The sequence below is a fragment of the Oncorhynchus keta genome, unplaced genomic scaffold (genome assembly GCF_023373465.1).
Source record: "Oncorhynchus keta strain PuntledgeMale-10-30-2019 unplaced genomic scaffold, Oket_V2 Un_contig_796_pilon_pilon, whole genome shotgun sequence".
Classification (NCBI taxonomy): Eukaryota; Metazoa; Chordata; class Actinopteri; order Salmoniformes; family Salmonidae; genus Oncorhynchus; species Oncorhynchus keta.
In genome coordinates this window covers 35,901-97,500 of record NW_026289785.1, presented here as the reverse complement: position 1 = coordinate 97,500, position 61,600 = coordinate 35,901, and the positions used below count along the sequence as shown (strand labels likewise).

At 47.8% G+C, this 61,600-nt stretch overlaps 1 protein-coding gene and 1 long non-coding RNA gene across 2 annotated transcripts; one reads left to right on the top strand and one right to left on the bottom strand.

Annotated features, from left to right (window-relative positions):
- Window positions 1-22,129: 22,129 nt before the first annotated feature.
- On the bottom strand, window positions 22,130-23,202 carry LOC127926623 (uncharacterized). Its single transcript, XR_008124571.1, has 4 exons — window positions 23,078-23,202; window positions 22,892-23,015; window positions 22,241-22,333; window positions 22,130-22,203 (listed from the first exon to the last, which is right to left on the bottom strand). It is a non-coding gene; the product is annotated as an uncharacterized LOC127926623 (long non-coding RNA).
- Window positions 23,203-47,317: 24,115 nt separating this feature from the next.
- On the top strand, window positions 47,318-49,711 carry LOC127926619 (spidroin-1-like). The gene is made up of 3 exons (XM_052512066.1): window positions 47,318-47,325; window positions 47,430-47,884; window positions 47,967-49,711. The coding sequence occupies exons 1-3, from the start codon at window positions 47,318-47,320 to the stop codon at window positions 49,709-49,711; spliced, it is 2,208 nt and encodes a 735-aa protein (XP_052368026.1).
- The last annotated feature ends 11,889 nt before the right edge of the window (window positions 49,712-61,600 follow it).

The following is a 61,600-nucleotide window of genomic DNA, read 5'->3' as shown; positions in this document are numbered from 1 at the left end:
AGTCAAACCTCCAGCTGGTCTCTGCTTATGACTATGAGTGAAAGGCTACAGTCAAACCTCCAGCTGGTCTCTGCTTATGACTATGAGTGAAAGGCTACAGTCAAACCTCCAGCTGGTCTCTGGTTATGACTATGAGTGAAAAGCTACAGTCAAACCTCCAGCTGGTCTCTGCTTATGACTATGAGTGAAAGGCTACAGTCAAACCTCCAGCTGGTCTCTGCTTATGACTATGAGTGAAAGGCTACAGTCAAACCTCCAGCTGGTCTCTGCTTATGACTATGAGTGAAAGGCTACAGTCAAACCTCCAGCTGGTCTCTGCTTATGACTATGAGTGAAAGGCTACAGTCAAACCTCCAGCTGGTCTCTGCTTATGACTATGAGTGAAAGGCTACAGTCAAACCTCCAGCTGGTCTCTGCTTATGACTATGAGTGAAAGGATACAGTCAAACCTCCAGCTGGTCTCTGCTTATGACTATGAGTGAAAGGATACAGTCAAACCTCCAGCTGGTCTCTGCTTATGACTATGAGTGAAAGGCTACAGTCAAACCTCCAGCTGGTCTCTGCTTATGACTATGAGTGAAAGGCTACAGTCAAACCTCCAGCTGGTCTCTGCTTATGACTATGAGTGAAAGGATACAGTCAAACCTCCAGCTGGTCTCTGCTTATGACTATGAGTGAAAGGATACAGTCAAACCTCCAGCTGGTCTCTGCTTATGACTATGAGTGAAAGGCTACAGTCAAACCTCCAGCTGGTCTCTGCTTATGACTATGAGTGAAAGGCTACAGTCAAACCTCCAGCTGGTCTCTGCTTATGACTATGAGTGAAAGGCTACAGTCAAACCTCCAGCTGGTCTCTGCTTATGACTATGAGTGAAAGGATACAGTCAAACCTCCAGCTGGTCTCTGCTTATGACTATGAGTGAAAGGCTACAGTCAAACCTCCAGCTGGTCTCTGCTTATGACTATGAGTGAAAGGCTACAGTCAAACCTCCAGCTGGTCTCTGCTTATGACTATGAGTGAAAGGATACAGTCAAACCTCCAGCTGGTCTCTGGTTATGACTATGAGTGAAAGGATACAGTCAAACCTCCAGCTGGTCTCTGCTTATGACTATGAGTGAAAGGCTACAGTCAAACCTCCAGCTGGTCTCTGCTTATGACTATGAGTGAAAGGATACAGTCAAACCTCCAGCTGGTCTCTGGTTATGACTATGAGTGAAAGGATACAGTCAAACCTCCAGCTGGTCTCTGCTTATGACTATGAGTGAAAGGCTACAGTCAAACCTCCAGCTGGTCTCTGCTTATGACTATGAGTGAAAGGATACAGTCAAACCTCCAGCTGGTCTCTGCTTATGACTATGAGTGAAAGGATACAGTCAAACCTCCAGCTGGTCTCTGCTTATGACTATGAGTGAAAGGCTACAGTCAAACCTCCAGCTGGTCTCTGCTTATGACTATGAGTGAAAGGCTACAGTCAAACCTCCTGCTGGTCTCTGCTTATGACTATGAGTGAAAGGATACAGGCAAACCTCCAGTTGGTCTCTGCTTATGACTATGAGTGATAGCAGCTTCCTTATAGTTTCACCTGATGTGATTCCAATCTGACGTGATTCCAACCTGACGTGATGCCAAACTGACGTGATTCCAACCTGACGTGATTCCAATCTGACGTGATTCCAATCTGACGTGATTCCAATCTGACGTGATTCCAACCTGACGTGATTCCAACCTGACGTGATTCCAATCTGACGTGATTCCAACCTGACGTGATTCCAATCTGACGTGATTCCAACCTGACGTGATTCCAACCTGACGTGATTCCAACCTGACGTGATTCCAACCTGACGTGATTCCAACCTGACGTGATTCCAACCTGACGTGATGCCAAACTGACGTGATGCCAAACTGACGTGATGCCAATCTGACGTGATTCCAACCTGACGTGATTCCAACCTGACGTGATTCCAATCTGACGTGATTCCAATCTGACGTGATTCCAATCTGACGTGATTCCAACCTGATGTGATTCCAATCTGACGTGATTCCAATCTGACGTGATTCCAACCTGACGTGATTCCAACCTGACGTGATTCCAAACTGACGTGATTCCAACCTGACGTGATGCCAATCTGACGTGATTCCAACCTGACGTGATTCCAATCTGACGTGATTCCAACCTGACGTGATTCCAATCTGACGTGATTCCAATCTGACGTGATTCCAATCTGACGTGATTCCAATCTGACGTGATTCCAACCTGACGTGATGCCAAACTGACGTGATTCCAACCTGACGTGATTCCAACCTGACGTGATTCCAATCTGACGTGATTCCAATCTGACGTGATTCCAACCTGATGTGATTCCAATCTGACGTGATTCCAACCTGACGTGATTCCAATCTGACGTGATTCCAACCTGACGTGATTCCAACCTGACGTGATGCCAAACTGACGTGATTCCAACCTGACGTGATTCCAATCTGACGTGATTCCAATCTGACGTGATTCCAATCTGACGTGATTCCAACCTGACGTGATTCCAACCTGACGTGATTCCAACCTGACGTGATTCCAACCTGACGTGATTCCAATCTGACGTGATTCCAATCTGACGTGATTCCAACCTGACGTGATTCCAACCTGACGTGATTCCAACCTGACGTGATTCCAATCTGACGTGATTCCAATCTGACGTGATTCCAACCTGACGTGATTCCAATCTGACGTGATTCCAATCTGACGTGATTCCAACCTGACGTGATTCCAACCTGACGTGATTCCAATCTGACGTGATTCCAATCTGACGTGATGCCAATCTGACGTGATTCCAACCTGACGTGATTCCAACCTGACGTGATTCCAACCTGACGTGATTCCAATCTGACGTGATTCCAATCTGACGTGATGCCAAACTGACGTGATGCCAAACTGACGTGATTCCAATCTGACGTGATTCCAATCTGACGTGATTCCAACCTGACGTGATTCCAACCTGACGTGATTCCAACCTGACGTGATTCCAACCTGACGTGATGCCAAACTGACGTGATGCCAAACTGACGTGATGCCAATCTGACGTGATTCCAACCTGACGTGATTCCAACCTGATGTGATTTCAAACTTCTGCATTTTTGTTGTTCATGTTGAGTCGGCAAATCATACACTATTTACTGCATACTGTAAGTTAATTGGTACCTACGGAATGTAAAGGCCTATGTGTCGTCTGCAAACTTGATGATTGAGTTGGAGGCGTGCGTGGCCACGCAGTCATGGATGAACAGGGAGTACAGAAGGGGGCTGAGCACGCACCCTTGTGGGGCCTCAGTGTTGAGGATCAGTGAAGTGAAGGTGTTGTTTCCTACCATCACCAGCTGGGTGCAGCCCGTCAGGAAGTCCAGGACCCAGTTGTACAGGGCGGGGTTCGGACCCAGGGCCTCGAGCGTCATGATGAGCTTAATAAGGAGCTTGGCGGGTACTGTGGTGTTGAATGCTGAGCTATAGTCAATGAACAGCATTCTTACATAGGTATTCCTCTCGTCCAGATGGGTTAGGGCAGCGTGCAGTGTGATGGCGATTGCATTGTCGGTGGATCTATAGGGGCAGTAAGCAAATTGAAGTGGTTCTAGGGTGTCAGGTAAGGAAGAGGTGATATGATCCTTGACTAGTCTCTCAAAGCACTTCGTAATGACAGAAGTGAGTGCTACGGATTGATAGTCATTTAGTTCAGTTACCTTTGATTTTCTTGAGAACAGGAACAATGGTGGCCATCTTGAAGCATGTGGGGACAGCAGACTGGGATAGGGAGAGACTGAATATGTGCATAAACATTCCAGCCAGCTGGTCTGCGCATGCTCTGAGGACGCGGCTAGGGATGCAGTCCGGCCCGGTAGCCTTGCGAGGGTTAACACGCTTAAATGTCTTACTCACGAGAGAGCCATGTTTCTGTAAAACAGAGTATGTGAAACAGAGTACGTTACAATCCCTGATGTCTCTCTGGAAGGAAATCTTCTTCCTGAGCTTGTCAACTTTATTATCCAGAGACTGAACATTAGCGAGTAATATACTCGGAAGCGGTGGGTGGACTGTGCGCCTCCTAGTGGACTAGAAGTCCAATCCGAATACCTCTCTCAATACCGTTGGTATTGTTTTGGATCAGCATCTGGAATTAGTTCAATTGCCCTGGGGGGTACAAACAAAGGATCAGATTCTGGAAAGTCGTAATCCTGGTTGTAATGCTGGTGAATTACCACCGAGCTGATATCCAAAAGTTAATCCCGGTTGTATGTAATAAAAAACAAATTACTGCAAAGTTGCCAAGGGACCAGAAGCATTGCTGCCCTTTCTATCAGCACCATTCTTATATGTTGTGACAAGGTAAGGGTGGTATACGGAAGATAGCCCAAATTATGGCAAGAACAGCTCAAATAAGCAAAGAGAAATGACAATCCATCATTACTTTAAGACATAAAGGTCAGATAATTTGGAAAATGTAAAGAACTTTAAAAGTTTATTCAAGTGCAGTCGCAAAAACCATCAAGCTCTATGATGAAACTGGCTCTCATGAAGACCGCCACAGGAAAGGAAGACCCAGAGTTACCTCTGCTGCAGAGGATATGTTCAGTACAGTTACCAAATAAATGCTTCAAGTAACGGACACATCTCAACATCAACTGTTCAAAGGAGACTGCGTGAATCAGGCCTTCATGGTCAAATTGCTGCAAAGAAACCACTACTAAAGGACACCAACAATAAGAAGAGACTTGCTTGGGCCAAGAAACATGAGCAATGGATGTTTGACCGGTGGAAATCTGTCCTTTGGTCTGATGTGTCCAAATTTGACATTTTTGGTTGCAACCGCCGTGTCTTAGTGAGACGCAGAGTAGGTGAACGGATGATCTCCGCATGTGTGGTTTCCACCGTGAAGCATGGAGGAGGAGGTGTGATGTCTTTGTGAGACGCAGAGTAGGTGAACAGATGATCTCCGCATGTGTGGTTTCCACCGTGAAGCATGGAGGAGGAGGTGTGATGGTGTGGGGGTGCTTTGCTGGTGACACTGTCTGTGATTTATTTATAATTCAAGGCACACTTAACCAGCATAGCTACCCCAGAATTCTGCAGCGATACGTCATTGCATCTGGTTCGAGCTTAGTGTAACTTTTTTGTTTTTCAACAGGACAACGACCCACACCTCCAGGCTGTGTAAGGGCTATTTGAGCAAGAAGGAGAGTGATGGAGCGCTGCATCAGATGACCTGGTCTTCACAATCACCCAACCTCAACCCAATTGAGATGGTTTGGGATGAGTTGGACCGCAGAGTGAAGGAAAAGCAGCCAACAAGTGCTCAGCATATGTGGGAACTCCTTCAAGACTGTTGGAAAAGCATTCCTCATGAAGCTAGTTGAGAGAATGCCAAGAGTGTGCAAAGCTGTCATCAAGGCAAAGGGTGGCCACTTTGAACAATCTAATATATAAAATATATTTCGATTTGTTTCACACTTTTTTGGTTACTACATGATTCCATATGTGTTATTTCATAGTTTTCATGTCTTCACTATTATTTTACAATGCAGAAAATAGTCAAATAAAGAAAAACCCTTGAATGAGTAGATGTGTTCAAACGTCTGATTGGTAAAGTATGTCAATGTAATGTTTCTGTATTTTGAAGACATTTGCATAAATATTTGCATAAATATTTGCATAAATGTTGAATTCAGACTGTCACACAGCAAAATGTGGAATAAGTCACGGGGTATGACTCCCTTCTGAAGACACTATGTTAGTATACACTAAGTCCTCTATAGTCGTGTCTATGCTGTCTCTATCTGGTGTGTCAGGTTAGTCACCAGAGTCACAACTTACCCACATTTTTAGAAAGGAAAGAATGAGATGGAAAATTCTAACATCCTGACAATTAATTGACCATGTTTGACAGGAATCTTCATCGGGAGGGAAAATATGTGTCAACAAAAGAATACTACACATCACCAAACACAACAGTACAGAAAACTGAATCCAGTGAGAAACCTTTGCTGTGTGATAACTTATTCCATGATTTTTATTTATTTATTTTTATTTTTTTTCACCTTTATTTAACCAGGTAGGCAAGTTGAGAACAAGTTCTCATTTACAATTGCGACCTGGCCAAGATAAAGCAAAGCAGTTCGACAGATACAACGACACAAGAGTTACACATGGAGTAAAACAAACACACAGTCAATAATACAGTATAAACAAGTCTATATACGATGTGAGCAAATGAGGTGAGAAGGGAGAAGGGACATTTTAACCTTTGACCTTTCTGTTTCACACAAGAGTTAGTTCATAGTATTCACTAGATAATCGTATATCTCTGCAGTACAATGGTACAGTACTAGAGTCACATCACAACAAGACATGTAAACCAACACACCCACGCAGCAGGATTCCTTAATCTGTCTTTAAAGGTCTTATTCTTGATAAATGACCCACTTTGACCTTCCAGTATTCTCATGAGTGTTTACAGAGCAGAGTCTGCAGAGCACTGAGTCCACAGACCACCCTGTCAGGCCTGAGATCCCTACTAGACAGTTTTGGGCTGTGCGTAGATTATTTTATTTGTAGTGTATGCTTATATTTGCATGGTAACAAAAGTAGCAACAAATATCAGTATACTCTAACAATAATGGTAATGAGTATTTCTATATATTTTTTTCTACCTTTCATTTACCTGGAGGAAACTGTGGCTGTCTCTCATTAAACGCTTGAAAAGCACTGAACTCAAACAAACCCTGACACTCGCCCGGGTGCACAAGGGAATCAGGAAGTTGGCCACTTATCTCAATTATCCCAATCAGAAATAGAGAAAGACGAGTAGAGGAGAGAAAAGCAGAGCAAAGGAAAACAAAAGTCTGTTCGGCAAGCCTCTGGCCCACAGCGGCAGATCGACACTAGCCTGGACACAAACACAACACAACCTCATTTGTGGTGGAACTCATTCTGCTGTGAGAGTTTATTTGCTCTTGGCCTTGTTTGACAGGCGGCTCCGCCAGGGGTCACGACCCTGGAAATGAATCAGCTGACCCCCCTCCTCTGAGGACGCTGTAGGAAGTGACTAATTCTGAGATTTATTTTAGAGATAATGTTTGCATCTCAAAGGGCACCCTGTTCCCTTTATAGTGCACTACTTTTGACCAGGGCCCATAGGTAGTGCACTACATAGGGAATAGGATACCTTTTGATACATAGTCTTAATAGAAACTAGTGATGAGCTGCCTGACTGCCCTGACGCCTCCCTTTCTACCCATCTAAGTGTTACTTGTCTGTACGCCTTATTGCTTCCTAACCAGAATCAATTACGGGCCGGCTGATTACTGGAACAAGGAATGATCCCCCATGCAGTCATTCTGACTGCTCACAAGCTTTGTCCCTCTGAATTAATAATAATAATAAATTATTAATAATAATAATAAAATGAAGTCTCATTTTAAACGTATTTAACTTATGGACCTTTGTCAAGTTCACGTTTGGGTGTTCTGTTACTCTATGAACTTATGGACCTTTTGTTTGTTCTCACAGCCAACGTTGGACATTTATTTGATTTGGAAGGTCTGTTTTAGCTGGCGGCTGACACCATGGCCAACGTGAACATCGAGCACTGTAAGGGAAGTTAAGGGGAGGGTGGTGTGTGTGTGTGTGTGTGTGTGTGTGTGTGTGTGTGTGTGTGTGTGTGTGTGTGTGTGTGTGTGTGTGTGTGTGTGTGTGTGTGTGTGTGTGTGTGTGTGTGTGTGTGTGTGTGTGTGTGTGTGTGTGTGTGAAAGACTGTGTGCGTGCGTGCGCGCGCGCGTGTGTGCGTGTGTGTGTGTGCGTGCGTGTGCGAACCACACATCGGGCCATGTTGAAGGGTGTGAGGTGATTCCTGTCTGAGGGGAAGCTGTGTCACCAGTTTAAAAGGCTCATCGGGACCCATCGCAGCGTGCTCACATTATAGACAACACAGGGCACTGTACAACCACAGAGTTGAATGGTGGTTGGTCCCAGAACTACTTATGGGGCTGTCCTTCCCAAAATATCCAGTGTCTGTTGCCAGGGCGATAGGAACTAGGAAGGAACATTCAGAAAGCATTCGTCCCATTTGATGAAGAATAAGGATCCGCCCTTTTTTTTCCATTTTTGCCTAAAATGACAAACCCAAATCTAACTGCCTGTAGCTCAGGCCCTGAAGCAAGGATATGCATATTCTCAATACCATTTAATGAATAATGGGGTGGAAGGACCTCATTAAGACTCCAAGATAGACAAAATATATATTATAGCTTTGGGAATGAATTGTAATATAATATTAATTATATTGTTGATTTTATTGTGATGAAATGCTACACTCCCATCAGGTTTTGGCCAGTGAATCAAAGCCCTTTCACCATGCATGGAGTATCTCATCATTGAACTGGATCACTCATAAACCACAATGGCAACAAAACACATCAGTGTGTAATTCACTCAACTGTCCCTAGATGTTTTCTTTTCAACCCAGAGGAGATGATCTTTGTTTCAATGAAGGAGGATGAAGAGAGAGGGAGGCAAGAGGGAGAGAGAGAGAAGAGACAAGGAAAGAGAGTAGAGAGAACGTATTCATAGTACCCCTTCAGTTATTCCACATGTTGTTGTGTCACAGCCTGAATTCAAAATGGATTCCATTTTTTTCTCACCCATCTACACACAATACCACTCGGTTTTAGAATTTGTGTTAGACATTTAGGAAATGTATTGCAAATTATTATTTTTTATTTTCTATGGCGGAGTAGGTCAAGGCGTGACTGGGGGGTTAGTCTAGTTTATATTTTCTATTTGGGGTTCTAGTTTTGTTTTCTATGTTGGTGTTTGGTATGATTCCCAATTAGAGGCAGCTGGCTTTCGTTGTCTCTAATTGGGGATCATATTTAAGTAGCATTTTTCCAGCTGTGTTTTGTGGGATATTGTTTATGGGTAGTTGTATGTCAGCACTCCATTGTCGTCACGTTTCATTATTCTTTATTGTTTTGTGTGTTTCCCTAAATAAAGATGTGGAACCCAGAAAACACTGCACGTTGATCCGTTTCTCCACACGAACGTGACAGAATATCCCACCAGTCCAGGACCAAGCAGCGTGCTACAATGGGGAAAATAGTTTGGACCTGGGAGGAAATAATGGAAGGACAGGAGATCCTTCCGTGGCAGGAGTCACAGCAGACGCAAGGAGAGAAGGGAGGACAGGAGATCCTTCCGTGGCAGGAGTCACAGCAGACGCAAGGAGAGAAGGGAGGACAGGAGATCCTTCCGTGGCAGGAGTCACAGCAGAAGCAAGGAGAGAAGGGAGGACAGGAGATCCTTCCGTGGCAGGAGTCACAGCAGACGCAAGGAGAGAAGGGAGGACAGGAGATCCTTCCGTGGCAGGAGTCACAGCAGATGCAAGGAGAGAAGGGAGGACAGGAGATCCTTCCGTGGCAGGAGTCACAGCAGACGCAAGGAGAGAAGGGAGGACAGGAGATCCTTCCGTGGCAGGAGTCACAGCAGAAGCAAGGAGAGAAGGGAGGACAGGAGATCCTTCCGTGGCAGGAGTCACAGCAGACGCAAGGAGAGAAGGGAGGACAGGAGATCCTTCCGTGGCAGGAGTCACAGCAGACGCAAGGAGAGAAGGGAGGACAGCGAGATCCTTCCGTGGCAGGAGTCACAGCAGAAAGCAAGGAAGAAGGAGGACAGCCCGAGATCCTTCAGTGGGGAGTCACAGCAGATGCACGGGGTGGTCGGCAATGTGTGAAGGTGTGAATCAGTGACAACATGGGAGGAGGTAGAGAGGTGGTCGGTCGACCCAGGGAGAGTGCCGGAGCCCACCTGGGAGTCAATGGAACAGTGCGAGGAGGGATACCGGAGAATGGAGGTGGCGAGGAGTATGCGGCAACGCAGACGTTTGGAGGAACGTTACCAGTCCGGTGCAATCTGTGCTGGTCCCACGCATCAGGCCTCCAGTGCGCCTTCCCAGGCCGTTATGTCCTGTGCCTGCTCCTCGCACTCGCCCAGATGTACGCCTCCACAGCCCAGTGCGTCCTGTGCTAGCTCCTCGCACTTGCCTGCGAGGTGTGTCATCGAACCGGTACCATTGATACAGGCTATACGCACCAGGTCATCGGTGGGCCTTCACAGCCCAGTACGTCCTGTTCCTTCTCCCCACACTCGCCCTGAAGTGTGTGTCATCAGTCCAGTGTCACCTGTACTGGCCCCACGCATCAGGCCTCCAGTGCGTCTCACCAGTCCAGTAAGTCCTGTGTCTGCTCCTCGCGCTCGCCCTGAGGTGCGTGTCACCTGTCCAGTACCACCAGTGCCGGCCCCACGCACCAGGCATCCTGCGACGATCCCCATTCCAGAGCTTCTGGCGACAGTTCCCAGTCCGGAACCTCCTGAGATGGTCCACTATCCGGAACCTCCTCAGACGGACCACGGCCCGGAACCTCCTGAGGCGGTCCACGGCCCGGAACCTCCTGAAGCGGTCCACGGCCCGGAACCTCCTGAAGCGGTCCACGGCCCGGAACCTCCTGAGGCGGTCCACGGCCCGGAACCTCCTGAGGTGGTCCACGGCCCGGAACCTCCCGAGGCGGTCCACGGCCCGGAACCTCCCGAGACGGTCCACGGCCCGGAACCTCCCGAGGCGGTCCACGGCCCGGAACCTCCCGAGGCGGTCCACGGCCCGGAACCTCCCGAGACGGTCCACGATCCGGAACCTCCTCAGACGGTCCACGGCCCGGAACCTCCTGAGACGGTCCACGATCCGGAACCTCCTCAGACGGTCCACGGCCCGGAACCTCCTGAGGCGGTCCACGGCCCGGAACCTCCTGAGGCGGTCCACGGCCCGGAACCTCCTGAGGCGGTCCACGGCCCGGAACCTCCTGAGGCGGTCCACGGCCAGGAACCTCCTGAGGCGGTCCACGGCCCGGAACCTCCTGAGGCGGTCCACGGCCAGGAACCTCCTGAGGCGGTCCACGGCCCGGAACCTCCTGAGGCGGTCCACGGCCTGGAACCTGGTGTTGGACTATAGACTGTAACCTGGTGTTGGACTATAGACTGTAACCTGGTGTTGGACTATAGACTGTAACCTGGTGTTGGACTATAGACAGTGACCTGGTGTTGGACTATAGACAGTAACCTGGTGTTGGACTATAGACAGTAACCTGGTGTTGGACTATAGACAGTAACCTGGTGTTGGACTATAGACAGTAACCTGGTGTTGGGCTATAGACAGTAACCTGGTGTTGGACTATAGACAGTAATTGTTACCTGGTGTTGGACTATAGACAGTAATTGTTACCTGGTGTTGGACTATAGACAGTAACCTGGTGTTATAGACAGTAATTGTTACCTGGTGTTGGACTATAGACAGTAATTGTTACCTGGTGTTGGACTATAGACAGTAACCTGGTGTTGGACTATAGACAGTAACCTGGTGTTGGACTATAGACAGTAACCTGGTGTTGGACTATAGACTGTAACCTGGTGTTGGACTATAGACAGTAACCTGGTGTTGGACTATAGACAGTAACCTGGTGTTGGACTATAGACAGTAACCTGGTGTTGGACTATAGACAGTAACCTGGTGTTGGACTATAGACAGTAACCTGGTGTTGGACTATAGACAGTAACCTGGTGTTGGACTATAGACAGTAATTGTTACCTGGTGTTGGACTATAGACAGTAACCTGGTGTTGGACTATAGACAGTAATTGTTACCTGGTGTTGGACTATAGACAGTAATTGTTACCTGGTGTTGGACTATAGACAGTAATTGTTACCTGGTGTTGGACTATAGACAGTAATTGTTACCTGGTGTTGGACTATAGACAGTAACCTGGTGTTGGACTATAGACAGTAATTGTTACCTGGTGTTGGACTATAGACAGTAATTGTTACCTGGTGTTGGACTATAGACAGTAACCTGGTGTTGGACTATAGACAGTAATTGTTACCTGGTGTTGGACTATAGACAGTAATTGTTACCTGGTGTTGGACTATAGACAGTAATTGTTACCTGGTGTTGGACTATAGACAGTAACCTGGTGTTGGACTATAGACAGTAACCTGGTGTTGGACTATAGACAGTAATTGTTACCTGGTGTTGGACTATAGACAGTAATTGTTACCTGGTGTTGGACTATAGACAGTAACCTGGTGTTGGACTATAGACAGTAATTGTTACCTGGTGTTGGACTATAGACAGTAATTGTTACCTGGTGTTGGACTATAGACAGTAATTGTTACCTGGTGTTGGACTATAGACAGTAATTGTTACCTGGTGTTGGACTATAGACAGTAACCTGGTGTTGGACTATAGACAGTAATTGTTACCTGGTGTTGGACTATAGACAGTAATTGTTACCTGGTGTTGGACTATAGACAGTAACCTGGTGTTGGACTATAGACAGTAACCTGGTGTTGGACTATAGACAGTAATTGTTACCTGGTGTTGGACTATAGACAGTAATTGTTACCTGGTGTTGGACTATAGACAGTAATTGTTACCTGGTGTTGGACTATAGACAGTAATTGTTACCTGGTGTTGGACTATAGACAGTAATTGTTTCCTGGTGTTGGACTATAGACAGTAACCTGGTGTTGGACTATAGACAGTAACCTGGTGTTGGACTATAGACAGTAATTGTTACCTGGTGTTGGACTATAGACAGTAATTGTTACCTGGTGTTGGACTATAGACAGTAACCTGGTGTTGGACTATAGACAGTAACCTGGTGTTGGACTATAGACAGTAATTGTTACCTGGTGTTGGACTATAGACAGTAATTGTTACCTGGTGTTGGACTATAGACAGTAACCTGGTGTTGGACTATAGACAGTAACCTGGTGTTGGACTATAGACAGTAACCTGGTGTTGGACTATAGACAGTAATTGTTACCTGGTGTTGGACTATAGACAGTAATTGTTACCTGGTGTTGGACTATAGACAGTAATTGTTACCTGGTGTTGGACTATAGACAGTAATTGTTACCTGGTGTTGGACTATAGACAGTAATTGTTACCTGGTGTTGGACTATAGACAGTAACCTGGTGTTGGACTATAGACAGTAATTGTTACCTGGTGTTGGACTATAGACAGTAATTGTTACCTGGTGTTGGACTATAGACAGTAATCGTTACCTGGTGTTGGACTATAGACAGTAACCTGGTGTTGGACTACAGACAGTAATTGTTACCTGGTGTTGGACTATAGACAGTAACCTGGTGTTGGACTATAGACAGTAATTGTTTCCTGGTGTTGGACTATAGACAGTAACCTGGTGTTGGACTATAGACAGTAACCTGGTGTTGGACTATAGACAGTAATTGTTACCTGGTGTTGGACTATAGACAGTAATTGTTACCTGGTGTTGGACTATAGACAGTAACCTGGTGTTGGACTATAGACAGTAATTGTTACCTGGTGTTGGACTATAGACAGTAATTGTTACCTGGTGTTGGACTATAGACAGTAACCTGGTGTTGGACTATAGACAGTAATTGTTACCTGGTGTTGGACTATAGACAGTAACCTGGTGTTGGACTATAGACAGTAATTGTTACCTGGTGTTGGACTATAGACAGTAACCTGGTGTTGGACTATAGACAGTAACCTGGTGTTGGACTATAGACAGTAATTGTTACCTGGTGTTGGACTATAGACAGTAATTGTTACCTGGTGTTGGACTATAGACAGTAACCTGGTGTTGGACTATAGACAGTAATTGTTACCTGGTGTTGGACTATAGACAGTAATTGTTACCTGGTGTTGGACTATAGACAGTAACCTGGTGTTGGACTATAGACAGTAATTGTTACCTAGTGTTGGACTATAGACAGTAACCTGGTGTTGGACTATAGACAGTAACCTGGTGTTGGACTATAGACAGTAATTGTTACCTGGTGTTGGACTATAGACAGTAACCTGGTGTTGGACTATAGACAGTAACCTGGTGTTGGACTATAGACAGTAATTGTTACCTGGTGTTGGACTATAGACAGTAATTGTTACCTGGTGTTGGACTATAGACAGTAACCTGGTGTTGGACTATAGACAGTAACCTGGTGTTGGACTATAGACAGTAATTGTTACCTGGTGTTGGACTATAGACAGTAATTGTTACCTGGTGTTGGACTATAGACAGTAACCTGGTGTTGGACTATAGACAGTAACCTGGTGTTGGACTATAGACAGTAACCTGGTGTTGGACTATAGACAGTAGCCTGGTGTTGGACTATAGACAGTAATTGTTACCTGGTGTTGGACTATAGACAGTAATTGTTACCTGGTGTTGGACTATAGACAGTAATTGTTACCCGGTGTTGGACTATAGACAGTAATTGTTACCTGGTGTTGGACTATAGACAGTAACCTGGTGTTGGACTTAGACAGTAATTGTTGGACCTGGTGTTGGTGTTGGACTATAGACAGTAATTGTTACCTGGTGTTGGACTATAGACAGTAATTGTTACCTGGTGTTGGACTATAGACAGTAACCTGGTGTTGGACTATAGACAGTAATTGTTACCTGGTGTTGGACTATAGACAGTAACCTGGTGTTGGACTATAGACAGTAATTGTTTCCTGGTGTTGGACTATAGACAGTAACCTGGTGTTGGACTATAGACAGTAACCTGGTGTTGGACTATAGACAGTAATTGTTACCTGGTGTTGGACTATAGACAGTAATTGTTACCTGGTGTTTGACTATAGACAGTAACCTGGTGTTGGACTATAGACAGTAATTGTTACCTGGTGTTGGACTATAGACAGTAATTGTTACCTGGTGTTGGACTATAGACAGTAACCTGGTGTTGGACTATAGACAGTAACCTGGTGTTGGACTATAGACAGTAATTGTTTCCTGGTGTTGGACTATAGACAGTAACCTGGTGTTGGACTATAGACAGTAACCTGGTGTTGGACTATAGACAGTAATTGTTACCTGGTGTTGGACTATAGACAGTAATTGTTACCCGGTGTTGGACTATAGACAGTAACCTGGTGTTGGACTATAGACAGTAATGGTGTTACCTAATTGTTACCTGGTGTTGGACTATAGACAGTAACCTGGTGTTGGACTATAGACAGTAACCTGGTGTTGGACCTAGACAGTAACCTGGTGTTGGACTATAGACAGTAACCTGGTGTTGGACTATAGACAGTAACCTACCTGGTGTTGGACTATAGACAGTAACCTGGTGTTGGACTATAGACAGTAACCTGGTGTTGGACTATAGACAGTAATTGTTACCTGGTGTTGGACTATAGACAGTAATTGTTACCTGGTGTTGGACTATAGACAGTAACCTGGTGTTGGACTATAGACAGTAATTGTTACCTGGTGTTGGACTATAGACAGTAATTGTTACCTGGTGTTGGACTATTGACACTAACCTGGTGTTGGACTATAGACAGTAATTGTTACCTGGTGTTGGACTATAGACAGTAACCTGGTGTTGGACTATAGACAGTAATTTTTACCTGGTGTTGGACTATAGACAGTAACCTGGTGTTGGACTATAGACAGTAATTGTTACCTGGTGTTGGACTATAGACAGTAACCTGGTGTTGGACTATAGACAGTAATTGTTACTCGGTGTTGGCCTGAGGAGACTGAGAAGGTAACACAGGTATGTATCACATCCTGCCGTGATTGGGAGTCCCATAAGGCGGCGCACAATTGGCCCAGCATCGTCCGGGTTTGGCCCGAGGAGGCTGTCATTGTAAATAAGAAATTGTTCATAACTGACTTGCCCGGTTAAATGAAGGTTAAATAAATACAAATATGTGGTCATTAATCTACTACCTCAGAATAGGACCAATGCCTGAAGCAGCATATCAGCTGACACAGCAGGTTGGACCATATTACCTGTTAACATACAGCTGGGAGGTAAACACCCAACTGCCCTGCTTTAAAACTAAATGTCATCATTCCTTGCTATTTGCATAGATAAAGGCTCTATCAAAGGGTATCAGTAACACTATCAAAGGGTATCAGTAACACTATCAAAGGGTATCAGTGACACTATCAAAGGTTCGGGAATCAATATCAAAACATCAAGGATCAGCTCTTTTTCCTTCATTGATCTGAATGTTTTATGACAAGAGCAAATTGAAGTCGCCCTGTCTTCAAATCGATGAATACCTTACGAATGTATCAAGTGTTTATTGATTTGTATTTGTTTAGTCCAGATGTAAAAATCTGTTACGTCTTAAACTAAGAGACAAACACACATGTGCACTTTGGCAACAATGACTACAGTCTTAGAAAAAAGGGTTCCAAAAGGGTTCTTCGGCTGTCATCATAGGAGAACCATTTTTGGTTCCAGGTAGAACTCTTTTGTATTCCATGTATAACCCTCTGTGTAAAGGGTTCTACAAAATAATTAGAAAGGGTTCTACCTAAAACCAAAAGGGTTCTACCTGGAACCAAAAAGGTTCTACCTGGAACCAAAAAGGGTTCTGCAGAGGGTTATTCTATGGGGACAGCCATAGAACCCTTTTAGATTCTAGATAGCATATGTTTTCTAAGAGTGTAACATCTCCTATGAAGGTAAGCCCTTGGCCTTAACACAGCCAGCAGGGAAGAGAACCCTAACCCACCAGAACTCCTCTACTACATGAAGGTGAGCCCTTGGCCTTAACACAGCCAGCAGGGCAGAGAACCCTGACCCACCAGAACTCCTCTACTACATGAAGGTGAGCCCTTGGCCTTAACACAGCCAGCAGGGAAGAGAACCCTAACCCACCAGAACTCCTCTACTACATGAAGGTGAGCCCTTGGCCTTAACACAGCCAGCAGGGCAGAGAACCCTGACCCACCAGAACTCCTCTACTACATGAAGGTGAGCCCTTGGCCTTAACACAGCCAGCAGGGAAGAGAACCCTAACCCACCAGAACTCCTCTACTACATGAAGGTGAGCCCTTGGCCTTAACACAGCCGGCAGGGAAGAGAACCCTAACCCACCAGAACTCCTCTACTACATGAAGGTGAGCCCTTGGCCTTAACACAGCCAGCAGGGAAGAGAACCCTAACCCACCAGAACTCCTCTACTACATGAAGGTGAGCCCTTGGCCTTAACACAGCCGGCAGGGAAGAGAACCCTAACCCACCAGAACTCCTCTACTACATGAAGGTGAGCCCTTGGCCTTAACACAGCCAGCAGGGAAGAGAACCCTAACCCACCAGAACTCCTCTACTACATGAAGGTGAGCCCTTGGCCTTAACACAGCCAGCAGGGAAGAGAACCCTAACCCACCAGAACTCCTCTACTACATCTTCAACAGAGAGGTCTGGGTTTGATTATCAACCCATACATTATTATTACTGTAGCAGGAGGACTCCGCTGGGTTTAACAGCACTGGAGAAGAAGACAGATTACATTATGGCTGTGTTCCAAATCACACCCTATTCCCTATGTAGTGCAATACTTTTGACCAGGGCCCTGTAAAGGGAATAGGGCGCCATTAGAGACTCAGGCTGAAGTAAAGCCCCGGAGCACAGGCCCTCCTCTAACCCCAGATCTCTTTAAACAGACAGGATGGATTTCTCTGTAGTGGACAGAGAGAGAGAGAAAGAGAGAGAAAGAGAGACATGGACAGAGAGCTGTGTTGTGGACAATACCAACTGTTTCATGTAGGAGACAAGGAGTGTTGAAAAGTGCTGGACTCTCTGACACACTGATTTTCTGATCTGATGTGAGGGTTGCATAGACCTCAGTACCGTATTCTCTCTCTGCATCACTCACTCTGCATCACTCTCTCTGCATCACTATTTCTGTCTGCATCACTCTCTCTGCATCACTCTTTCTGTCTGCATCACTCTCTCTGCTTCACTCTTTCTGTCTGCATCACTCACTCTGCATCACTCTTTCTGTCTGCATCACTCTTTCTGTCTGCATCACTCACTCTGCATCACTATTTCTGTCTGCATCACTCTCTCTGCATCACTCTCTCTGTATCACTCTCTCTGCATCACTCTGTCTGTCTGTATAATTCTCTCTGCATCACTCTCTCTGCATCACTCTCTGTCATCACTCTGCATCCCTCTTTCTGTCTGCATCACTCTTTCTGTCTGCATCTTCTCTCTGCATCACTCTCTCTGCATCACTCACTCTGCATCCCTCTCTCTGCATCACTCTTTCTGTCTGCATCACTCACTCTGCATCACTCACTCTGCATCACTCTTTCTGTCTGCATCACTCTCTCTGCATCACTCTTTATCTCTCTGTCCCCATCACCTCTCTGTCTGCATCACTCTGTCTGCATCACTCTCTTTGTCATCACATCACTCTGTATCACTCTCTGTCTGTTTCTCTCTGCATCACTCTCTCTCATCACTCTCTATGCATCACTCTCTCTGCATCACTCACTCTGCATCACTCACTCTGCCTGCATCACTCTGTCTGTCTGCATCACCTTCTTTCTGCATCACTGCATCAATCTGTCTGTTCTCTGTCTGCATCACTCTCTCTGTCTGCATCACTCTCTCTGTCTGCATCACTCTCTCTGCATCACTCTCTGTCTGTTTCACTCTCTCTGCATCACTCTGTCTGTATCACTCTGTCTGTATCACTCTCTCTGCATCACTCGCTCTCTGTCTGCATCACTCTGTCTGTCTGCATCACCTTATCTGTCTGCATCACTCACTCTGCATCACTCACTCTGCATCACTCTCTCTGCATCACTCACTCAGAATCACTCACTCTGCATCACTCTGTCTGTATCACTCTGTCTGTATCACTCTCTCTGTCTGCATCACTCACCCTGAATCACTCTGTCTGCATCACTCTCTCTGCATCACTCTGTCTGTATCACTCTCTCTGCATCACTCTGTCTGTATCATTCTGTCTGTATCACTCTCTCTGCATCACTCTGTCTGTATCACTCTCTCTGCATCACTCTCTCTGCATCACTATTTCTGTCTGCATCACTCTCTCTGCATCACTCTTTCTGTCTGCATCACTCTCTCTGCTTCACTCTTTCTGTCTGCATCACTCACTCTGCATCACTCTTTCTGTCTGCATCACTCTTTCTGTCTGCATCACTCACTCTGCATCACTATTTCTGTCTGCATCACTCTCTCTGCATCACTCTCTCTGTATCACTCTCTCTGCATCACTCTGTCTGTCTGTATAATTCTCTCTGCATCACTCTCTCTGCATCACTCTCTCTGCATCACTCACTCTGCATCCCTCTTTCTGTCTGCATCACTCTTTCTGTCTGCATCTCTCTCTCTGCATCACTCTCTCTGCATCACTCACTCTGCATCCCTCTCTCTGCATCACTCTTTCTGTCTGCATCACTCACTCTGCATCACTCACTCTGCATCACTCTTTCTGTCTGCATCACTCTCTCTGCATCACTCTTTATCTCTGTCCCCATCACCTCTCTGTCTGCATCACTCTGTCTGCATCACTCTCTTTGTATCACTCACTCTGTATCACTCTCTGTCTGTTTCTCTCTCTCTGCATCACTCTCTATGCATCACTCTCTCTGCATCACTCACTCTGCATCACTCACTCTGCCTGCATCACTCTGTCTGTCTGCATCACCTTCTCTGTCTGCATCACTCTCTCTGCATCAATCTGTCTGTACCACTCCCTCTGTCTGCATCACTCTCTCTGTCTGCATCACTCTCTCTGTCTGCATCACTCTCTCTGCATCACTCTCTGACTGTTTCACTCTCTCTGCATCACTCTGTCTGTATCACTCTGTCTGTATCACTCTCTCTGCATCACTCTCTCTGCATCACTCGCTCTCTGTCTGCATCACTCTGTCTGTCTGCATCACCTTATCTGTCTGCATCACTCACTCTGCATCACTCACTCTGCATCACTCTCTCTGCATCACTCACTCAGAATCACTCACTCTGCATCACTCTGTCTGTATCACTCTGTCTGTATCACTCTCTCTGTCTGCATCACTCACCCTGAATCACTCTGTCTGCATCACTCTCTCTGCATCACTCTGTCTGTATCACTCTCTCTGCATCACTCTGTCTGTATCATTCTGTCTGTATCACTCTCTCTGCATCACTCTGTCTGTATCACTCTCTCTGCATCACTCTGTCTGTATCACTCTCTCTGCATCACTCTCTGTCTGTATCATTCTGTCTGTATCACTCTCTCTGCATCACTCTGTCTGTATCACTCTCTCTGTCTGCATCACTCACTCTGAATCACTCTGTCTGCATCACTCTCTCTGCATCACTCTGTCTGTATCACTCTCTCTGCATCACTCTGTCTGTATCATTCTGTCTGCATCACTCTGTCTGTATCATTCTGTCTGTATCACTCTCTCTGCATCACTCTGTCTGTTTCACTCTCTCTGCATCACTCTGTCTGTATCACTCTGTCTGTATCACTCTCTCTGTTTGCATCACTCTCTCTGTCTGTATCATTCTGTCTGTATCACTCTCTCTGCATCTCTCTCTGTCTGTATCAATCTGTCTGTATCACTCTCTCTGTTTGCATCACTCTCTCTGTCTGTATCACTCTCTCTGCATCTCTCTCTGTCTATATCACTCTGTCTGTACCACTCTCTCTGTCTGCATCACTCTCTCTGTCTGTATCACTCTCTCTGTCTGCATCACTCTCTGTCTATATCTCTCTGTTTGTATCACTCTCTCTGTCTGCATCACTCTCTCTGTCTGTATCACTCTCTCTGTTTGCATCACTCTCTCTGTCTGTATCACTCTGTCTGCATCACTCTCTCTGTCTGCATCACTCTCTCTGTCTGCATCACTCTCTCTGTCTGCATCACTCTCTGCTGTCTGCTAAATGGCATATATTATTATATTATTATCACTCCCTCTGTATAACTCTGTATCATTCTCTTATTAGTTATTGTCTCAGCTTCATTTCCACAGCAGCTGGTTCAAAGGTGTGAAACCGTTGTCAATGTAACATTAGGTGTTAAGATAACAAGTTATCTCAAGACAGGCTGAGCAGTAGAGCTGAGGTAACTTTAAGGGTGAGATTACCATGGCAATAAATACCATGGCGATAAATAAAATGATTTCCTGTTTCACGACAGTGAAATGAGAAGTAGGCTATGTAGTGTCACGAGCAACTCAATAATCTTCAACAACAGGTAGCGATGATTTGCAACACTAAATGACTTGTCCGCTGTGTCTCCCTGCGGTAGGCCACCTCTGGTGGACTGATTAAAGTGACAGAGACACGATAAAAGCCACATTAATTGGCTGGCGAGGACTACGGAAAAACCAAAACATTGTGTGTCGGAAATGCATGCAAACGCAATGAGGCGAACGACATAACTAAGTTGGGCTGAAAACACTGAAAACATTTACTTTCTCTCATCTTGATGTTGATGTTTGGCCAGAAGAATTATTGTGAAATCAACCCCCCACCCACCACCCTGAGACCAAATTGTCCCTCTCCTCGTCAGGAATCCATAAAAATATTGGATCAACTTGCAGCTCCTGAAAAATATAAACCCATGGGATCGATATAGACGCCAGAACGCTCAACTTATAACTTGGCCCGAGACGCCAACATGATAATAAATTAGTATTCCCAAAATCATGCCAAAATATGTCTGTATCATAAGATATGTTGCTAGGTGAAGACAATAGATATTCTTGGAGGACGCATGTTCTCTCTGTCAAATAGCATGTTGGATAGCAACCAAGTTTCAACCATCTGAACATTCTGATTTAGAACCAGTGCATAAATGTGTTGCTTTGGATAATGTTTCATATGGTATATGAATGGAAAAACATTTTCTTTAAGAACATAATGTTTTTTTAAAGCATTAAACATTGCTTGCATTGGCCACAGTCCTGGTCTTATACTAACAATGTACCATCACTGTATAAATCACAGACCAAATGGACTTTCACTGTTTAAATCACAGACCAAATGTACCTTCACTGTCTAAATCACAGACCAAATGGACTTTCACTGTCTAAATCACAGACCAAATGTACCTTCACTGTCTAAATCACAGACCAAATGTACCTTCACTGTCTAAATCACAGACCAAATGGACTTTCACTGTCTAAATCACAGACCAAATGTACCTTCACTGTCTAAATCACAGACCAAATGTACCACTGTCAAATCTGTGTACCTAAATCACCAAATGACCAAATGTACCTTCACTGTTTAAATCACAGACCAAATGTACCTTCACTGTTTAAATCATGGACCAAATGTACCTTCACTGTTTAAATCACAGACCAAATGTCCAAGGACCTTCACTGTTTAAATCACAGACCAAATGTACCTTCACTGTTTAAATCACAGACCAAATGTACCTTCACTGTTTAAATCACAGACCAAATGTACCTTCACTGTATAAATCACAGACCAAATGGACCTTCACTGTCTAAATCACAGACCAAATGTACCTTCACTGTTTAAATCACAGACCAAATGGACCTTCACTGTTTAAATCACAGACCAAATGTACCTTCACTGTATAAATCACAGACCAAATGGACCTTCACTGTTTAAATCACAGACCAAATGGACCTTCACTGTTTAAATCACAGACCAAATGGACCTTCACTGTTTAAATCACAGACCAAATGGACTTTCACTGTTTAAATCACAGACCAAATGTACCTTCACTGTATAAATCACAGACCAAATGGACCTTCACTGTATAAATCACAGACCAAATGGACCTTCACTGTCTAAATCACAGACCAAATGGACCTTCACTGTTTAAATCACAGACCAAATGTACCTTCACTGTCTAAATCACGGACCAAATGTACCTTCACTGTATAAATCACAGACCAAATGTACCTTCACTGTCTAAATCACGGACCAAATGTACCTTCACTGTTTAAATCACAGACCAAATGTACCTTCACTGTCTAAATCACAGACCAAATGTACCTTCACTGTTTAAATCACAGACCAAATGTACCTTCACTGTTTAAATCACAGACCAAATGTACCTTCACTGTTTAAATCACAGACCAAATGTACCTTCACTGTTTAAATCACAGACCAAATGTACCTTCACTGTCTAAATCACAGACCAAATGTACCTTCACTGTATAAATCACAGACCAAATGTACCTTCACTGTTTAAATCACAGACCAAATGTACCTTCACTGTCTAAATCACAGACCAAATGTACCTTCACTGTATAAATCACAGACCAAATGTACCTTCACTGTTTAAATCACAGACCAAATGTACCTTCACTGTTTAAATCATGGACCAAATACCAGTAATTCTACTTACACAAAGATTAGCTCAAGTGTTGTCCCAGGTCATTCAACATATGTTTTATTTAACAGACGGTGGATGGAGAGAGTGGAGAGAGAGAGAAACAGACAGGTAGGATACAACACAACGCTGAAGGGTTTTCCCAGGCCACTCATCTATCATTATCTTATACATTATTTATTTTTTACTTTTTCTTTACCTTTCACCCAAGTCACAAGACATGTATTTCCAGGTCCCAAGTATGCGTGTATCCCAGAGATAACCATGTATCCCAGAGATAACCGTGTATCCCAGAGATAACCGTGTATCCCAGAGATAACCGTGTGTATCCCAGAGATAACCGTGTGTATCCCAGAGATAACCGTGTGTATCCCAGAGATAACCGTGTGTATCCCAGAGATAACCGTGTATCCCAGAGATAACCGTGTGTATCCCAGAGATAACCGTGTATCCCAGAGATAACCGTGTGTATCCCAGAGATAACCGTGTATCCCAGAGATAACCGTGTATCCCAGAGATAACCGTGTGTATCCCAGAGATAACCGTGTGTATCCCAGAGATAACCGTGTATCCCAGAGATAACCGTGTATCCCAGAGATAACCGTGTATCCCAGAGATAACCGTGTATCCCAGAGATAACCGTGTATCCCAGAGATAACCGTGTATCCCAGAGATAACCGTGTATCCCAGAGATAACCGTGTGTATCCCAGAGATAACCGTGTATCCCAGAGATAACCGTGTATCCCAGAGATAACCGTGTGTATCCCAGAGATAACCGCGTGTATCCCAGAGATAACCGTGTGTATCCCAGAGATAACCAAACCAATGTCATTACTGACCCAAGCGCTGCTTTGTTAATATGACTGTCAGAAGGGTAAATGAATGTTTGGCCTTCAGCTACCTTAATGAAGCCCAGCACCTTAATGCGATGCCTGACATGCTATGCCCCTGCAAATTGGATCAAGGGAATTGCTCACATTCTTCCCGTTTTGCTTCCTACTGTACCTTGCTGGGAGATTGGCCCCATATTGGCCTGGCCTAGATTGAATCCCAAATGGCACCCTTTACCTACGTAGTGCACTACTTTTGACCAGAGCCCTATGGCTAGTACTGCACTACAGAGGGAATAGGGAGTCAATTGTGATTCAGCCCAAGTAACTTCCACCACACTGGGTTGATATTATTCTTATTTTTGGTCAACTTTTCTCTGACGACTTAAATGTCATTATTGAATGAAAAAAAAAAACATGTCCGCCGTTACAATGGGGGCTGATAGGGATCTGAGGAGGAGGACGTCACTTAAACCAGTAGTAGTGGTGTTTTATTCTGTTACAATGGGGGCTGATAGGGATCTGAGGAGGAGGACGTAAACCAGTAGATGATGTCATACTATAATACTATCAATGGAGTGATTACAGTGTAGGGATAGATGATTCATTATAGTAGTGGTGTTCTGTTACACTGGGGTGATACATCTGAAATAGATGATGGACGTCACTATAAACCAGTAGTAGTGGTGTTTTATTCTGTTACAATGGGGATCTGATGGGATACTATAATACTAATCACTGGAGGATTACAGGAAATAGATGATGTCATACTATAAACCAGTAGTAGTGGTGTTTTATAATCTATTACTGGAGGCTGATTACAGGGATCTGAGGAGGAGGACTATAAACCAGTAGTAGTGGTGTTTTATTCTGTACAATAGATGATAGGGATCTGAGGAGGAGGATGTCATACTATAAACTATCAGTAGTAGTGGTGTGTTTATAATCTGTTACAATGGGGGCTGATAGTGATCTGATAGATGATGTCATACTATAATACTATCACTGGATGTTCTGTAAATGATGATGTCATACATAAACTAGTAAATAGATTATGTAATCATCACTGGAGTGATTAAACATAAATAGATGATGTCAATACTATCACTGGAGTGATTACAGTGTCAATAGATGATGTCATACTATAATACTAATCACTGGAGTTTACAGATGTAAATAGTGATGTCTACTTTTGTCCAGTGTAAATAGGGTCCTTCAAATTACAGTGTAAATAGTGATGTCATACTATATAGGAGTGAATAGTGTTCCATTTGGAACTTACACAGATGATGTCAAATAATACTATCACTTAACTGTTAGATGATGTCATACTTTTAACTGACATTTTGATGTCATACTATAATACTATCACATTACTACAACTTTGGTGATTTTTGTTTTTAGAATCAGAATGACTGTTGGATGTCATACTATAATACTATCACTGGAGTGATTACATGAAATAGATGATGTCTACTCTGAGAGTGATTACTAAAACATCACCACCCTGTTGTTCAGAAATGACAGTGTAAATAGATGATGTCATACTATAATACTATCACTGAGGGGATTACAGATGGTCCCTATCACTGATGATGTTTGAACAGTACTTATTCATGTTTGATGTCATACTATAATACAGAGTGATTACAGGTAAATAGATGATGTCATACTATAATACTATCACTGTGATTACAGTGTAAATAGATGATGTCATACTATAATACTATCACTGGAGTGATTACAGTGTAAATAGATGATGTCATACTATAATACTAATCACTGGAGTGATTACAGTGTAAATAGATGATGTCATACTATAATACTATCACTGGAGTGATTACAGTGTAAATAGATGATGTCATACTATAATACTAATCACTGGAGTGATTACAGTGTAAATAGATGATGTCATACTATAATACTATCACTGGAGTGATTACAGTGTAAATAGATGATGTCATACTATAATACTAATCACTGGAGTGATTACAGTGTAAATAGATGATGTCATACTATAATACTATCACTGGAGTGATTACAGTGTAAATAGATGATGTCATACTATAATACTATCACTGGAGTGATTACAGTGTAAATAGATGATGTCATACTATAATACTAATCACTGGAGTGATTACAGTGTAAATAGATGATGTCATACTATAATACTATCACTGGAGTGATTACAGTGTAAATAGATGATGTCATACTATAATACTAATCACTGGAGTGATTACAGTGTAAATAGATGATGTCATACTATAATACTATCACTGGAGTGATTACAGTGTAAATAGATGATGTAATACTATAATACTATCACTGGAGTGATTACAGTGTAAATAGATGAAGTCATACTATAATACTAATCACTGGAGTGATTACAGTGTAAATAGATGATGTCATACTATAATACTATCACTGGAGTGATTACAGTGTAAATAGATGATGTCATACTATAATACTATCACTGGAGTGATTACAGTGTAAATAGATGATGTCATACTATAATACTAATCACTGGAGTGATTACAGTGTAAATAGATGATGTCATACTATAATACTATCATCACTGGAGTGATTACAGTGTAAATAGATGATGTCATACTATAATACTATCACTGGAGTGATTACAGTGTAAATAGATGATGTCATACTATAATACTATCACTGGAGTGATTACAGTGTAAATAGATGATGTCATACTATAATACTATCACTGGAGTGATTACAGTGTAAATAGATGATGATCATACTATAATACTATCACTGGAGTGATTACAGTGTAAATAGATGATGTCATACTATAATACTATCACTGGAGTGATTACAGTGTAAATAGATGATGTCATACTATAATACTAATCACTGGAGTGATTACAGTGTAAATAGATGATGTCATACTATAATACTATCACTGGAGTGATTACAGTGTAAATAGATGATGTCATACTATAATACTAATCACTGGAGTGATTACAGTGTAATAGATGATGTCATACTATAATACTATCACTGGAGTGATTACAGTGTAAATAGATGATGTCATACTATAATACTATCACTGGAGTGATTACAGTGTAAATAGATGATGTCATACTATAATACTATCACTGGAGTGATTACAGTGTAAATAGATGATGTCATACTATAATACTATCACTGGAGTGATTACAGTGTAAATAGATGATGTCATACTATAATACTATCACTGAGTGATTACAGTGTAAATAGATGATGTCATACTATAATACTATCACTGGAGTGATTACAGTGTAAATAGATGATGTCATACTATAATACTATCACTGGAGTGATTACAGTGTAAATAGATGATGTCATACTATAATACTATCACTGGAGTGATTACAGTGTAAATAGATGATGTCATACTATAATACTATCACTGGAGTGATTACAGTGTAAATAGATGATGTCATACTATAATACTATCACTGGAGTGATTACAGTGTAAATAGATGATGTCATACTATAATACTATCACTGGAGTGATTACAGTGTAAATAGATGATGTCATACTATAATACTATCACTGGAGTGATTACAGTGTAAATAGATGATGTCATACTATAATACTATCACTGGAGTGATTACAGTGTAAATAGATGATGTCATACTATAATACTATCACTGGAGTGATTACAGTGTTAAATAGATGATGTCATACTATAATACTAAATCACTGGAGTGATTACAGTGTAAATAGATGATGTCATACTATCACTGGAGTAATATACTATAATACTATCACATGGAGTGATTACAGTGTAAATAGATGATGTCATACTATAATACTAATCACTGTGATTACAAAAATAGAGTGATTACAGTGTAAATAGATGATGTCATACTATAATACTATCACTGGAGTGATTACAGTGTAAATAGATGATGTCATACTATAATACTATCACTGGAGTGATTACAGTGTAAATAGATGATGTCATACTATAATACTATCACTGGAGTGATTACAGTGTAAATAGATGATGTCATACTATAATACTAATCACTGGAGTGATTACAGTGTAAATAGATGATGTCATACTATAATACTAATCACTGGAGTGATTACAGTGTAAATAGATGATGTCATACTATAATACTATCACTGGAGTGATTACAGTGTAAATAGATGATGTCATACTATAATACTAATCACTGGAGTGATTACAGTGTAAATAGATGATGTCATACTATAATACTAATCACTGGAGTGATTACAGTGTAAATAGATGATGTCATACTATAATACTATCACTGGAGTGATTACAGTGTAAATAGATGATGTCATACTATAATACTAATCACTGGAGTGATTACAGTGTAAATAGATGATGTCATACTATAATACTAATCACTGGAGTGATTACAGTGTAAATAGATGATGTCATACTATAATACTATCACTGGAGTGATTACAGTGTAAATAGATGATGTCATACTATAATACTAATCACTGAAGTGATTACAGTGTAAATAGATGATGTCATACTATAATACTAATCACTGGAGTGATTACAGTGTAAATAGATGATGTCATACTATAATACTAATCACTGGAGTGATTACAGTGTAAATAGATGATGTCATACTATAATACTAATCACTGAAGTGATTACAGTGTAAATAGATGATGTCATACTATAATACTAATCACTGAAGTGATTACAGTGTAAATAGATGATGTCATACTATAATACTAATCACTGAAGTGATTACAGTGTTAATAGATGATGTAATACTATAATACTATCACTGAAGTGATTACAGTGTTACAAATAGATGATGTCATACTATAATACTAATCACTGGAGACAGATGATGTCATACTATAATACTATCACTGATTACAGTGTAAATAGATGATGTCATACTATAATACTATCACTGAAGTGATTACAGTGTAAATAGATGATGTCATACTATAATACTAATCACTGAAGTGATTACAGTGTAAATAGATGATGTCATACTATAATACTAATCACTGAAGTGATTACAGTGTAAATAGATGATGTCATACTATAATACTAATCACTGAAGTGATTACAGTGTAAATAGATGATGTCATACTATAATACTATCACTGAAGTGATTACAGTGTAAATAGATGATGTCATACTATAATACTAATCACTGAAGTGATTACAGTGTAAATAGATGATGTAATACTATAATACTATCACTGAAGTGATTACAGTGTAAATAGATGATGTCATACTATAATACTAATCACTGAAGTGATTACAGTGTAAATAGATGATGTCATACTATAATACTAATCACTGAAGTGATTACAGTGTAAATAGATGATGTCATACTATAATACTATCACTGGAGTGATTACAGTGTAAATAGATGATGTCATACTATAATACTATCACTGGAGTGATTACAGTGTAAATAGATGATGTCATACTATAATACTATCACTGGAGTGATTACAGTGTAAATAGATGATGTCATACTATAATACTAATCACTGGAGTGATTACAGTGTAAATAGATGATGTCATACTATAATACTAATCACTGGAGTGATTACAGTGTAAATAGATGATGTCATACTATAATACTATCACTGGAGTGATTACAGTGTAAATAGATGATGTCATACTATAATACTATCACTGGAGTGATTACAGTGTAAATAGATGATGTCATACTATAATACTATCACTGAAGTGATTACAGTGTAAATAGATGATGTCATACTATAATACTATCACTGGAGTGATTACAGTGTAAATAGATGATGTCATACTATAATACTATCACTGGAGTGATTACAGTGTAAATAGATGATGTCATACTATAATACTAATCACTGGAGTGATTACAGTGTAAATAGATGATGTCATACTATAATACTAATCACTGGAGTGATTACAGTTTCCTAACGTGTTCTATTGAAGATGGTGAATCTCTGCTGACATCTTTCCATTTATCGTTTACAATAACCTGCAACCAGTGGGTATACACTTCACACACACACACACACACACACACACACACACACACACACACACACACACACACACACACACACACACACACACACACACACACACACACACACACACACACACACACACACAGTAATAAGGTTAGGAGGTTGTGACGCCCACCAGATGAAGGAGCCCTTCCTTGTACACCCTTTAAGGGGTTTCATGTCAATCCCCATCTCTGCACAGGAAGCCTATACTCACTGGTGCAAAGTACTTAAGTAAAAAATACTTAAGTAGTTTTTTGGGGTTACTCTAGTTTACTATTTCCTTTTACTTCCCTACATTCCTAAAGAAAATAAAGTACTTTTGATTCTATACATTTTCCCTGACACCCAGAAGTACTGGTTACATTTGAAAATGCTCAGGCAGGACAGCAATATGGTCCAATCGATGCATCTATCAATACAAGGCGTTGTTATGACCTACTGCCTCACTTAACACAAATACAGCGTTTGTAAATGATGTCTGAGTCTGCCCCTGTCTGTCTGTACATTTTTTTTTAAAGCAAGAATATTGTGCCGTCTGGTTTGCTTTAAGGAATTTGATGTGTAGCATTTATTTTTTACTCAAGAATGAAAATTGAGTATTTTTTTCCACCACTTTACTTACGTTTGAGTCATTTTAGCAGACAATCTTATCCAGAGTCACTAACACTAGTGAGTCCACACATTTTAAGACTTTTTTTTCATTCTGGTCCCCCTGTGGGGATCGAACCCACAACCCTGGCATTGCAAGTGCCATGCTCAACCAATTAAAACCCTTTTGGAAGTACATTTAGAACCAGACACTTTTAGACTTTTACCCGGGTGACTTTCACTTTTACTTAAGTCATTTTCTGTTTAAGGTATCTTTACTTTTACTCAAGTATGACAATTGAGTACTTTTCCCATCCCTGCCTGTACTGTACGTCTGTGGACCAGAGCCAAGTCAATACATCCCATGTCGTATGTATGAAGTGAGTGAGTCTGAGTCAGAAATGGCCTCCTACTTCCCTCTATAACGCACAACATTTGACCAGAGCTCATACGGGGGGCGTTGTTCAAAAGAGAATATGTTACCATTTAGGACACAGCCAAAGTGAATGTCCTCCAGATGCTACAAGCTATCAGCTTTACCTCATCGTTTACAGACCACATGGCTCCAATCTTCAGACCCCCAAGAGCCAGCAGCTCAGGCAGCTTCCTCTCACCCCCCCCCCCCCCAAAAAACCACATCTCCTCTGATACACCAGCGCTTTACGTTAGCTAGCTACCTCCCGAAGCTCAGGCAGCTTCCTCTCACTCCCCCATCTCCTCTGATGCCCAGCCAAAAAGCTCAGGCAGCACATCTCCTCTGATACACCAGCGCTTTACGTTAGCTAGCTACCTCCCGAAGCTCAGGCAGCTTCCTCTCACTCCCCCCCCCCCTCCACACACATCTCCTCTGATACACCAGCGCTTTACGTTAGCTAGCTACCTCCCGAAGCTCCTGGCTCTTTTAACAACAAACTGCCAACAAGACTTCATAAAGGCAAAAGCATTAATAAACAAAGGCCTGTTAAGGCCAGGTTGGCTGCATGTGACAGGGATGTCCATCATAAAGCATTACTACCTGTCTTTGGAGTTGTCAGGGATGTCCATCATAAAGCATTACTACCTGTCTTTGGAGTTGTCAGGGATGTCCATCATAAAGCATTACCACCTGTCTTTGGAGTTGTCAGGGATGTATTTCCTAGGTGGTATGAGTCATGTGATCTGGACACATTGGAGTGTAGTGTAGCAGACCGATAGAATCCGTTTTTTTTTCAACAGTAAGATTCCAATTGATTTGACACATTTCTGAAACACACTGCTGTATATAAATAATGTGTTTTTGTTGGTAGCTAATGGTCACAGCATACTTTACAAAGAAAATTAAGAATAAAATACAAAAATGTAGTATGTTACTCCATTTTACTGTTGAACAAGCAGAAGAATAGGCATCCAATGTGAATCTACACTAAGGGAGTGGAGTAGAGAGGTAAGGAGGGTCAGGGCTGGTTCTGGAGTGGTAGAGCTGGGTATTAGAGCAGGGCTGGTTCTGGAGTGGTAGAGCTGGGTATTAGAGCAGGTCAGGGCTGGTTCTGGAGTGGTAGAGCTGGGTATTAGAGCAGGTCAGGGCTGGTTCTGGAGTGGTAGAGCTGGGTATTAGAGCAGGTCAGGGCTGGTTCTGGAGTGGTAGAGCTGGGTATTAGAGCAGGTCAGGGCTGGTTCTGGAGTGGTAGAGCTGGGTATTAGAGCAGGTCAGGGCTGGTTCTGGAGTGGTAGAGCTGGGTATTAGAGCAGGTCAGGGCTGGTACTGGAGTGGTAGAGCTGGGTATTAGAGCAGGTCAGGGCTGGTTCTGGAGTGGTAGAGCTGGGTATTAGAGCAGGTCAGGGCTGGTACTGGAGTGGTAGAGCTGGGTATTAGAGCAGGTCAGGGCTGGTTCTGGAGTGGTAGAGCTGGGTATTAGAGCAGGTCAGGGCTGGTACTGGAGTGGTAGAGCTGGGTATTAGAGCAGGTCAGGGCTGGTTCTGGAGTGGTAGAGCTGGGTATTAGAGCAGGTCAGGGCTGGTTCTGGAGTGGTAGAGCTGGGTATTAGAGCAGGTCAGGGCTGGTACTGGAGTGGTAGAGCTGGGTATTAGAGCAGGTCAGGGCTGGTTCTGGAGTGGTAGAGCTGGGTATTAGAGCAGGGTTGGTACTGGAGTGGTAGTGCTGGGTATTAGAGCAGGGCTGGTACTGGAGTGGTAGAGCTGGGTATTAGAGCAGGGCTGGTACTGGAGTGGTAGAGCTGGGTATTAGAGCAGGGCTGGTACTGGAGTGGTAGAGCTGGGTATTAGAGCAGGGCTGGTTCTGGAGTGGTAGAGCTGGGTATTAGAGCAGGGCTGGTTCTGGAGTGGTAGAGCTGGGTATTAGAGCAGGCCAGGGCTGGTTCTGGAGTGGTAGAGCTGGGTATTAGAGCAGGGCTGGTTCTGGAGTGGTAGTGCTGGGTATTAGAGCAGGGCTGGTACTGGAGTGGTAGAGCTGGGTATTAGAGCAGGGCTGGTTCTGGAGTGGTAGAGCTGGGTATTAGAGCAGGGCTGGTACTGGAGTGGTAGAGCTGGGTATTAGAGCAGGGCTGGTTCTGGAGTGGTAGAGCTGGGTATTAGAGCAGGGGGCTGGTACTGGAGTGGTAGAGCTGGGTATTAGAGCAGGGCTGGTTCTGGAGTGGTAGAGCTGGGTATTAGAGCAGGCCAGGGCTGGTTCTGGAGTGGTAGAGCTGGGTATTAGAGCAGGGCTGGTTCTGGAGTGGTAGAGCTGGGTATTAGAGCAGGGGGCTGGTTCTGGAGTGGTAGTGCTGGGTATTAGAGCAGGGGGCTGGTACTGGAGTGGTAGGCTGGGTATTAGAGCAGGGCTGGTACTGGAGTGGTAGAGCTGGGTATTAGAGCAGGGGAGTGGTACTGGAGTGGTAGAGCTGGGTATTAGAGCAGGGGTCTGGTACAGGAGTGGTAGTGCTGGGTATTAGAGCAGGGCTGGTACTGGAGTGGTAGAGCTGGGTATTAGAGCAGGGCTGGTTCTGGAGTGGTAGAGCTGGGTATTAGAGCAGCAGGGGCTGGTTCTGGAGTGGTAGAGCTGGGTATTAGAGCAGGGGGCTGGTACTGGAGTGGTAGTGCTGGGTATTAGAGCAGGCCAGGGCTGGTTCTGGAGTGGTAGAGCTGGGTATTAGAGCAGGGCTGGTTCTGGAGTGGTAGAGCTGGGTATTAGAGCAGGCCAGGGCTGGTTCTGGAGTGGTAGAGCTGGGTATTAGAGCAGGGCTGGTACTGGAGTGGTAGAGCTGGGTATTAGAGCAGGCCAGGGCTGGTTCTGGAGTGGTAGAGCTGGGTGGTTAGAGCAGAGCTGGGGGTATTAGAGCAGGGCTGGTTCTGGAGTGGTAGAGCTGGGTATTAGAGCAGGCAGGGCTGGTTCTGGAGTGGTAGAGCTGGGTATTAGAGCAGGGCTGGTACTGGAGTGGTAGTGCTGGGTATTAGAGCAGGGCTGGTTCTGGAGTGGTAGAGCTGGGTATTAGAGCAGGGCTGGTTCTGGAGTGGTAGAGCTGGGTATTAGAGCAGGGGGCTGGTTCTGGAGTGGTAGAGCTGGGTATTAGAGCAGGGGGCTGGTTCTGGAGTGGTAGAGCTGGGTATTAGAGCAGGGGGCTGGTACTGGAGTGGTAGAGCTGGGTATTAGAGCAGGCAGGGCTGGTTCTGGAGTGGTAGAGCTGGGTATTAGAGCAGGGGGCTGGTTCTGGAGTGGTAGAGCTGGGTATTAGAGCAGGGCTGGTACTGGAGTGGTAGTGCTGGGTATTAGAGCAGGGGGCTGGTTCTGGAGTGGTAGAGCTGGGTATTAGAGCAGGGGGCTGGTTCTGGAGTGGTAGAGCTGGGTATTAGAGCAGGCTGGGCTGGTACTGGTTCTGGAGTGGTAGAGCTGGGTATTAGAGCAGGGGGCTGGTTCTGGAGTGGTAGTGCTGGGTATTAGAGCAGGGGGCTGGTTCTGGAGTGGTAGAGCTGGGTATTAGAGCAGGGCTGGTTCTGGAGTGGTAGAGCTGGGTATTAGAGCAGGCCAGGGCTGGTACTGGGTAGTGGTAGGAGTGCTGGGTATTAGAGCAGGGGGCTGGTTCTGGAGTGGTAGAGCTGGGTATTAGAGCAGGGGGCTGGTTCTGGAGTGGTAGAGCTGGGTATTAGTAGGCTGGTTCTGGAGTGGTAGAGCTGGGTATTAGAGCAGGGCTGGTTCTGGAGTGGTAGAGCTGGGTATTAGAGCAGGGGGCTGGTTCTGGAGTGGTAGAGCTGGGTATTAGAGCAGGCCAGGGCTGGTTCTGGAGTGGTAGAGCTGGGTATTAGAGCAGGGCTGGTTCTGGAGTGGTAGAGCTGGGTATTAGAGCAGGGCTGGTTCTGGAGTGGTAGAGCTGGGTAGTGCAGGGGTTATTAGAGCAGGGCTGGTTCTGGAGTGGTAGAGCTGGGTATTAGAGCAGGGCTGGTTCTGGAGTGGTAGAGCTGGGTATTAGAGCAGGCCAGGGCTGGTTCTGGAGTGGTAGAGCTGGGTATTAGAGCAGGGCTGGTACTGGAGTGGTAGTGCTGGGTATTAGAGCAGGGGGCTGGTTCTGGAGTGGTAGAGCTGGGTATTAGAGCAGGGGGCTGGTACTGGAGTGGTAGAGCTGGGTATTAGAGCAGGGGGCTGGTTCTGGAGTGGTAGTGCTGGGAATTAGAGCAGGGGGCTGGTTCTGGAGTGGTAGAGCTGGGTATTAGAGCAGGGCTGGTACTGGAGTGGTAGAGCTGGGTATTAGAGCAGGGCTGGTTCTGGAGTGGTAGAGCTGGGAATTAGAGCAGGGCTGGTTCTGGAGTGGTAGAGCTGGGTATTAGAGCAGGGCTGGTACTGGAGTGGTAGTGCTGGGTATTAGAGCAGGGGGCTGGTTCTGGAGTGGGTATTAGAGCAGGGCTGGTTCTGGAGTGGTAGTGCTGGGTATTAGAGCAGGGCTGGTTCTGGAGTGGTAGAGCTGGGTATTAGAGCAGGGCTGGTACTGGAGTGGTAGAGCTGGGTATTAGAGCAGGGCTGGTACTGGAGTGGTAGTGCTGGGTATTAGAGCAGGGCTGGTACTGGAGTGGTAGAGCTGGGTATTAGAGCAGGGCTGGTTCTGGAGTGGTAGAGCTGGGTATTAGAGCAGGGCTGGTTCTGGAGTGGTAGAGCTGGGTATTAGAGCAGGGCTGGTACTGGAGTGGTAGAGCTGGGTATTAGAGCAGGGCTGGTTCTGGAGTGGTAGAGCTGGGTATTAGAGCAGGGCTGGTTCTGGAGTGGTAGTGCTGGGAATTAGAGCAGGCCGGGGTTGGTTCTGGAGTGGTAGAGCTGGGTATTAGAGCAGGGCTGGTACTGGAGTGGTAGTGCTGGGTATTAGAGCAGGGCTGGTTCTGGAGTGGTAGAGCTGGGTATTAGAGCAGGCCAGGGCTGGTACTGGAGTGGTAGAGCTGGGTATTAGAGCAGGGCTGGTTCTGGAGTGGTAGAGCTGGGTATTAGAGCAGGGCTGGTACTGGAGTGGTAGAGCTGGGTATTAGAGCAGGGCTGGTTCTGGAGTGGTAGAGCTGGGTATTAGAGCAGGGCTGGTACTGGAGTGGTAGAGCTGGGTATTAGAGCAGGGCTGGTACTGGAGTGGTAGAGCTGGGTATTAGAGCAGGGCTGGTACTGGAGTGGTAGTGCTGGGTATTAGAGCAGGGCTGGTACTGGAGTGGTAGAGCTGGGTATTAGAGCAGGGCTGGTACTGGAGTGGTAGAGCTGGGTATTAGAGCAGGGCTGGTTCTGGAGTGGTAGAGCTGGGGAGTTAGAGCAGGTCAGGGCTGGTTCTGGAGTGGTAGTGCTGGGTATTAGAGCAGGCCAGGGCTGGTTCTGGAGTGGTAGAGCTGGGTATTAGAGCAGGCCAGGGCTGGTTCTGGAGTGGTAGTGCTGGGTATTAGAGCAGGGCTGGTTCTGGAGTGGTAGTGCTGGGTATTAGAGCTGGGCTGGTTCTGGAGTGGTAGAGCTGGGGGTTGGTTCTGGTTCTGTGGTAGATCTGGGTATTAGAGCAGGGCTGGTACTGGAGTGGTAGAGCTGGGTATTAGAGCAGGCCAGGGCTGGTTCTGGAGTGGTAGAGCTGGGTATTAGAGCAGGCCAGGGCTGGTTCTGGAGTGGTAGAGCTGGGTATTAGAGCAGGCCAGGGCTGGTACTGGAGTGGTAGAGCTGGGTATTAGAGCAGGCCAGGGCTGGTTCTGGAGTGGTAGAGCTGGGTATTAGAGCAGGTCAGGGCTGGTTCTGGAGTGGTAGAGCTGGGTATTAGAGCAGGTCAGGGCTGGTTCTGGAGTGGCAGAGCTGGGTATTAGAGCAGGCCAGGGCTGGTACTGGAGTGGTAGAGCTGGGTATTAGAGCAGGCCAGGGCTGGTTCTGGAGTGGTAGTGCTGGGTATTAGAGCAGGGCTGGTTCTGGAGTGGTAGAGCTGGGTATTAGAGCAGGCTGGTTCTGGAGTGGTAGAGCTGGGTATTAGAGCAGGGCTGGTACTGGAGTGGTAGAGCTGGGTATTAGAGCAGGCCAGGGCTGGTTCTGGAGTGGTAGAGCTGGGTATTAGAGCAGGGCTGGTTCTGGAGTGGGAGAGCTGGGTATTAGAGCAGGCTGGTTCTGGAGTGGTAGTGCTGGGTATTAGAGCAGAGCTGGTACTGGAGTGGTAGAGCTGGGTATTAGAGCAGGCCAGGGCTGGTTCTGGAGTGGTAGAGCTGGGTATTAGAGCAGGCTGGTTCTGGAGTGGTAGGGCTGGGTATTAGAGCAGAGCTGGTACTGGAGTGGTAGAGCTGGGTATTAGAGCAGGCCAGGGCTGGTTCTGGAGTGGTAGAGCTGGGTATTAGAGCAGGCCAGGGCTGGTTCTGGAGTGGTAGAGCTGGGTATTAGAGCAGGGCTGGTTCTGGAGTGGTAGAGCTGGGTATTAGAGCAGGGCTGGTACTGGAGTGGTAGAGCTGGGTATTAGAGCAGGTCAGGGCTGGTTCTGGAGTGGTAGAGCTGGGTATTAGAGCAGGGCTGGTACTGGAGTGGTAGAGCTGGGTATTAGAGCAGGTCAGGGCTGGTTCTGGAGTGGTAGTGCTGGGTATTAGAGCAGGGCTGGTTCTGGAGTGGTAGTGCTGGGTATTAGAGCAGGGCTGGTTCTGGAGTGGTAGTGCTGGGTATTAGAGCAGGTCAGGGCTGGTTCTGGAGTGGTAGAGCTGGGTATTAGAGCAGGGCTGGTTGGTTCTGGAGTGGTAGAGCTGGGTATTAGAGCAGGCCGGGGCTGGTTCTGGAGTGGTAGTGCTGGGTATTAGAGCAGGGCTGGTACTGGAGTGGTAGTGCTGGGTATTAGAGCAGGGCTGGTTCTGGAGTGGTAGAGCTGGGTATTAGAGCAGGGCTGGTTCTGGAGTGGTAGAGCTGGGTATTAGAGCAGGCCAGGGCTGGTTCTGGAGTGGTAGAGCTGGGTATTAGAGCAGGCCAGGGCTGGTTCTGGAGTGGTAGAGCTGGGTATTAGAGCAGGGCTGGTTCTGGAGTGGTAGAGCTGGGTATTAGAGCAGGCCAGGGCTGGTTCTGGAGTGGTAGAGCTGGGTATTAGAGCAGGGCTGGTACTGGAGTGGTAGAGCTGGGTATTAGAGCAGGGCTGGTTCTGGAGTGGTAGAGCTGGGTATTAGAGCAGGGCTGGTTCTGGAGTGGTAGAGCTGGGTATTAGAGCAGGGCTGGTACTGGAGTGGTAGAGCTGGGTATTAGAGCAGGGGGCTGGTACTGGAGTGGTAGAGCTGGGTATTAGAGCAGGCCAGGGCTGGTTCTGGAGTGGTAGAGCTGGGTATTAGAGCAGGCCAGGGCTGGTTCTGGAGTGGTAGTGGGTATTAGAGGGCCAGGGCTGGTACTGGAGTTAGAGCAGGGTATTAGAGCAGGGCTGGTTCTGGAGTGGTAGAGCTGGGTATTAGAGCAGGCCAGGGCTGGTTCTGGAGTGGTAGAGCTGGGTATTAGAGCAGGGCTGGTTCTGGAGTGGTAGAGCTGGGTATTAGAGCAGGCCAGGGCTGGTTCTGGAGTGGTAGAGCTGGGTATTAGAGCAGGCCAGGGCTGGTTCTGGAGTGGTAGAGCTGGGTATTAGAGCAGGGCTGGTACTGGAGTGGTAGAGCTGGGTATTAGAGCAGGTCAGGGCTGGTTCTGGAGTGGTAGAGCTGGGTATTAGAGCAGGGCTGGTACTGGAGTGGTAGAGCTGGGTATTAGAGCAGGTCAGGGCTGGTTCTGGAGTGGTAGAGCTGGGTATTAGAGCAGGGCTGGTACTGGAGTGGTAGAGCTGGGTATTAGAGCAGGTCAGGGCTGGTTACTGGAGTGGTAGAGCTGGGTATTAGAGCAGGTCAGGGCTGGTACTGGAGTGGTAGAGCTGGGTATTAGAGCAGGGCTGGTACTAGAGTGGTAGAGCTGGGTATTAGAGCAGGTCAGGGCTGGTACTGGAGTGGTAGAGCTGGGTATTAGAGCAGGCCAGGGCTGGTTCTGGAGTGGTAGAGCTGGGTATTAGAGCAGGCCAGGGCTGGTACTGGAGTGGTAGTGCTGGGTATTAGAGCAGGGCTGGTACTAGAGTGGTAGAGCTGGGTATTAGAGCAGGCCAGGGCTGGTACTGGAGTGGTAGAGCTGGGTATTAGAGCAGGGCTGGTACTGGAGTGGTAGAGCTGGGTATTAGAGCAGGCCAGGGCTGGTACTGGAGTGGTAGAGCTGGGTATTAGAGCAGGTCAGGGCTGGTACTGGAGTGGTAGAGCTGGGTATTAGAGCAGGGCTGGTACTAGAGTGGTAGAGCTGGGTATTAGAGCAGGCCAGGGCTGGTACTGGAGTGGTAGAGCTGGGTATTAGAGCAGGCCAGGGCTGGTTCTGGAGTGGTAGAGCTGGGTATTAGAGCAGGCCAGGGCTGGTACTGGAGTGGTAGTGCTGGGTATTAGAGCAGGTCAGGGCTGGTTCTGGAGTGGTAGAGCTGGGTATTAGAGCAGGCAGGGCTGGTTCTGGAGTGGTAGAGCTGGGTATTAGAGCAGGGCTGGTTCTGGAGTGGTAGAGCTGGGTATTAGAGCAGGGCTGGTTCTGGAGTGGTAGAGCTGGGTATTAGAGCAGGTCAGGGCTGGTTCTGGAGTGGTAAAGCTGGGTATTAGAGCAGCTGGTACTGGGTGGTAGAGCTTAGAGCAGGGCTGGTTCTGGAGTGGTAGAGCTGGGTATTAGAGCAGGTCAGGGCTGGTACTGGAGTGGTAGTGCTGGGTATTAGAGCAGGGGGCTGGTTCTGGAGTGGTAGAGCTGGGTATTAGAGCAGGGGGCTGGTTCTGGAGTGGTAGTGCTGGGTATTAGAGCAGGCTGGTTCTGGAGTGGTAGAGCTGGGTATTAGAGCAGGGCTGGTTCTGGAGTGGTAGAGCTGGGTATTAGAGCAGGCCAGGGCTGGTACTGGAGTGGTAGTGCTGGGTATTAGAGCAGGGCTGGTACTGGAGTGGTAGAGCTGGGTATTAGAGCAGGCCAGGGCTGGTACTGGAGTGGTAGAGCTGGGTATTAGAGCAGGGCTGGTACTGGAGTGGTAGAGCTGGGTATTAGAGCAGGCCAGGGCTGGTACTGGAGTGGTAGAGCTGGGTATTAGAGCAGGGCTGGTACTGGAGTGGTAGAGCTGGGTATTAGAGCAGGCCAGGGCTGGTTCTGGGAGGGAGCTGGGTGGTGGTTCTGGAGTGGTAGAGCTGGGTATTAGAGCAGGGCTGGGCTGGTACTGGAGTGGTAGTGCTGGGTATTAGAGCAGGGCTGGTGGTCTGGAGTGGTAGAGCTGGGTATTAGAGCAGGTCAGGGCTGGTTCTGGAGTGGTAGAGCTGGGTATTAGAGCAGGGGGCTGGTTCTGGAGTGGTAGAGCTGGGTATTAGAGCAGGGGGCTGGTTCTGGAGTGGTAGAGCTGGGTATTAGAGCAGGGCTGGTTCTGGAGTGGTAGAGCTGGGTATTAGAGCAGGGGGCTGGTTCTGGAGTGGTAGTGCTGGGTATTAGAGCAGGGGGCTGGTTCTGGAGTGGTAGAGCTGGGTATTAGAGCAGGGCTGGTTCTGGAGTGGTAGAGCTGGGTATTAGAGGGGGCTGGTAGAGCTGGGTATTAGTGGTAGGGCTGGGTGGTAGAGCTGGGTATGGTTCTGGGCTGGTTCTGGAGGTAGTGCTGGGTATTAGAGCAGGTCAGGGCTGGTACTGAAATCTCACTGGGTGATTACAGTGGTAGTGGTAGTGCTGGGTATTAGCAGGCAGGGCTGGTTCTGGAGTGGTAGAGCTGGGTATTAGAGCAGGGCTGGTTCTGGAGTGGTAGTGCTGGGTATTAGAGCAGGTCAGGGCTGGTTCTGGAGTGGTAGAGCTGGGTATTAGAGCAGGTCAGGGCTGGTTCTGGAGTGGTAGTGCTGGGTATTAGAGCAGGGGGCTGGTTCTGGAGTGGTAGAGCTGGGTATTAGAGCAGGTCAGGGCTGGTACTGGAGTGGTAGAGCTGGGTATTAGAGCAGGCCAGGGCTGGTACTGGAGTGGTAGTGCTGGGTATTAGAGCAGGGCTGGTTCTGGAGTGGTAGAGCTGGGTATTAGAGCAGGGGGCTGGTTCTGGAGTGGTAGAGCTGGGTATTAGAGCAGGCCAGGGCTGGTTCTGGAGTGGTAGAGCTGGGTATTAGAGCAGGTCTGGAGGTAGAGCTGGTTCTGGGCTGTGGTAGAGCTGGGTATTAGAGCAGGCCAGGGCTGGTACTGGAGTGGTAGTGGTAGCTGGTTCTGGAGTGGTTAGCTGGGTAGGAGCAGGGCTGGTACTGGAGTGGTAGAGCTGGGTATTAGAGCAGGCCAGGGCTGGTACTGGAGTGGTAGAGCTGGGTATTAGAGCAGGCCAGGGCTGGTTCTGGAGTGGTAGAGCTGGGTATTAGAGCAGGGGGCTGGTTCTGGAGTGGTAGAGCTGGGTATTAGAGCAGGTCAGGGCTGGTACTGGAGTGGTAGTGCTGGGTATTAGAGCAGGGCTGGTTCTGGAGTGGTAGTGCTGGGTATTAGAGCAGGTCAGGGCTGGTTCTGGAGTGGTAGTGCTGGGTATTAGAGCAGGTCAGGGCTGGTTCTGGAGTGGTAGAGCTGGGTATTAGAGCAGGTCAGGGCTGGTACTGGAGTGGTAGTGCTGGGTATTAGAGCAGGGCTGGTTCTGGAGTGGTAGAGCTGGGTATTAGAGCAGGTCAGGGCTGGTACTGGAGTGGTTGTGCTGGGTATTAGAGCAGGGCTGGTTCTGGAGTGGTAGTGCTGGGTATTAGAGCAGGGCTGGTACTGGAGTGGTAGAGCTGGGTATTAGAGCAGGTCAGGGCTGGTACTGGAGTGGTAGAGCTGGGTATTAGAGCAGGCCAGGGCTGGTTCTGGAGTGGTAGAGCTGGGTATTAGAGCAGGGCTGGTTCTGGAGTGGTAGTGCTGGGTATTAGAGCAGGCCAGGGCTGGTTCTGGAGTGGTAGAGCTGGGTATTAGAGCAGGGCTGGTACTGGAGTGGTAGAGCTGGGTATTAGAGCAGGTCAGGGCTGGTTCTGGAGTGGTAGAGCTGGGTATTAGAGCAGGGGGCTGGTTCTGGAGTGGTAGAGCTGGGTATTAGAGCAGGTCAGGGCTGGTTCTGGAGTGGTAGAGCTGGGTATTAGAGCAGGGGGCTGGTTCTGGTGGTAGTGGTAGAGCTGGGGAGTGGTAGAGCTGGAGCAGGTCAGGGCTGGTTCTGGAGTGGTAGTGCTGGGTATTAGAGCAGGCCAGGGCTGGTTCTGGAGTGGTAGTGCTGGGTATTAGAGCAGGGCTGGTTCTGGAGTGGTAGAGCTGGGTATTAGAGGTCAGGGCTGGTTCTGGAGTGGTAGGCTGGGTAGGGCTGGTACTGGAGTGGTAGAGCTGGGTATTAGAGCAGGTCAGGGCTGGTTCTGGAGTGGTAGAGCTGGGTATTAGAGCAGGGGGCTGGTTCTGGAGTGGTAGTGCTGGGTATTAGAGCAGGCCAGGGCTGGTTCTGGAGTGGTAGTGCTGGGTATTAGAGCAGGCCAGGGCTGGTACTGGAGTGGTAGTGCTGGGTATTAGAGCAGGGGGCTGGTTCTGGAGTGGTAGTGCTGGGTATTAGAGCAGGTCAGGGCTGGTTCTGGAGTGGTAGTGCTGGGTATTAGAGCAGGGCTGGTACTGGAGTGGTAGAGCTGGGTATTAGAGCAGGGCTGGTTCTGGAGTGGTAGAGCTGGGTATTGGGGGCTGGTACTGGAGTGGTAGAGCTGGGTATTAGAGCAGGCCAGGGCTGGTTCTGGAGTGGTAGAGCTGGGTATTAGAGCAGGGCTGGTTCTGGAGTGGTAGAGCTGGGTATTAGAGCAGGGGGCTGGTTCTGGAGTGGTAGTGCTGGGTATTAGAGCAGGCCAGGGCTGGTACTGGAGTGGTAGAGCTGGGTATTAGAGCAGGGCTGGTTCTGGAGTGGTAGTGCTGGGTATTAGAGCAGGGCTGGTTCTGGAGTGGTAGAGCTGGTATTAGAGCTGGGCTGGTTCTGGAGTGGTAGTGCTGGGTATTAGAGCAGGGCTGGTTCTGGAGTGGTAGAGCTGGTATTAGAGCTGGTTCTGGAGTGGTAGAGCTGGGTATTAGAGCAGGTCAGGGCTGGTTCTGGAGTGGTAGAGCTGGGTATTAGAGCAGGCCAGGGCTGGTTCTGGAGTGGTAGAGCTGGGTATTAGAGCAGGCAGGGCTGGTTCTGGAGTGGTAGAGCTGGGTATTAGAGCAGGGGGCTGGTTCTGGAGTGGTAGAGCTGGGTATTAGAGTGGTAGGCAGGGCTGGTTCTGGAGTGGTAGAGCTGGGTATTAGAGCAGGCCAGGGCTGGTTCTGGAGTGGTAGAGCTGGGTATTAGAGCAGGGGGCTGGTACTGGAGTGGTAGAGCTGGGTATTAGAGCAGGCCAGGGCTGGTTCTGGGCTGGTTAGAGCTGGAGTGGTAGTGCTGGGTATTAGAGCAGGGCTGGTTCTGGAGTGGTAGAGCTGGGTATTAGAGCAGGCCAGGGCTGGTTCTGGAGTGGTAGAGCTGGGTATTAGAGCAGGGGGCTGGTTCTGGAGTGGTAGAGCTGGGTATTAGAGCAGGGGGCTGGTTCTGGAGTGGTAGAGCTGGGTATTAGAGCAGGGCTGGTTCTGGAGTGGTAGAGCTGGGTATTAGAGGCAGGGCTGGTTCTGGAGTGGTAGAGCTGGGTATTAGAGCAGGCCAGGGCTGGTTCTGGAGTGGTAGAGCTGGGTATTAGAGCAGGCCAGGGCTGGTACTGGAGTGGTAGTGCTGGGTATTAGAGCAGGGCTGGTTCTGGAGTGGTAGAGCTGGGTATTAGAGCAGGCAGGGCTGGTTCTGGAGTGGTAGAGCTGGGTATTGAGGCAGGGCTGGTAGGAGTGGTAGAGCTGGGTATTAGAGCAGGCCAGGGCTGGTTCTGGAGTGGTAGAGCTGGGTATTAGAGCAGGCCAGGGCTGGTACTGGAGTGGTAGAGCTGGGTATTAGAGCAGGGCTGGTACTGGAGTGGTAGAGCTGGGTATTAGAGCAGGCTGGTGGTTCTGGAGTGGTAGAGCTGGGTATTAGAGCAGGCCAGGGCTGGTTCTGGAGTGGTAGTGCTGGGTATTAGAGCAGGGCTGGTACTGGAGTGGTAGAGCTGGGTATTAGAGCAGGCCAGGGCTGGTTCTGGAGTGGTAGAGCTGGGTATTAGAGCAGGGCTGGTACTGGAGTGGTAGAGCTGGGTATTAGAGCAGGGGGCTGGTTCTGGAGTGGTAGAGCTGGGTATTAGAGCAGGGGGCTGGTACTGGAGTGGTAGAGCTGGGTATTAGAGCAGGCCAGGGCTGGTACTGGAGTGGTAGTGCTGGGTATTAGAGCAGGGCTGGTTCTGGGTGGTAGAGCTGGGTATTAGAGCAGGAGCAGGGCTGGTACTGGAGTGGTAGAGCTGGGTATTAGAGCAGGGCTGGTACTGGAGTGGTAGAGCTGGGTATTAGAGCAGGCCAGGGCTGGTTCTGGAGTGGTAGAGCTGGGTATTAGAGCAGGCCAGGGCTGGTACTGGAGTGGTAGAGCTGGGTATTAGTGGTAGCAGGGGGCTGGTACTGGAGTGGTAGAGCTGGGTATTAGAGCAGGGCTGGTACTGGAGTGGTAGAGCTGGGTATTAGAGCAGGGCTGGTTCTGGAGTGGTAGAGCTGGGTATTAGAGCAGGGGGCTGGTACTAGAGTGGTAGAGCTGGGTATTAGAGCAGGCCAGGGCTGGTACTGGAGTGGTAGAGCTGGGTATTAGAGCAGGCCAGGGCTGGTACTGGAGTGGTAGAGCTGGGTATTAGAGCAGGGCTGGTACTGGAGTGGTAGAGCTGGGTATTAGAGCAGGCCAGGGCTGGTACTGGAGTGGTAGAGCTGGGTATTAGAGCAGGGCTGGTACTGGAGTGGTAGAGCTGGGTATTAGAGCAGGCCAGGGCTGGTACTGGAGTGGTAGAGCTGGGTATTAGAGCAGGCCAGGGCTGGTACTGGAGTGGTAGAGCTGGGTATTAGAGCAGGGCTGGTACTAGAGTGGTAGAGCTGGGTATTAGAGCAGGTCAGGGCTGGTACTGGGTGGTAGAGCTGGGTATTAGAGCAGGCCAGGGCTGGTTCTGGAGTGGTAGAGCTGGGTATTAGAGCAGGTCAGGGCTGGTTCTGGAGTGGTAGAGCTGGGTATTAGAGCAGGGCTGGTTCTGGAGTGGTAGAGCTGGGTATTAGAGCAGGCCAGGGCTGGTACTGGAGTGGTAGAGCTGGGTATTAGAGCAGGCTGGTTCTGGAGTGGTAGTGCTGGGTATTAGAGCAGGTCAGGGCTGGTTCTGGAGTGGTAGAGCTGGGTATTAGAGCAGGGCTGGTTCTGGAGTGGTAGAGCTGGGTATTAGAGCAGGTCAGGGCTGGTACTGGAGTGGTAGTGCTGGGTATTAGAGCAGGGCTGGTTCTGGAGTGGTAGTGCTGGGTATTAGAGCAGGTCAGGGCTGGTACTGGAGTGGTAGTGCTGGGTATTAGAGCAGGGCTGGTTCTGGAGTGGTAGAGCTGGGTATTAGAGCAGGGCTGGTTCTGGAGTGGTAGAGCTGGGTATTAGAGCAGGTCAGGGCTGGTTCTGGAGTGGTAGAGCTGGGTATTAGAGCAGGTCAGGGCTGGTTCTGGAGTGGTAGAGCTGGGTATTAGAGCAGGTCAGGGCTGGTACTGGAGTGGTAGAGCTGGGTATTAGAGCAGGGCTGGTTCTGGAGTGGTAGAGCTGGGTATTAGAGCAGGTCAGGGCTGGTACTGGAGTGGTAGTGCTGGGTATTAGAGCAGGCTGGTTCTGGGCTGGTACTGGAGTGTTAGTGCTGGGTATTAGAGCAGGCTGGTTCTGGAGTGGTAGAGCTGGGTATTAGAGCAGGTCAGGGCAGGTACTGGAGTGGTAGTGCTGGGTATTAGAGCAGGGCTGGTTCTGGAGTGGTTGTGCTGGGTATTAGAGCAGACCGGGGCTGGTTCTGGAGTGGTAGTGCTGGGTATTAGAGCAGGGCTGGTACTGGAGTGGTAGTGCTGGGTATTAGAGCAGGGCTGGTTCTGGAGTGGTAGAGCTGGGTATTAGAGCAGGTCAGGGCCGGTCCTGGAGTGGTAGAGCTGGGTATTAGAGCAGGTCAGGGCTGGTTGAGTCTGGAGTGGTAGAGCTGGGTATTAGAGCAGGCCAGGGCTGGTACTGGAGTGGTAGAGCTGGGTATTAGAGCAGGCTGGTTCTGGAGTGGTAGTGCTGGGTATTAGAGCAGGTCAGGGCTGGTTCTGGAGTGGTAGAGCTGGGTATTAGAGCAGGGCTGGTTCTGGAGTGGTAGAGCTGGGTATTAGAGCAGGTCAGGGCTGGTACTGGAGTGGTAGTGCTGGGTATTAGAGCAGGCCAGGGCTGGTTCTGGAGTGGTAGAGCTGGGTATTAGAGCAGGCCAGGGCTGGTTCTGGAGTGGTAGTGCTGGGTATTAGAGCAGGGCTGGTACTGGAGTGGTAGAGCTGGGTATTAGAGCAGGCCAGGGCTGGTACTGGAGTGGTAGTGCTGGGTATTAGAGCAGGCCAGAGCTGGTTCTGGAGTGGTAGAGCTGGGTATTAGAGCAGGTCAGGGCTGGTTCTGGAGTGGTAGGGTATGAGCAGGGTGGTTCTGGAGTGGTAGAACTGTGTATTAGCAGGGGCTGGTTCTGGAGTGGTAGTGCTGGGTATTAGAGCAGGGCTGGTTCTGGAGTGGTAGAGCTGGGTATTAGAGCAGGTCCAGGGCTGGTTCTGGAGTGGTAGAGCTGGGTATTAGAGCAGGGGCTGGTTCTGGAGTGGTAGTGCTGGGTATTAGAGCAGGTCAGGGCTGGTTCTGGAGTGGTAGAGCTGGGTATTAGAGCAGGGCTGGTTCTGGAGTGGTAGTGCTGGGTATTAGAGCAGGTCAGGGCTGGTTCTGGAGTGGTGGGGATGCTGGGTATTAGAGCAGGTCAGGGCTGGTTCTGGAGTGGTAGGTGCTGGGTATTAGAGCAGGCCAGGGCTGGTTCTTCTGGAGTGGTAGTGCTGGGGTATTAGAGCAGGTCAGGGCTGGTTGACTACGGTGGCATTGGTTCTTCTGTCATAGACTAGGTGGCTGGTTCTTCTGTCAAGATTACGAGGCATTGATTCTTCTGTAGAGACTGGTGCTGGGGACAGGGACCTAGGGGGTTCTTCTGACCTAGACTACGGGGGACTTCTGTCCTAGGTTTGGGGGACAGAACGTCCTTGGTTCTTCGTGACAGGATTCCCGGCTCGATGGACATGTCAGTTGGTTATTGTAACCGGCTGCAACCCTTGGTGAGATCAGATCACACAGTGGAAGGCATTGGTTCTGTCATAGAATCTTCAGTCACTAACCACCATTCAGTTACGGTGGCATTGGTTCTTCAGTCATAGACTACGGTGGCATTGGTTCTTCTGTCATAGACTACGGTGGCATTGGTTCTTCTGTCATAGACTACGGTGGCATTGGTTCTTCTGTCATAGACTACGGTGGCATTGGTTCTTCTGTCATAGACTACGGTGGCATTGGTTCTTCTGTCATAGACTACGGTGGCATTGGTTCTTCTGTCATAGACTACGGTGGCATTGGTTCTTCTGTCATAGACTACGGTGGCATTGGTTCTTCTGTCATAGACTACGGTGGCATTGGTTCTTCTGTCATAGACTACGGTGGCATTGGTTCTTCTGTCATAGACTACGGTGGCATTGGTTCTTCTGTCATAGACTACGGTGGCATTGGTTCTTCTGTCATAGACTACGGTGGCATTGGTTCTTCTGTCATAGACTACGGTGGCATTGGTTCTTCTGTCATAGACTACGGTGGCATTGGTTCTTCTGTCATAGACTACGGTGGCATTGGTTCTTCTGTCATAGACTGGTGGCATTGGTTCTTCTGTCATAGACTACGGTGGCATTGGTTCTTCTGTCATAGACTACGGTGGCATTGGTTCTTCTGTCATAGACTACGGTGGCATTGGTTCTTCTGTCATAGACTACGGTGGCATTGGTTCTTCTGTCATAGACTACGGTGGCATTGGTTCTTCTGTCATAGACTACGGTGGCATTGGTTCTTCTGTCATAGACTACGGTGGCATTGGTTCTTCTGTCATAGACTACGGTGGCATTGGTTCTTCTGTCATAGACTACGGTGGCATTGGTTCTTCTGTCATAGACTACGGTGGCATTGGTTCTTCTGTCATAGACTACGGTGGCATTGGTTCTTCTGTCATAGACTACGGTGGCATTGGTTCTTCTGTCATAGACTACGGTGGCATTGGTTCTTCTGTCATAGACTACGGTGGCATTGGTTCTTCTATCATAGACTACGGTGGCATTGGTTCTTCTGTCATAGACTACGGTGGCATTGGTTCTTCTGTCATAGACTACGGTGGCATTGGTTCTTCTGTCATAGACTACGGTGGCATTGGTTCTTCTGTCATAGACTACGGTGGCATTGGTTCTTCTGTCATAGACTACGGTGGCATTGGTTCTTCTGTCATAGACTACGGTGGCATTGGTTCTTCTGTCATAGACTACGGTGGCATTGGTTCTTCTGTCATAGACTACGGTGGCATTGGTTCTTCTGTCATAGACTACGGTGGCATTGGTTCTTCTGTCATAGACTACGGTGGCATTGGTTCTTCTGTCATAGACTACGGTGGCATTGGTTCTTCTGTCATAGACTACGGTGGCATTGGTTCTTCTGTCATAGACTACGGTGGCATTGGTTCTTCTGTCATAGACTACGGTGGCATTGGTTCTTCTGTCATAGACTACGGTGGCATTGGTTCTTCTGTCATAGACTACGGTGGCATTGGTTCTTCTGTCATAGACTACGGTGGCATTGGTTCTTCTGTCATAGACTACGGTGGCATTGGTTCTTCTGTCATAGACTACGGTGGCATTGGTTCTTCTGTCATAGACTACGGTGGCATTGGTTCTTCTGTCATAGACTACGGTGGCATTGGTTCTTCTGTCATAGACTACGGTGGCATTGGTTCTTCTGTCATAGACTACGGTGGCATTGGTTCTTCTGTCATAGACTACGGTGGCATTGGTTCTTCATGGTTCTGTCACCCTTTCTGTCAGACTACGGTGGCATTGGTTCTAGACTACGGTGGCATTGGTTCTTCTGTCATAGACTACGGTGGCATTGGTTCTTCTGTCATAGACTACGGTGGCATTGGTTCTTCTGTCATAGACTACGGTGGCATTGGTTCTTCTGTCATAGACTACGGTGGCATTGGTTCTTCTGTCATAGACTACGGTGGCATTGGTTCTTCTGTCATAGACTACGGTGGCATTGGTTCTTCTGTCATAGACTACGGTGGCATTGGTTCTTCTGTCATAGACTACGGTGGCATTGGTTCTTCTGTCATAGACTACGGTGGCATTGGTTCTTCTGTCATAGACTACGGTGGCATTGGTTCTTCTGTCATAGACTACGGTGGCATTGGTTCTTCTGTCATAGACTACGGTGGCATTGGTTCTTCTGTCATAGACTACGGTGGCATTGGTTCTTCTGTCATAGACTACGGTGGCATTGGTTCTTCTGTCATAGACTACGGTGGCATTGGTTCTTCTGTCATAGACTACGGTGGCATTGGTTCTTCTGTCATTTTTCCCCCAAGTAAGATTCATGTCTGAGAACACCCAGAGACGATAGGATAGGAACAGAAAGACATGGCTTTAATCTCAGTCAGACAGTCATACATGGGGAATTCTATGTCTAAGTGGGAGTGAAATTCACGAGCTATGACTTGTAGTTGCTCCTTCCTGTCTGATGTTTATAGAGACGTCTTCTCCATCCAGACAACCCAAGATAAGCTTATCTACATGGAAATTAGTAATAAAAAGTGTATTTTTGGTATCATAAGGAATTATAATTGCTCTCGTATGACCTTGTATGTGTGTGCTCCATAGACAGTGTTACTCAACATGTCCTCTTTACCCAGACACCCCAGATAAACTGATCTGCATGAAAACCAGTAACAACAGGAAGCATTTCCTTGGATGTGCTGTTAATGTTCTGTTGACGTGCTGCTGACGTCTGTTACGTAACGATCCCCTCCTTTCTGTCTGAGTCCCAAATGGAACCCTATTCCCCACATAGTGCACTAGTTTCAAGGCCTCTGGTCAAAAGTAGTGCACTACGTAGGGAATAGGGTGCCATTTGGGATGCAAACATGGTTCCCTGGCTCCTGGGTGTCAGCAGGCAGCGCCAGCCGGTTGGGATTGCACACACTACAGGAAGTCTCCGTTATGCCGCCCTAGAAGGTCAAAGGTCAGTTTACGTTGCTGACGTACAGAGGAGCTGTGTTATCTGACATAAACCACAGCAATAATCATTGGCGTCTGTTTCAGTCCACTCTGTTAGATAACCCTTGCCTCTCTCACTCAGACAGGCAGACAATCGGCTGGACACTGATGGTGATGATGGTCAGTCCTGATACATACTGTACGGAGAGGGATGGGATATCCATCCTAAAATAAAGAAATAACCAATCTCTGTTAGAAGGCCCTGGTCTACTGCATCCATATTAGGAACTCCTTCAGAGGTCAGACCAAACTCCCTCAGTGGTCAGACCAAACTCCCTCAGTGGTCAGACCAAACTCCTTCAGTGGTCAGACCAAACTCCCTCAGTGGTCAGACCAAACTCCTTCAGTGGTCAGACCAAACTCCTTCAGTGGTCAGACCAAACTCCCTCAGTGGTCAGACCAAACTCCTTCAGTGGTCAGACCAAACTCCCTCAGTGGTCAGACCAAACTCCTTCAGTGGTCAGACCAAACTCCCTCAGTGGTCAGACCAAACTCCCTCAGTGGTCACTCCCTCAGTGGTCAGACCAAACTCCTTCAGTGGTCAGACCAAACTCCCTCAGTGGTCAGACCAAACTCCCCTTCAGTGGTCAGACCAAACTCCCTCAGTGGTCAGACCAAACTCCTCAGTGGTCAGACCAAACTCCTTCAGTGGTCAGACCAAACTCCCTCAAGACCCTCCCTCAGTGGTCAGACCAAACTCCCTCAGTGGTCAGACCAAACTCCCTCAGTGGTCAGAAACCAAACTCCCTCAGTGGTCAGACCAAACTCCTTCAGTGGTCAGACCAAACTCCCTCAGTGGTCAGTGGTCACCAAACTCCCTCAGTGGTCAGACCAAACTCCTTCAGTGGTCAGACCAAACTCCCCCCAGTGGTCAAAAACTCCCTGGTCAGACCAAACTCCTGTGGTCAGACCAAACTCCCTCAGTGGTCAGACCAAACTCCTTCAGTGGTCAGACCAAACTCCCTCAGTGGTCAGACCAAACTCCTTCAGTGGTCAGACCAAACTCCTTCAGTGGTCAGACCAAACTCCCTCAGTGGTCAGACCAAACTCCCTCAGTGGTCAGACCAAACTCCCTCAGTGGTCAGACCAAACTCCTTCAGTGGTCAGACCAAACTCCCTCAGTGGTCAGACCAAACTCCCTCAGTGGTCAGACCAAACTCCCTCAGTGGTCAGACCAAACTCCTTCAGTGGTCAGACCAAACTCCCTCAGTGGTCAGACCAAACTCCTTCAGTGGTCAGACCAAACTCCTTCAGTGGTCAGACCAAACTCCCTCAGTGGTCAGACCAAACTCCCTCAGTGGTCAGACCAAACTCCTTCAGTGGTCAGACCAAACTCCTCAGTGGTCAGACTCCCTCAGTGGTCAGACCAAACTCCCTCAGTGGTCAGACCAAACTCCTCAGTGGTCAGACCAAACTCCTCAGTGGTCAGACCAAACTCCTTCAGTGGTCAGACCAAACTCCCTCAGTGGTCAGACCAAACTCCCTCAGTGGTCAGACCAAACTCCCTCAGTGGTCAGACCAAACTCCTTCAGTGGTCAGACCAAACTCCTTCAGTGGTCAGTGTGGTCAGACCAAACTCCCTCAGTGGTCAGACCAAACTCCCTCAGTGGTCAGACCAAACTCCTTCAGTGGTCAGACCAAACTCCCTCAGTGGTCAGACCAAACTCCCTCAGTGGTCAGACCAAACTCCCTCAGTGGTCAGACCAAACTCCTTCAGTGGTCAGACCAAACTCCCTCAGTGGTCAGACCAAACTCCCTCAGTGGTCAGACCAAACTCCCTCAGTGGTCAGACCAAACTCCCTCAGTGGTCAGACCAAACTCCCTCAGTGGTTAGACAAAAACGTCAACTGACAACAGAGGGATTTAAAGAGATAAAAATAAAGCAGATGCCGCATCAATCATCTGTTTTTTATTTTCTTTGAAACACACCAAGAGCCATGGAGGCAAAATGTCCCTTTATTATTCCAACCTCAAAGTGTAGAAATATACCCTGTGGCCAGTTTATTAGGTACACTAGTACCGGGTCGGACCCCCTCTTTGCCTCCAGAACAGCCTGAATTCTTTGGTACTCGGAAACGTTGCTCAATTGATATCAAGGAACCTAACCTGTGCCAGAAAAACATTTCCCACACCATTCCACCTTGGCAACCAGCCTGTACGGTTGACACCAGGCAGGATGGAGCCATGTACTCATGCTGCTTTCTGCAATAAGCATGACTCAACAGGAACCTGGATTCGTCAGACCAAGCAATGTGTTTCCACTCCCCAATTGTCCAGTGTTTGTGATCTCGTGCCCACTGAAGCCTCTTCTTCTGGGGTCTAAGCTGATAGGAGTGGAACCTGGTGTGATCTTTCACAAACTGGAGTTGGCAAAACACAACTCCCCTCAACAAAACAGAGAGAGGATTTTATACATCAGACACATACAGATGTAGAATCTTAATTTGAGCCAGGCAACTTTGAGCAACAGGCAATGTGAATTATTATGTGGATTATGATTAATGGACATTTTATGAAGGGGTTGATACATTTTTCATTAGGGTAAATCAAGTCTGAAATTACAAAGAGGAAATTACACATTTTCAAAGCATTTTTAAAACTCAAATACCCTACAAGTCTACAGTTGCTCCTTCCCATGTGGTGCAGAGGATAACAGACATGGCTTGGAAACCAACCATTGCAAGTTCAAACCCCACATGTGCAGATTGTCAACATATAGTATTTTTCTTTTTAAATATGGTTGTGTTTGTTGATTAAATGCTGTTCAAATGTACAATAGAGCGGCAGCCTAGCAGTTAAGAGCATTGGGCCAGGAACTGAAACATTACTGGTTTGAAACCCTGAGCCAACTAGGTGAAAAATAGGCCCTTTGAGCAAGGCACTTCACCCTGATGCCACGGATGTCGATTAAGGCAGCCCCCTCCACCTCCCTGATTCAGAGGGGTTGGGTTAAATGTGGAAGACCCATTTCAGTTGAATACATTCAGTTGGACAACTGACTAGGTGTCCCCTTTCACATACTATTTCCAAACGATTCAGCCATCCATTCAGATGCTACTGTGGTAGTATAAATGATTTGTTCAGATGGTACTGTGGTGTTTGGCCGACAGACAGGGGTGGGCTGAGACTGTAGAAGAGCTGGTGCTGGGGATGTATGGGAACAGCAGAGAGAGGTTGTCACTGCCAGCAGAGATGGAGGAGGAGATGGATGGATACCAGAAGGAGGAGGAGATGGAGGTCTACCAGAAGGAGGAGGAGATGGAGGTCTACCAGAAGGAGGAGGAGATGGAGGTCTACCAGAAGGAGGAGGAGATGGAGGTCTACCAGAAGGAGGAGGAGATGGAGGTCTACCAGAAGGAGGAGGAGATGGAGGTCTACCAGAAGGAGGAGGAGATGGAGGTCTACCAGAAGGAGGAGGAGATGGAGGTCTACCAGCGATTCACCTGACAGATGTGCACCAGATGATCCTTATCACCTCCTCTCTCTCTCTGATCAATAACCTGACACCACTCAGCTCGGATGTCAGGAGGGGGCAGGGGGCAGGGAGGATGTCCTGGCGCAGGAGGGGGCAGGGGGCATGGGGCATGGAGGATGTCCTGGGGCAGGCGGGGGCAGGGGGCAGGGAGGATGTCCTGGGGGCAGGAGGGGGCAGGGGGCAGGGAGGATGTCCTGGCGCAGGAGGGGGCAGGGGGCAGGGAGGATGTCCTGGGGCAGGCGGGGGCAGGGGGCAGGGAGGATGTCCTGGGGGCAGGAGGGGGCAGGGGGCAGGGAGGATGTCCTGGGGCAGGAGGGGGCAGGGAGGATGTCCTGGGGCAGGAGGGGGCAGGGGGCAGGGAGGATGTCCTGGGGCAGGAGGGGGCAGGGAGCATGGAGGATGTCCTGGGGCAGGAGGGGGCAGGGAGCATGGAGGATGTCCTGGGGCAGGAGGGGGCAGGGAGGATGTCCTGGGTCAGGAGGGGGGCAGGGAGCATGGAGGATGTCCTGGGGCAGGAGGGGGCAGGGAGCATGGAGGATGTCCTGGGGGCAGGAGGGGGCAGGGAGCATGAAGGATGTTGTGGAGCAGGTAGGATGTTGTGGGACAGGAGGGGATGTCATGGAGCAGGAAGGATGTTGTGGAGCAGGTAGGATGTTGTGGGACAGGAGGGGGCAGGGAGCAGGAAGGATGTTGTGGGACAGGAGGGGGCATGGAGCAGGAAGGATGTTGTGGAGCAGGTAGGATGTTGTGGGACAGGAGGGGGCAGGGAGCATGAAGGATGTTGGGGGACAGGAGGGGGCATGGAGCAGGAGGATGTTGTGGGACAGGAGGGGGCATGGAGCAGGAAGGATGTTGCGGGACAGGAGGGGGCAGGGAGCAGGAAGGATGTTGTGGGACAGGAGGGGGCATGGAGCAGGAAGGATGTTGGGGGACAGGAGGGGGCATGGAGCAGGAAGGATGTTGTGGGACAGGAGGGGGCATGGAGCAGGAAGGATGTTGGGGGACAGGAGGGGGCATGGAGCAGGAAGGATGTTGTGGGACAGGAGGGGGCAGGGAGCAGGAAGGATGTTGTGGGACAGGAGGGGGCAGGGAGCAGGAAGGATGTTGTGGGACAGGAGGGGGCATGGAGCAGGAAGGATGTTGTGGAGCAGGAAGGATGTTGGGGGACAGGAGGGGGCATGGAGCAGGAAGGATGTTGTGGAGCAGGTAGGATGTTGTGGGACAGGAGGGGGCATGGAGCAGGAAGGATGTTGTGGAGCAGGTAGGATGTTGGGGACAGGAGGGGCAGGGAGCAGGAAGGATGTTGTGGAGCAGGTAGGATGTTGGGGGACAGGAGGGGGCATGGAGCAGGAAGGATGTTGTGGAGCAGGTAGGATGTTGTGGGACAGGAGGGGGCATGGAGCAGGAAGGATGTTGGGGCAGGTAGGATGTTGGGGACAGGAGGATGTTGGGGCAGGAAGGATGTTGTGGAGCAGGTAGGATGTTGGGGGACAGGAGGGGGCATGGAGCAGGAAGGATGTTTGGGGACAGGAGGGGGCATGGAGCAGGAAGGATGTTGTGGGGCAGGAGGGGGCATGGAGCAGGAAGGATGTTGTGGAGCAGGAAGGATGTTGTGGGACAGGAGGGGGCATGGAGCAGGAAGGATGTTGTGGGACAGGAGGGGGCATGGAGCAGGAAGGATGTTGGGGGACAGGAGGGGGCATGGAGCAGGAAGGATGTTGGGGGACAGGAGGGGGCATGGAGCAGGAAGGATGTTGTGGGACAGGAGGGGGCATGGAGCAGGAAGGATGTTGTGGGACAGGAGGGGGCATGGAGCAGGAAGGATGTTGGGGGACAGGAGGGGGCATGGAGCAGGAAGGATGTTGGGGGACAGGAGGGGGCATGGAGCAGGAAGGATGTTGGGGGACAGGAGGGGGCATGGAGCAGGAAGGATGTTGTGGGACAGGAGGGGGCATGGAGCAGGAAGGATGTTGGGGGACAGGAGGGGGCATGGAGCAGGAAGGATGTTGTGGAGCAGGAAGGATGTTGTGGAGCAGGAAGGATGTTGTGGGACAGGAGGGGGCATGGAGCAGGAAAGATGTTGTGGGACAGGAGGGGGCATGGAGCAGGAAGGATGTTGGGGGGGGCAGGAGGGGGCATGGAGCAGGAAGGATGTTGTGGAGCAGGAAGGATGTTGGGGGACAGGAGGGGGCATGGAGCAGGAAGGATGTTGGGGGACAGGAGGGGGCATGGAGCAGGAAGGATGTTGTGGAGCAGGAAGGATGTTGGGGGACAGGAGGGGGCAGGGAGCAGGAAGGATGTTGGGGGACAGGAGGGGGCATGGAGCAGGAAGGATGTTGGGGGACAGGAGGGGGCATGGAGCAGGAAGGATGTTGTGGAGCAGGAAGGATGTTGTGGAGCAGGAAGGATGTTGTGGAGCAGGAAGGATGTTGTGGAGCAGGAAGGATGTTGGGGGACAGGAGGGGGCATGGAGCAGGAAGGATGTTGTGGAGCAGGAAGGATGTTGGGGGACAGGAGGGGGCATGGAGCAGGAAGGATGTTGGGGGACAGGAGGGGGCATGGAGCAGGAAGGATGTTGGGGGACAGGAGGGGGCAGGGAGCAGGAAGGATGTTGTGGAGCAGGAAGGATGTTGGGGGACAGGAGGGGGCATGGAGCAGGAAGGATGTTGTGGAGCAGGAAGGATGTTGGGGGACAGGAGGGGGCATGGAGCAGGAAGGATGTTGGGGGACAGGAGGGGGCATGGAGCAGGAAGGATGTTGGGGACAGGAGGGGGCATGGAGCAGGAAGGATGTTGGGGGACAGGAGGGGGCATGGAGCAGGAAGGATGTTGTGGGACAGGAGGGGGCATGGAGCAGGAAGGATGTTGGGGGACAGGAGGGGGCATGGAGCAGGAAGGATGTTGGGGGACAGGAGGGGGCAGGGAGCAGGAAGGATGTTGTGGGACAGGAGGGGGCATGGAGCAGGAAGGATGTTGGGGGACAGGAGGGGGCATGGAGCAGGAAGGATGTTGTGGGACAGGAGGGGGCATGGAGCAGGAGGGATGTTGGGGGACAGGAGGGGGCATGGAGCAGGAAGGATGTTGGGGGACAGGAGGGGGCATGGAGCAGGAAGGATGTTGGGGGACAGGAGGGGGCAGGGAGCAGGAAGGATGTTGTGGGACAGGAGGGGGCAGGGAGCAGGAAGGATGTTGTGGGACAGGAGGGGGCATGGAGCAGGAAGGATGTTGTGGGACAGGAGGGGCATGGAGCAGGAAGGATGTTGTGGAGCAGGAAGGATGTTGTGGGACAGGAGGGGGCATGGAGCAGGAAGGATGTTGTGGGACAGGAGGGGGCATGGAGCAGGAAGGATGTTGTGGGACAGGAGGGGGCATGGAGCAGGAAGGATGTTGTGGGACAGGAGGGGGCAGGGAGCAGGAAGGATGTTGTGGGACAGGAGGGGGCATGGAGCAGGAAGGATGTTGTGGGACAGGAGGGGGCATGGAGCAGGAAGGATGTTGGGGGACAGGAGGGGGCAGGGAGCAGGAAGGATGTTGTAGAGCAGGAAGGATGTTGGGGGACAGGAGGGGGCAGGGAGCAGGAAGGATGTTGTAGAGCAGGAAGGATGTTGGGGGACAGGAGGGGCATGGAGCAGGAAGGATGTTGGGGACAGGAGGGGGCAGGGAGCAGGAAGGATGTTGGGGACAGGAGGGGGCATGGAGCATGGAGGATGTTGGGGGACAGGAGGGGGCATGGAGCAGGAAGGATGTTGGGGGACAGGAAGGATGTTGGGGGACAGGAGGGGCATGGAGCATGGAGGATGTTGGGGACAGGAGGGGCATGGAGCAGGAAGGATGTTGTAGAGCAGGAAGGATGTTGGGGGACAGGAGGGGGCATGGAGCAGGAAGGATGTTGTGGGACAGGAGGGGGCAGGGAGCAGGAAGGATGTTGGGGACAGGAGGGGGCATGGAGCATGGAGGATGTTGTGGAGCAGGAAGGATGTTGGGGGACAGGAGGGGGCATGGAGCAGGAAGGATGTTGTGGAGCAGGTAGGATGTTGTGGGACAGGAGGGGGTTGTGGAGCAGGAAGGATGTTGTGGAGCAGGAAGGATGTTGTGGGACAGGAGGGGGCATGGAGCAGGAAGGATGTTGTGGAGCAGGAAGGATGTTGTGGAGCAGGAAGGATGTTGTGGAGCAGGAAGGATGTTGTGGAGCAGGAAGGATGTTGTGGAGCAGGTAGGATGTTGTGGAGCAGGAAGGATGTTGTGGAGCAGGTAGGATGTTGTGGAGCAGGAAGGATGTTGTGGAGCAGGAAGGATGTTGTGGAGCAGGTAGGATGTTGTGGAGCAGGTAGGATGTTGTGGAGCAGGTAGGATGTCGTGGGGACGGGAGGAAAATAAAAACTGAAATAATACATTTCCATAAGTATTCAGACCCTTTACTCAGTACTTTGTTGAAGCACCTTTGGCAGCGATGACAGACTCAAGTCTTCTTGGGTATGACGCTACAAGCTTGGCACACCTGTATTTGGGGAGTTTCTCCCTTTCAGGGGTGATGGGGAGCGTCGCTGCACAGCTATTTTCAGGTCTCTCCAGGGATGTTCGATCGTGTTCAAGTCTGGGCTCTGGCTGGGCCACTCAAGGACATTCAGATACTTGTCCTGAAGCCACTCCTGCATTGTCTTGGCTGTGTGTTTTGGGTCATTGTCCTGTTGGAAAGTGAACCTTTGCCCCAGTCTGAAGTCCTGAGTGCTCTAGAGCAGGTTTAAGAATAATGGAGGCGACTGTGTTCTTGGGGACCTACAATGCTGCAGACAGATCTGTGCCTCAACACAATCCTGTCTCGGAGCTCTACGGACAATTCCTTTTGACCTCATGGCTTGGTTTTTGCTCTGACATGCACTGTCAACTGTAGGACCTTTATATAGACAGGTGTGTGCTTTTCTAAATCATGTCCAATCAATTGAATTTACCACAGGTGGACTCCAAGTTGTAGAAACATCTCAAGGAGGATCAATGGAAACAGGATGCACCTGAGCTCAATTTCGAGTCTCATAGCAAAGGGTCTGAATACTTATGTAAATAAGGTGTTTCTGTTTTTTATTTTTTATACATTTGCAAAATTTTCTAAAAACCTGTTTTTGCTTTGTCATTATGGAGTATTGTGTTTAGATTGATGAGATTGTTATTATTTTTTAAATCAATTTTAGAATAAGGCTGTAACGTAACAAAATGTGGAACAAGTGAAGGGGTCTGAATACTTTCCAAATGCCCTGTCATTTCCTTATTCATTTAAACCACCAATCACACATCCTACTGCTAGTTTTAAAAGAGATTGAAAAGAAAAACTGTTATCACTACCCAGCTTTGTGTAAAACAGACAGTGATCATCTCCGAAAGGTGTAGTCAGTTTACCCCAGTAGACCCCTACACTACAGATGGCTGGTTTTACTAAAGGAGAAGTCAGTTTACCCCAGTAGACCCCTACACTACAGATGGCTGGTTTTACTAAAGGAGAAGTCAGTTTACCCCAGTAGACCCCTACACTACAGATGGCTGGTTTTAATAAAGGAGAAGTCAGTTTACCCCAGTTGACCCCTACACTACAGATGGCTGGTTTTACTAAAGGAGAAGTCAGTTTACCCCAGTAGACCCCTACACTACAGATGGCTGGTTTTACTAAAGGAGAAGTCAGTTTACCCCAGTAGACCCCTACACTACAGATGGCTGGTTTTAATAAAGGAGAAGTCAGTTTACCCCAGTTGACCCCTACACTACAGATGGCTGGTTTTACGAAAGGAGAAGTCAGTTTACCCCAGTAGACCCCTACACTACAGATGGCTGGTTTTACTAAAGGAGAAGTCAGTTTACCCCAGTAGACCCCTACACTACAGATGGCTGGTTTTACTAAAGGAGAAGTCAGTTTACCCCAGTAGACCCCTACACTACAGATGGCTGGTTTTACTAAAGGAGAAGTCAGTTTACCCCAGTAGACCCCTACACTACAGATGGCTGGTTTTACTAAAGGAGAAGTCAGTTTACCCCAGTAGACCCTACACTACAGATGGCTGGTTTTAATAAAGGAGAAGTCAGTTTACCCCAGTTGACCCCTACACTACAGATGGCTGGTTTTACTAAAGGAGAAGTCAGTTTACCCCAGTAGACCCCTACACTACAGATGGCTGGTTTTACTAAAGGAGAAGTCAGTTTACCCCAGTAGACCCCTACACTACAGATGGCTGGTTTTACTAAAGGAGAAGTCAGTTTACCCCAGTAGACCCCTACACTACAGATGGCTGGTTTTTACTAAAGGAGAAGTCAGTTTGCCCCAGTTGACCCCTACACTACAGATGGCTGGTTTTACTAAAGGAGAAGTCAGTTTACCCCAGTTGACCCCTACACTACAGATGGCTGGTTTTACTAAAGGAGAAGTCAGTTTACCCCAGTAGACCCCAACCTATACAGTACCATCTATACAGTACCAGTACAGTACCATCTATACAGTATCATCTATACAGTACCAGTACAGTACCATCTATACAGTACCATCTATACAGTACCATCTATACAGTACCAGTACAGTACCATCTATACAGTACCATCTATACAGTACCATCTATACAGTACCAGTACAGTACCATCTATACAGTACCATCTATACAGTACCAGTCCAAAGTTTACACACCCCTACTCAGTCAAGGGTTTTTCTAAAGTACCATCTATACAGTACCATCTATACAGTACCATCTATACAGTACCAGTACCATCTATACAGTACCATCTATACAGTACCAGTACAGTTCCATCTATACAGTACCATCTATACAGTACCAGTACAGTACCATCTATACAATACCAGTACAGTACCATCTATACAGTACCATCTATACAGTACCATCTATACAGTACCAGTACAGTACCATCTATACAGTACCAGTCCAAAGTTTACACACCCCTACTCAGTCAAGGGTTTTTCTACAGTACCATCTATACAGTACCATCTATACAGTACCATCTATACAGTACCAGTCCAAAGTTTACACACCCCTACTCAGTCAAGGGTTTTTCTACAGTACCATCTATACAGTACCATCTATATAGTACCAGTACAGTACCATCTATACAGTACCATCTATACAGTACCATCTATTCAGTAACAGTACCATCTATACAGTACCAGTGTTGTACCATCTATACAGTACCAGTGTTGTACCATCTATACAGTACCAGTCCAAAGTTTACACAGCCCTACTCAGTCAAGGGTTTTTCTAAAGTACCATCTATACAGTACCATCTATACAGTACCATCTATACAGTACCAGTGTTGTACCATCTATACAGTACCATCTATACAGTAACAGTACCATCTATACAGTACCAGTGTTGTACCAGCTATACAGTACCAGTCCAAAGTTTACACACCCCTACTCAGTCAAGAGTTTTTCTTTATTTGTTAACTGTTCTTAGTATAATATGGACTTGGTATTTTACCAAATAGGGCCATCTTCTCTATAGCACCCCTACCTTGTCACAACACAGCTGATTGGCTCAAACGCATTAAGAAGGAAAGAAATTCCACACATTAACTTTTAACAAGGTACACCTGTTAATTGAAATGCATTCCAGGTGACTACCTCATGAAGCTGGTTGAGATAATGCCAAGGGTGCATCTCTGCACCCTTGGCATCTCTGCATGTCTGGCAGACATATCAGTGTGGATGACGGATCACCACCTCAAGCTGAACCTCGGCAAGACGGAGCTGCTCT

Coding starts and splice junctions, on each gene's coding strand:
- LOC127926619 (XM_052512066.1), top strand. Junction 47,885..47,966: donor TTCTTCTGTCATAGACTACG/GTGGCATTGGTT, acceptor CTTCTGTCATAG/ACTACGGTGGCATTGGTTCT.